Genomic DNA, 72089 nt, shown 5'->3' with positions numbered 1-72089 from the left:
TAGAATATGATTACTAATTTTTTTTTCTTTAGCATAGTAATGACAAATAAAAAAGACTCATAAAAAATTGTATGTTCAGGTAAATTATCTTCATCCAAACGCTTAATCATCAATTTCTAACTTTCTAACGTAAGAATAATTGAAGGCTTTTAATTTTTCTCTTTTGAGATAGTTTTCTTTTTATAGTCTTTTGTTGATTGATTTTTGCTAGTAAACGATTTACAAGTAATAAAAGAACTATTAAGTCCAGGTTGTCGATCTCACGGAAAAAAATAATGTTCTAATCACTAGATTTAATCGAATTTGATTTGGATAGCAATTAAAAGTTTGGTCTTGGTAAAACTAAAGTAAAGGCAACTAAATTAGCAATTAACAAAAATTAAATATAAACTAGCTAAACACAAGATTTCAATTAAATGGAAAAAAAATTGGGCATATGACAAACACAGGCAGTTAATTGACGAATTGATGAATGAATGTAAGGAAATTATGTGATTCAGATTATTCCTAGACACTATCGAGTCAAAAGCTAGCAAAGGCCAAATTTACATTAATTAATTTAATTAACAACTCATTCTCGTGTTATTACTAATCAACCTAATTAGTTTGAACTAACCTAATAATGCACCCAAAGAAATCTTATTAAGTATAGCTCATTCTCATATTACGAATGCTAATTTGAACATTAATTGGTTTAACCTAATTAACCTAAACTTGCTAAAGTCATCGATTAATATTAGAAGGGTTATTAAGGCCTTTAATTACTCACATTAAATAACCAGTTAAATCACACCACAACCAAGCATCCAAACATCAACAAATCAACTAAGTAAATGCATTTACCATAACCCAATTAAAGGAATTAGTTAGTCATTACCTTTATAGAATCCAACATAAATATTGAGTAGAGAAAGAAAGATAATAAAGCTTAAATCATTAATTGCAATAACATTCAATAACAAAGCATCCAAATATCCTTAATCCTTCCAAATATAAAAGTTACAACAAAGAGAATAAACTAAAAGCTTCCTAAAATGGCAAAGTATGGAGGTTACAATTTGAATTGAAAACAAATGTGTACAAGGTAGGTGATGATCGTGGAGCTTAAAAAGGATGCTTTATAGTTCTCCAACTTGAAATTGAGGCTCACATAAAGATAGACCAATATGCTCTTAAATGTAGAAGTTACGGGAACCAAAAGACACATTTTCTGACACTTTTTAGAGTTGGTCTCTTAGTGGTGCGAGCACCCCAAGAGTGGTGCGAGCACCCCAAGAGTGGTGCGCTCGTACCACTTTTTCTAATAGCTCTCAGTGAAGCTCGCACCAAATGGTGCAAGCATCCATGGAATTAAGCTATGCTTGCATCAAGGGCGGTGCCAACACAATACCTTTAACAGTGCCCGACTTCATAACTTCATAAATGTTAGTAGACACATCAGAATGAGTTGGTTTTTGAGTTTATGGAAATCTTAGGATATCGACTTCATTTCTTGTGAAGAACATAAGTTCGATAGAAGTCTCGAAGTGCCCTGCAATATCTAATCAATGAAGTGGGGTACAAAATGCAAGTTGGCACTTGAGCTATCGATGCCTATCTTCTTCGGCAACCTCTAAGATGCTCCATTTAATTCCAAATATCCTCGATATTGTGCGTTTGGTCCTGAAAATGCTCAAACATAATAATAAGTTTAAGATGCTCCAAAAGATACGACAAATACACAATTATTAACGAAAAAACACCTGTGGAATAGGAGTATTTCTACTCCTATCATCTTTCCAGCATGGACAGTAGCAATCTCTGCCAATCTTTTTCAATATCTGATGACGATAAACTGGAGGTCTGTTATTTGGGTGAAAAGGCTACGAACGTTGGAGAACATAAATTGGCCGCCTCTCTTGTTGGCGAAGTCCTAGCTTCAAAGAAGGTTAATCGGGAAGGATTAATTGCAAATGTTCATTAAATTTGGAGAAGCAAGAAACCTATGGTTGTGGAAACTATTGGGGAGAATGTTTTCGTCTTCCACTTCGAACCTTACAGGGATAGAAGAAGAGTGATGTCTGGTGGCCTTTTGAAAATTCCATGAAAGCCTTGTTGTCCTGGATATTTGAATGGGTATTGGAGATTTCCCCAATTTAAAGGAGGTTTCCTTCTAGGTGCATGTAATACCCCGTACGTTTGACGTTGCCGAAGTGAGCAACGCAATTTAAATTAGTAGTCATAGCGACTAGAAAAGGGAGTTAGCGAAGGAATTGCGTAATTAAGGACGAGGATAGGTCGATATTCAAATCTAAAGAAGGAATTTCAATATTTGTAACATCTAAAATAATTAAACGGGACTAAGGAAAAGTTGGAATTAAAAATAAGATTAAGTCCCCGAAAAATTAGAAAATGGAATTTTATTGTCCGAAAAATATTAAATAAATAAATTATTGACGGAAATCAGAAATTAAGAAAATAATATTGATAATTTGGATATCAATATTCATAAAAGAAAAATAAGGATGAAAAAGTGACGGAAATCGTCGTTTTCGCTCAAATTGGAAAATTGAGCGTTTTAGCCAAAATTTGGCAAAATCGATTAGCGGAGTTTAAATAGTGAGTTGGCGGAAGAGTATTATTTATTTGGACATAAATAATACGAAATTTATCAAGATTTAACGATTGAGTGATTTTTGGACTAAATTGGACGAAAGGAAAGTTAGGAATCAACTTTTGAGGAGGTGGCAATCATAAGGACCAAGAGGTAACTTTGCCATAAATATATAATGGGATTAGTTGGAGTTTAAACTCAGATTTTTCATTTGAAGAGCAGCCATCAAAATCATCATATCCTTCCTTTAAAAAGCTTTTCATGTAAAAGCTTAAAATCACCATAACTTACTCGTTTCTTGACGGAATTGGACGATTCTTGCGGCCACGGAACGAGGAGGAGGAGCTCTACTGATCAATAACAATTAATTAAGGTAAAAATCACGACTTGGAGTTAGGGTTAGGAGCTGTAATTTTCGGGATTTGATGATTATAGTGGTGATGATGAATTTGAGCTTAGAATTGATGATTTTGGCATATAATTGTTTGATAAAACTGAGTTTAATCGATCAATACGAGATGAGATGAGAGTTGTGTTTTGTGATATGTGTGTGAGGGTTTGAGATGGCTGGCCGGAGGTGGGTGTAATGCCCGGACCTGCTGGACATGGCAGTCCAGCAGGCGCACCACCGTGCTGAATACACGGTGGTGTTGAGCTGCCACGGGCAGCAGCTCTGGTGCGTTGCACCAGAGCATAAACAGCCCTCCCCCTTGATAAAACAGGGGAGGGCGATGGTGAAAGGGAAAGGGCTGATCCGACCCTTTCCCGAGGTCCAAACGATGCGAAATTTTGACGAAAACGTCAAGCTACGTAGCTAGTGTGGTTTGGACATAAAATATGGTTGAAAATGGATAAAAGGGACTAAGGTTTTATTGAATGATATTGGATGGATATAATATGTTCAAGGGCTATTTTAAACATTTAAATTGTTAAGAAATAGAGATATGAGTTAAGCGTTTTACGTTTAACACGTAAGCTTAAAATTGACGCAAAATGCGTAGTTTACATAAAATGCCATAAGGTCGGGTTTAAAAGCTAAAGTGGTTTATGGTTAACATAACCATCAAGAATATATTGGATAAAGATTTTAATAATTGAATTTAAGTTATACGTATTTAAAATGATTAAATACATTATCGGTTTTAAATAAAACCGTTGAAGCTTAAACGCTAAAGTTAATATTAAAAGAATATCAAACTTAAAGATTGAAATAAAATTAAAGAGGGTATTGACCTAAAACTATAAATTAGGTCTATGAATATTATTTATACGTTTATTAGATTTAAACGTATTTAGTGGTGATTGTGTTATAGGCATCGACAAACTACGGATTTGACGATTTTGGCTAAGGGGTTCGGCCAAGACAAGGGAATCGCAAAAGAATTGGAATAGCAAGTGTGAGTATACTTTACTCTCGCGTATTATTACGCTATAATTATATTATTAAATATTTTAATTATAAGTTATAAAAACACATCGCATTATATAATCATTTGTTGTGATTTGTTATTGTATGAACTAAATGGTTATTCTACCGTGAGATACACGGAATATGACTTATTATATATATATTTATATATATAGACAAGTATATATATATATATTAATAGTTTATGTTTGATAATTAAATTGTGAATTGATTTATTATATATTTGAGAATGAATTACATATTTGGTGTTGGATCAAATTGAGTGGTGTTTTGGTTGTTGTTTGTTCTATGTTGAAATTTTGTATATCGTTTTGTTGCTATTTGTTCTATGCTTGAAAATGATGTGTGATCCGAAGAAACAAGCTACCTATTGGGCGTCAATAGGCCGTGTGATCACCGGTGTTTGTAAGAGTCTAGATGTCTGTACTTAGAATTGTTTGACGTGAGCTCAATATATGATTATGAAATGGAATATGTTTGGGTATCGGAAAGGAGGATTATAATTTTGGCAGATACGAGGTAACTCGGTCGAACTATCTCGGGACCCGTATCTGGTGAGTAACTCGGTTGAACTATCTCGGGACTCACACCTTGGGATTAAGCAGTGGCATGATGTAACTCGGTTGAACTATCTCGGGACTATGCCACGTGGTAACGAGTAACTCGGTTGAACTATCTCGGGACCGTACCACTTGGATTACAATGATTTGATATGAATACGATACATGTTAGGAAAGGTTAGGAGTTTAAGATTAAGGTTTCTATCGGATCAATTCTTTGTTTGTAATGTGATAATATTATATTTGTTTAAATAAATGAATTTCAATTGCGATGTTATTTTTGTGGTAATACCGTTAGTAAGGTATATCTCACTCAGCTTAAGCTGACCCCGTGGTTTTTAAACATTTCAGGTACTTAGACTTGGAGTGACTAGAAGTCTATCGTTTTGCCGGGAGTCTGTCTTGCCATGTACAGTCCGACTTCCGTGACCGCTGCAGTAGTACATTGTGTGACCAGTCATGACCTAGGACAATATTATAGTTTTGGAAAATGTTTATAACGATGTTAGATTTACGTAGCCAGTGTTTACAAAATTAAATGCTTCCGTGTTATAACATAATTGCGAAAAATTTATAGTGAATTTCAGGCTTGCTACGGGATTCGGAACTACAATTCCCATTCCCTAGCGCCGGTCGCGACCCTCGATTTTGGGTCGTGACAAAGTTGGTATCAGAGCAGTTGGTCCAGTTACCACTGCCAGTCTATGAAAAGTGTCTGTTTGACCTTAAGTACATAGGAACTACTGCAGCGTATAGAGTCGAGCCTTATTGCCTATATGTAGTTTGTTTAATGTTATAAGCTATCCATTGCCGATTAGAACGTGTGAGTATGAGATTGCTAAGTTTTTAAATGAATGTGATATGCTTAGATAGTTAGTCAAGCTTTAAGTTAGATAGTGCATATCATATGTTAAATTTTTGGATATTGTGGAAAAGTGGTTTGGACAGCAACTCATGATTAAGAATTGTTTTTATTCAACATATCCGAGTAAAATGGAGCTCAGCTACATGCTGTATCAGAAGAGGAGGAAGTGCCTCCTATTTATCAAAATGAATTTCATGTAGATACTGGCAAATGATCAGGAATTCATCAAAATAGTTTTCACACTAATGTCAGAGGATCACCTAAGAGACATGGGAACAGGTACATGTCAGATAGTGACAAATTTTTACAGCTCGGGGTAGGATCATCTTGCCTAAGATGGAAGTTAGTAAGGAAAGTGAGGAAGACCCATCTAAGGAGGGTCCATTAGAGAATCCCGATATTGAAGTATTTGGAAATAGTCAATTTTGGGCTAAGATATTTAGGTACCGTGACATGAGAAATGAGATAATTTGAAAAAAGAATTAGGCCGAGGCGAGAACAAACAGTATCCAAGCACAGATAGAACCTTTTCTAGGGGTACACTTATGATTGAGGCATATACTACTGCATTATGCGTATGGTAAACGCAATGCCTGAGCTTAACAGAGATAGTGATGAAGTCAACCTTAGGTACATTAAGGGATTAGGACCCGACTTTGTGGAGTTATATGACTATGCGTTGGAGTAGTGTGGATCGTTATCCACTAGAGCTCGTCAGATAGCCAGTACTTCGAGTGGAACGATGGTTTTCTTCCACTTTTTTTTTCTTCCGACATGAGATCGATATTTCTTATACTTAGGAATACTGCTCTTAGTATTTGATATGACCCTGAATTGGTGCATAGAAATAGAGGCAGTGTTAGACGCGCCAGAGAACGCGAACGTGGCATTGTGACCCGAGAGAGGGGTAAGACCAATCAGGCACCCCATATACGAAATGATTTCTATGTTTGTGTGCCATACATGTTTATGTGATTGAAATGTTCGAATCGTTTTGCTTTAATATGCGATTGATTTGATTCATGTATTCACGTGAATAGTATAAACTCTGCGTTGCATATTTTATATGGTTAATTTCCTTGTTTTGGTATATGATTGATCATAATTGTGTTTGATCGACATGGCGTGCATATGATAAATAGTATATCGTGTAGGTATTGCCTATTGAAATTGATTATGATAAACTATGTTTATTAGGCTTTATCCTATGCACAATTTATAGTAAAACAATTGAACGAAAAATACATAAAACACATAAAATACATATATCGTCAAACGTAATTCCTAATATTACGTTTTATTTAGTGAGAAGGATGGTAAGTGATTAGAGAACAAAGTTCATTGTGAAGAGTCGATATGTATGCCTAAGGGCTACGAAATACAAGTATGTGATCGAAAAGATGGATCGTAAAGATAAATGGAGATTAGAAGATATAGAGTGAGATGTTTTTGAAGTGTTGGAGAGGAATAGTTTTGGCTGCGAAACACTTAGGCAAGTGTTCGCAGACGACGAAACTTTCAATATCGAAATCATAATAAACGCCAATAAATAATAATAAAAGCCAATAATGTCGCAGAGTGTGTAATCTGGAGGGACTTACAGTTTTGCAAAAGATGTGAAAATCTTATGTTTTTAACTGTGCAATTGTGCTCAGACATCGCATATGGCCAATCATAATCACGTTAGCAATGCATACAATTTTTATACGAAAAATATTTTCTAAATATAGGTCATGCATCATGTTTGTATAACGATTAAAGAAAATGTGATTTTATCGAGCAACTCTTTAGTGATGAGAGCTGTCATCACTCTGAGCCACAATTGTACTAGAGTTTTCAAAGCAATTTGAAATTAAATGAAAAGTTTGAAATGGCCGGCCAAACCAATCAAAGATGATTGGAAATTTTGTTTTGTTTTGTAAGAGAACTCCGATGTAAAGCCCTGCGACAATAATAAAAATATGAACATATGTGATAAAATGTACCCCAATAAAAGAATTGAGCCTAAATAATAATAAAACGTTATGGAATCGATCGAAATAAGTAATAAGAGGTGTCGATGAGATACTTATGATTATACTTACACAAGGGTAAGACGGAGTGAAAGTAAGAAGCGTATAATAAAAAGAATAAAATGTAATGACCCAAAAAGAATGCGGGATATGAGTGGTATTGAGAAGAATTGGATAATATGCGTTTAATGCTTAATACTCGATTAGAGAAAACGAAGAAAGGAAGTAAAATGTGGGATGATAGGCTATTAGAAAAATTCATTACATGAGGATTAAAGTGAAGACATAAGAGAAAATTAGATTCGGTAATGTTGTTCATAAAAAAAGAATTAGGTGGGTGGATTTGATATAAGTATAAAGTTAACCTTGTTGATAATTCGAGTATCAGTAAGAGTTTGATATAAGGATTTACACTTAACCGAGAGTATTTCGCATCGACAAAATTTGAAGGATAATTTATCGACCTTAGATCAAGAGATAAGATCAAAAACACTAGAATGAGGTGTATACGAGGATCGAGAAATACATTAAAAGGAGGAAAAAAAAATTCTATTAAACGATGGTGAAGACGTCACCAGTCTAATATAAGTAATTGACGTCAAAGATTCGGAAGGTGAAGAAGGACACGACATAAAGTAAGTAATGCCTAGCAGGCATTCAACTTCATAAAATTCAACACCAGAAGGCCATGAAGAGAGCGATTGGTATAAAGGGAAATGTATTCCTATATACCATAGGACATCGATAAGAATGTCATTTATAAATATGTACATAATTGGATACGAGTAAGATGGAAAACAACAAGAAAGATGACGTTAGACTTCGATAAACTTCAAGGTTATGTGATGCGAAAAGGAAACAAAGATTATCAAAAAGTATACATGAATAGACAATTGCAAGGTAGGCATCGATGCTACCAAAAGGCAATTTTTGGGTACAAAAGTTAGTGGGGATGCGAAACCTCGTTGAAGTAAGGTAAAAGGAGAATGAACTTCGAGATAAAGTGAAGAATCAACCTTATACTCTACAAGAAGAGTATAAGTGAATATTAAATATAAATGTTAGAAGAGTCGTTGAAAGAAAATAACTTGAAGTTAACTATAACCAAAGGACGCAGTTTCTAAATTGCCCAAACGAGACCACGTTTTGAACTGTGTTTGGACCTCAAAAGTCGATTATTACTAATCGAAATTAATGGATATAAATAGATTGTATTGCATAGGTTGAATTTGGATAATTCAATCAATGCATTGTTAAATTAAATTGGTTGTATTTAAACCCCAAGAGTGAGTGAAAAACACGAAATTAAGGGAAAGATAAAGGTATTGAGATGGTGTCAACTTTGAGAACGTTCTTGAAAGTCAAGGAAATCTCGGAAGTAGGTCGAGTCTTAACGAAAGTTGTGGACGAGATAATAAAATATGGGAATGCTGAATTAAATTCAGCTTAAGACATTTTAAACGCTTGGTTCATCGATTTGAACAATGACTATAAGACCTGCAAGTGCAGCTCCAAAACTACCTCATGGAAGGAATTTCAGCGCAAGTTTTCGACATAGTCGAGGATTATTGAACTCGATGTTCAAACGAAAGTTGAAGATGGTACTGAGGACTATAAGACTGCCAACTTTGTTTAACAAACAAGCTACTCGACAAAAGAAATTTTAAGGGTCAAAGTTGACCAGAAGAGCAATTTTGGATAAGTTAAAAATAACTTAAAATATTAAGTTATTCAATTAAATTGTTCTAAATTAATCAAATTAAGATTTTGATTAATAAATAAAGGAAAATATAAGGACGCTTAAAAGTTGTATCAAGTACGATACAAAAGAGATACGACGACTGAAGTACCGCGGAGAAGCGACAAATCTACGCGTGACAGAAATCACGAAGAAAAACGTATAAGAAGATGGTAGGAAGTTTACCTAGGAAGGTACTTAAAGTATTGGAAAATTCGAGGACGAATTTTTATAAGGGGGGAAGAATGTAATACCCCGTACGTTTGACGTTGCCGAAGTGAGCAACGCAATTTAAATTAGTAGTCATAGCGACTAGAAAAGGGAGTTAGCGAAGGAATTGCGTAATTAAGGACGAGGATAGGTCGATATTCAAATCTAAAGAAGGAATTTCAATATTTGTAACATCTAAAATAATTAAACGGGACTAAGGAAAAGTTGGAATTAAAAATAAGATTAAGTCCCCGAAAAATTAGAAAATGGAATTTTATTGTCCGAAAAATATTAAATAAATAAATTATTGACGGAAATCAGAAATTAAGAAAATAATATTGATAATTTGGATATCAATATTCATAAAAGAAAAATAAGGATGAAAAAGTGACGGAAATCGTCGTTTTCGCTCAAATTGGAAAATTGAGCGTTTTAGCCAAAATTTGGCAAAATCGATTAGCGGAGTTTAAATAGTGAGTTGGCGGAAGAGTATTATTTATTTGGACATAAATAATACGAAATTTATCAAGATTTAACGATTGAGTGATTTTTGGACTAAATTGGACGAAAGGAAAGTTAGGAATCAACTTTTGAGGAGGTGGCAATCATAAGGACCAAGAGGTAACTTTGCCATAAATATATAATGGGATTAGTTGGAGTTTAAACTCAGATTTTTCATTTGAAGAGCAGCCATCAAAATCATCATATCCTTCCTTTAAAAAGCTTTTCATGTAAAAGCTTAAAATCACCATAACTTACTCGTTTCTTGACGGAATTGGACGATTCTTGCGGCCACGGAACGAGGAGGAGGAGCTCTACTGATCAATAACAATTAATTAAGGTAAAAATCACGACTTGGAGTTAGGGTTAGGAGCTGTAATTTTCGGGATTTGATGATTATAGTGGTGATGATGAATTTGAGCTTAGAATTGATGATTTTGGCATATAATTGTTTGATAAAACTGAGTTTAATCGATCAATACGAGATGAGATGAGAGTTGTGTTTTGTGATATGTGTGTGAGGGTTTGAGATGGCTGGCCGGAGGTGGGTGTAATGCCCGGACCTGCTGGACATGGCAGTCCAGCAGGCGCACCACCGTGCTGAATACACGGTGGTGTTGAGCTGCCACGGGCAGCAGCTCTGGTGCGTTGCACCAGAGCATAAACAGCCCTCCCCCTTGATAAAACAGGGGAGGGCGATGGTGAAAGGGAAAGGGCTGATCCGACCCTTTCCCGAGGTCCAAACGATGCGAAATTTTGACGAAAACGTCAAGCTACGTAGCTAGTGTGGTTTGGACATAAAATATGGTTGAAAATGGATAAAAGGGACTAAGGTTTTATTGAATGATATTGGATGGATATAATATGTTCAAGGGCTATTTTAAACATTTAAATTGTTAAGAAATAGAGATATGAGTTAAGCGTTTTACGTTTAACACGTAAGCTTAAAATTGACGCAAAATGCGTAGTTTACATAAAATGCCATAAGGTCGGGTTTAAAAGCTAAAGTGGTTTATGGTTAACATAACCATCAAGAATATATTGGATAAAGATTTTAATAATTGAATTTAAGTTATACGTATTTAAAATGATTAAATACATTATCGGTTTTAAATAAAACCGTTGAAGCTTAAACGCTAAAGTTAATATTAAAAGAATATCAAACTTAAAGATTGAAATAAAATTAAAGAGGGTATTGACCTAAAACTATAAATTAGGTCTATGAATATTATTTATACGTTTATTAGATTTAAACGTATTTAGTGGTGATTGTGTTATAGGCATCGACAAACTACGGATTTGACGATTTTGGCTAAGGGGTTCGGCCAAGACAAGGGAATCGCAAAAGAATTGGAATAGCAAGTGTGAGTATACTTTACTCTCGCGTATTATTACGCTATAATTATATTATTAAATATTTTAATTATAAGTTATAAAAACACATCGCATTATATAATCATTTGTTGTGATTTGTTATTGTATGAACTAAATGGTTATTCTACCGTGAGATACACGGAATATGACTTATTATATATATATTTATATATATAGACAAGTATATATATATATATATTAATAGTTTATGTTTGATAATTAAATTGTGAATTGATTTATTATATATTTGAGAATGAATTACATATTTGGTGTTGGATCAAATTGAGTGGTGTTTTGGTTGTTGTTTGTTCTATGTTGAAATTTTGTATATCGTTTTGTTGCTATTTGTTCTATGCTTGAAAATGATGTGTGATCCGAAGAAACAAACTACCTATTGGGCGTCAATAGGCCGTGTGATCACCGGTGTTTGTAAGAGTCTAGATGTCTGTACTTAGAATTGTTTGACGTGAGCTCAATATATGATTATGAAATGGAATATGTTTGGGTATCGGAAAGGAGGATTATAATTTTGGCAGATACGAGGTAACTCGGTCGAACTATCTCGGGACCCGTATCTGGTGAGTAACTCGGTTGAACTATCTCGGGACTCACACCTTGGGATTAAGCAGTGGCATGATGTAACTCGGTTGAACTATCTCGGGACTATGCCACGTGGTAACGAGTAACTCGGTTGAACTATCTCGGGACCGTACCACTTGGATTACAATGATTTGATATGAATACGATACATGTTAGGAAAGGTTAGGAGTTTAAGATTAAGGTTTCTATCGGATCAATTCTTTGTTTGTAATGTGATAATATTATATTTGTTTAAATAAATGAATTTCAATTGCGATGTTATTTTTGTGGTAATACCGTTAGTAAGGTATATCTCACTCAGCTTAAGCTGACCCCGTGGTTTTTAAACATTTCAGGTACTTAGACTTGGAGTGACTAGAAGTCTATCGTTTTGCCGGGAGTCTGTCTTGCCATGTACAGTCCGACTTCCGTGACCGCTGCAGTAGTACATTGTGTGACCAGTCATGACCTAGGACAATATTATAGTTTTGGAAAATGTTTATAACGATGTTAGATTTACGTAGCCAGTGTTTACAAAATTAAATGCTTCCGTGTTATAACATAATTGCGAAAAATTTATAGTGAATTTCAGGCTTGCTACGGGATTCGGAACTACAATTCCCATTCCCTAGCGCCGGTCGCGACCCTCGATTTTGGGTCGTGACAGTGCAGCCGCATAACCTCCCACTAGTCTACCTGAATAAAAAGGCAGGAATGTCGATAGGTACGTAGATAGAACAATGGAAAAGGTGGATCCAGCGGCATTTGGAGATTGTTTAGGGAAGTATATCCGAGTTAGGGTGAAAATCAACATATCCAAACCCCTCAAAAGGGGCATGAAGGTGAAGACTGATAACTAAGAAAACACGGCCACCGTCGTATTCAGATATAAAAACATCATGAGCTCTGTTTTAACTTAGGCATTCTAGGACACCCTATCCTAGAATGCCATATCTAGCAAGGGCATGTTCTAAAATATTCTGATATGATTAGAACAATGACAATATTATCTATGTGCGTGTGTAATAGATGTATGTTCTTAATTTGTAATGTGTATGTTATGGTCCAAATAAAGATCAAAATAACCATAAATAAACGTAACAGATAAGTTATGCTAAGGCATATTCAATAACAAGATTTGAGATACGAGGTAACTCGGTAGAACTATCTCGTAACCTATATCTCACCAATACTCGATAAAAGTTCTCTGGACTCATATAATAAGAAAAATTAAATGTAGTATATCGAGAACCAATACGAGAACGATAACTATGATATGAAACAAGATACATCGGTTGACTTTGCTATCGATGTCAGACGTGTAAATTACATTGGTTGGCTTGGCTATCGGTGTCAGATGATCGAAAACACATTGTTTGGCTTGGACTATCGATGTCAGGTGATTGAAAACATATCGGTTGGCGTGGCTATCAATGTTAGGTGATCGAAACACATCAGTTGGTTTTGCTATCGATGTCAAACAAGAAAAATTAAAGAAAGTTAACATAAAAAAGGATTAAATACGAATCGATTTATGAACTTGGAGTATGATTTGAAAAGACGTTATTTCACATAAAGCGGTTTTAAAACGTTTTTACCCTTTATGTAATATTTGTTTGTAATATCGTGAACTCACTCAGTTTTATACTGACCCCGTTGTCCCTTCCATTTTTCAGGTATAGTAAGTATTAATTTGAAGAAGAAGGCTTCTGAAGTTTTAATTCCTTGGGAGTTTCTTTATACGGGATTTGAAAGAAAAACTTTCATTTTAGACATCCGCTGTAGTCTAGAACTCCTTCACTGTGTATTTATATTTAAGCATTTTAACTCTTATGATTGTTTTAAATGGGGTTACATACATGTATGAAATTTTTCTATGAAAGTATAATCAATTTAAAAAGCGAAAAATTTATAGTGTTTTAAGGCTTGCTACGGGTTTCAGAGCTACTACTCCCATTCTCTTGCGCCGGTCGCGGATCATAAATTTGGGTCGGAAAAAAGTTAATACAATCTATATACCAAACAATCCAATCCATATACAAACAATTCAATCTAGTACACTATAATTTGATCTGATATAATTCAATCCAATACTATACAATTCAAGCCAAACGTATATTTTTTAGTTATTATTATTATTTTATTAAAATAGATATATATTATTTTTTATGTTGAACGAATACTTATTAAGTATTATTAAATTTTTATTTTAAATGATAAAAAATAAAAATTAACAATGGTTTGAATTGAATTAAAAAAAACAATTATTAAAACAAACGAAATTTTAAGTTTGGTTTGAAAATGTGCCAAAACAGTATAATTGGTGGGTTTATTAAGGTTTAATCATTCAAAAATGCGACAGCTTTTCAAATTTTTCGTTGACGGCCTCATATTCAAAAAAATCCTCAATTTAAACCTAGTTCTCAATTTTTAGTTTCAATTACAGTCATTTGTCTAAATTAGAGTAAAAAAAATTAAACACACTCTTCATATTGCTTTGACTTTTAATTTTTTATGATAAAATTATTAATACATTAAGAAACAATATAAACGACATTTTCACTTTACTATGAACAAATGATTATATGAAATTGAAAAATTAAGTAAAATAAATTTTTTGGAAGTTGAGGTCATAAACGAAAAAAGACGAAAAGAATGAATAATTTTAAACAACTAAGCCTTTTAATAATATTCCAAGTATGCATAACAAGATAGTCAAAACCCACCAGAATCAAGTGATGGTATACTATGGTACTCGACAACTAATATTTTTCAAACAAAGGGTCAATTCACCCCCTCAACTTGGCACGAAATATCAAATAAGTCATTTTAGACGTTTTTGGGTCAAACAGACCCGCAACTTGCGTTTTTCGCTCAAATCAGCCCCTCTGACACAAAAACACTCCTAAAAGAGAGTGGGATTGTTAATTACAAAAATTAATCAAAATTTAGTACTAATTAAATACAGTAAGAACTCTAATTAACACTAATTAACACTAATTAAACTTAATTAAACCTAACCCTAATCCACCGATGGAAACCGCCGCCGCCGCCCCTATCAAAGGTAACCGCCGTCGAACTGCCCCTAATCTAACAATTACCGTTGTCACCTTCCTCCACCAATTTCCACCACCAACTTCCACCAAGCTTTCAAGCTGCCGCCGTTCAGTTCAAACAACCACTGTCACGCAATTTATCAGTTCACACACACCAACAACAAAATCAGTAAAATTAAAAGCATAAATCAAAAGCTGTTGCTCGTCGTTCTCACTGTTGCTTATGCTCTTGTCCCCGCCGTCGAACTCACAAGGCAGATGATATGGAGGAGAAGCGGAGGAGGAAGAAGTTGACGGCAGTTTAAGAAGCAACGCCGGTACCAGCGCCTTGTCCACCAACATCAGTAGCAGCGGAAACGGATCGGACGAAAGAGGCTGTAGCGGCGGACGAACAGAAACGACATCGGTGGATGAACGGAAGCATTAACAATTTTCTCCTCCGGAAGCATCAGCTAACGAACGAACGAAGAAGAAGAGAGGCCATTCTAGCTGTTGATTCATTAAGAATAAAAGGACGGCGGTGAAGGTGGTAGAAAGTTTGAAGGCGGCTGAAATGTGAAGAAGAAGTAAAATAATAAGGTTTAAGCTAAAATATGAAAAAAGTGTTGTAAGATTCTTCAATTTTTATTTGAAATTTAATTTAACTTTTGAAGTTTACAAATATAAGGATTATAAATGAAAATTAAGAGTTATTAAATGTTAATTTAAAAAATAAAATAAAATTAAGGATCATTTCAAACTTTTTTACATTTTAAATTGGAGAGTGTATCTCACTCAAGGAAGTGAGAGTGGGGGAGGGCCTTTTTGATGTTAAAGTGCTAAGTTGCGGGTCTATTTGACCCAAAAACGTTCAAAATGACTTATTTGATATTTCGTGCCAAGTTGAGGGGGTGAATTGATCCTTTGTTCAATATTTTTCATTAGTTCTTCTACGTCCTGCAACTTCATCTATGCTGGTGTGATTACCCTATAAATCCAACAAAAATTAATGACATGACATGAAAAGTACTGCAGCAACTAAGCAATTTAAAATTTGTTTTCCATGAAAAAAGATAAGCTTATTACCTCCCAAAGGTTTGTGAAGAGAATGGTATGTCAGAAAACCAGCTTCCGGGTCTTTTAGTAGATCATCCACCATTTCCGCAACTGCGTCCCTCCGCTCCATTCGACTCCCCGTCTCATAATCAAAACTTCGATAAATTTCATTGTTGTCAATTTCATCAACAAAATTCCCATATCGTGTTTCGCTTTGGTGATTAATTCCAGGAATCATCAGGATTCCATAATAGCATAAAATGAAAATAAAAAATGGAAATGATGATGGGAAATGACTTCTATTCACCGGCAAGCAATAATCAAACCAAATCTTTAAAATTTTCAGCCAGTTCAACAAAAACATGTCATTAAAAATGCTAGAACATATTTCAAATGATCAAAAGTTTCGATAACAGATTGTTACGGAGTCGTACAGACAACTTTATGGAATTCAAATACCAACTGACACACAAGCAAGAACACATCTACTCCTCCAACTTCAGATGGTCTGCACAGGCCAATATGAGGTTTGGAGGAAACACAAAACACAAAAACGATAAACCAAAACGGACTTGGAGCGCATTAGATTCACGCACAAACAGCTTTTCCGATCTTTATAAGATCGGCCAACTTGGCGATGTTGATTAGACATACTGAGATGAAATTCCTCAAAGGAAGAACATAGAGTTCTCCAAGTTAGGGTGCAGCTTGAAAGGCTGCTTAGCCGATGATGATGTTAAAGGTGAAGACTGATTTCTCTCGAGCGTATTGTAGTAAAGTCGACCTCTAAAAGCCGCACGATCAGCATAAACCACCGGAGGAACAAGTGAGACCGGCTTGGTGCATTGAGCAGAAGTGAAGCAAATGCCAAAAATGAACTCTTGTAGTTCCTCAGGAGTAAGGTCAATCTCATTCTCCAGAACCTGGTAGTGAGCTGGCTTGCTAGTCCCAATTTGACCAAAATGGCTGCAAAGATAAAAATTCGACATTGACAGACTAGTAATTACTGAATCCACCACAGTTCCCGGAGGTACATTTTCGTCTTTGTCACTGTCTAAGAACAATCGAGTGGTGTGGCGCTTCTGCGCAACAATTAGAGTGATGGCTGGGAAGTATTTAATCGATTTAAAGGCTTCCTTAATATCCTTCAACTCTTCGTAGAGAACCATATCAAACTGGCTCTCGCTTACTCCATCACGGAATACAACGATCTTCTCCGGTTTAGCTTGATTTTTCTGAGCATAAATTTTCACAAGTTCCAAACACATACCTCCGAAATTCAGAATTTTCTCTGCACGATGATCTTGAGCATAAATTCGTGCACTATACTGATTTGCAGCTGGCCAGTTCATGGTGGCAACGACAGCTGATATGGAAGGACTTGTCGAGTTGTATGAGGCAGGATGATTGACATCAGCTCCAATAAACATGATGTGGCCTTCACCTTGCAAGCACCGAGGCTGCTTTAAAAGCTCCACATTGCTGCCTCCAAGTTTCGCATTTATCTTTAATGCTAGATTCGTGAGAAACTGGGGATTTGGCTTGACCGTGTTTGCCGATAAACAACATTGCGTTTTGATGCCAATTTTGGTCTCACATATCCATTTAATATTGCTGTAACCAGAATCCTCCTTTGGCAGCACACAAACAAGAATCTGTAAATGGCTAATGCTTTTGAGCAGCTGATGAAGACCATTGATATCATATAGTAGCTTTGTATCACACTTATAAGGGACGACGATATGATCTTCCATGTGGATATCAATCCTTTTGCTCTGATTCTTCAGCTCTTTGATGAAGTAATCGAGATTAGAATTGCTGAAATTCAGCACTCCCCATAACCGAATTGGTTCGCTGTGAATCACTGTGTTTCTATTAAGGGTCCACTGGCATTTCTCTCTATTCACAGTTGCCTTCTTCCATCTTCCTCTTGAATTGCCAAGTTTCAATTCTGGTGGCACAAGAACCCGACCATTAACTTTTGTCATATACATATCAACTCCGATTTCGAAGTTTTTGCTGATATCTCCACTGCAAAGATAAAATAAAGAAATTCACAATTGCACATATGATATATTTCTTTCCAACATAAAATTCAAAGTCAGAAATGGAAAATAAATTTTTATTTACTCACCCACAAGGTCCATCACTTGATTTTATCATGTCAAGTATAGTGTTCTCTCTATTATTTGGCGAAGCTAGAGAAATGCCCCTCAAATCCCGAGATTGATATTTGTTGAGATTCTCTATTGGAAACCTCTGACCCTCAACAATGCTGCAGAACTCCATAGGAACATAGTTTATTCTGTTGTTTTTCCCTAAATCAAGGCACGGTATATTTTTGTGCAAGATATTCTTGTTGTATTTTTCTTTGAAATAGTCGACGAGCCTATATTTCCTTTCAGAACCCTTATCAAAAGGGAAGGTTATATCCTGTGTGTTATCATCAGTTAAACAAGCAATTTTGAACTTCTGAGAGGTAGATCTGTAATTAATAGTCACTTTCAATCCTTTCAAAGCTTTTTCAACGTTTGTCCTCGATTCCATGAAATTGTTCAATTTAAAGCCTTGAATATGCTCCTTCAGGAAGTCAAGAACCGGCATTGGTTTGTGTAATGGCAGAACCGAGTAGTCCAGACATAAGGCTAGACCCTGAGATGTCGGCTTAAGGGTGTGTTTGATTCCTCTAGAAGCTGTGATTCCGCCACCAAGATTATCCTCAGGATAAGGCGTGATAGGATGGAAAATCCGACCAGCATAAATCATTTTCCTCATTGGATTCTCCTTCATGATCACATCCAGAGCTTGCAGTACATCACGAGGGATCAAATCAATCCTGCCACTTAAGTAATAATCCAACCTGTCGCATTTCAGCTCATTCACAAGCTGAACTTCAACAACAAATGAGCGAAGCCTTAATCCGTCATTCTCAGATAATTCGACCTTAAATTTGCCTGTAGGTAATCGGACTTTGCTGAAAATATTCTTTTCACCATCATATACAGTCATCGATAAAGGGAACCGGCTAGGATCATCCGAGAATAGCTTGTTCCTGATGATAGATAAAAGAGCCTTCGGGACATCCATAGGCAGCAGACCAGCCTTGGCAGTTACATCTGGTTTAATGTCAAAATCGTAGTGTCCTATGATGGTCTCCGGGTTGTAGTTAACCAGAAAATGATTAACTCGAAGACTTATTGTTCGGACATGATTGTGGCCTGCATTAATATCATATGCTGGAGAAACTTGTAATGATTGCATTTGTGAAACAATGCGCTCTGTAGAAAAACAAAACAAAAAGAAAAGAATGAAAATTGTTGCTATTATGAAGTATGAACTACTGTAAATAGCAATGTTCCGAATATGAGAGTTTCATGTTCCAATCTTAACTTATTTACAACATCTTTACATAACTTGATCTTTCTTTATAAAACATAGCTTAATTTATTAAAATACAGATTGTATTAGCTAAACCATATGTCGAATTAGCTCATTGCGTCTTGTCTTTTTTATTAAGGCGCCTACGCCCCTACAAGGTACTCGCCTACGACCCTACGGCTATGTTTGAACGCTATGTTTGGTTCATGGAATGGAATAGCATGGAATAGAATACTTATACCATAAGAAATGAAATAACCATTTTTTAGTTTTCAGGAGTATACTTATTCCACAATGGAATAACAATTTCATGGAAGCAAAGAATAGTGATTCTATATGCAATAGCTATTCCATTCCGCACCTATTCCATGAACCAAATATGGCCTTCGCCTACGATCCTACGAGGTAATCCCAATTAACTACACGACCTAATTTTATTAATTAAACAGTTTCTTGTTTTCAAACTACTTGGATTACAATCCAAGCAATTAGTGGCAGTTGAATTTAAGTGTGAATAATCAAATCAATCTTAACAGGTTATCATATTAATAAATTACAATCATAACAAAATATAATCAATCAAATATTTCATTTTCTAAATCACTAAATAATAAGCAAAACTTCATTAAGCATCAGATAATGAACAGAGCATACCCTGGCTACTAGTAGAGCCTCTTCCACTTCCAACTCCTCTTCCACTACTACCGCCGCGATATCCACCATCACGGCCACCGTGTTCGTAACTCAAACCTCCACGGCCGCGACCGCCGCGGACGCCGTGTTCGTAACTCAAACCTCTACCGCCGCGACCGCCGCGATTCCCACGGCCACCGCCAGTACTGAAACTCGGCTGCTCCTGCTGTTGATATTGATCATGACGACGGTACTCCTGATCAATCGTATCATCATCACGATCACCGCCTCGACCGCGACCACCGCCTCGACCGCGACCACCGCCGTAATCGTCATTTCCCGCACCTCTCCATCCGCCTCTCCCTCCGCCGCGTCCTCGTGCTCGTCCTCTATAGTCCATATTGATTACTAAAGAAAACTGTAATTTGTACAAATTCGTTTAGGATTGAAGTATTTATAAGCAATTTATTGGGGAAGAAGAATCCAATGGGGTTTTACTTGCTCTGTAAGTTCTTGAAGAAAAAGCAGTTATACGCAAGAAAATGAATTCCAAACGGTGCCAAAAACCGCTTAAATATATACCTTCTCTATGTGGGAAATTTTTAAGATAGTAATTTAAAAAAAAAAAAAGGATATTTTTTCCTTTAAAAGTATAAAAGGATTAAAAGATCAATCCGGTCTTTAAATTTACATTTTAAAGTTAAATATATTTAAATTTTTTTTGAATTAATTAGATTTTTAATTTTGTGATTTTGAGGTTAAATGAGTCAATTTTTAATTTTATTAGCTAAAAATTTTTGGTTAGCTAATTAGATTATCAAATTTTTACTATTTATATCAAATAATCTCAAAATTATATATCTTAAATGAGGATTTATTTAATTGTATGACACAAATTGAGGACCTACTTAGTAAAAGTGGTCTATTTTAATTATAAAAATACAAATTTAAAAATTTAACTAACCTAAAATAAATTAATATATATAATATATAGTAATTACTTATCCAAAGACTGAATTTCATTAACAAAGATTCTAAAACTTAACCGTTAAGCCGATTTAATTTCCCTAAAAAGGAATTACTATTACATGTACATTTTCTTTATGTGGAAATTAAAGAATATGAATTTAAAAACAGCATTGATGGTGGAACCTGTTTAACTGGTTCCATTAGTCCCTTAAATAAATCATTTTAATTTTTTATTTACATCAGTATCTTTAATGTTTTATTGGTGTAAATTCCAGCCAAAATTTCAATCTGATTGAATTTTTTTTTTTTTTTAAGCAGACACAAATTTTTAATTGAGCCACTAGATCATACAATTTTATTTTGTTATGCGGTAAAACTTGATATATAAATAGGTGACATGAAACTATCTCAACCATCGATATATTTTTTTTTTTTGCCGGAATCATTGATATACATTGACACGGATCAATCTAAGATGAATGGTTTAGATGTTAATAGCTTATATTGTTTTAGTGTCATATATAACATTAGAACAATAGCAACGGCTAGAACTGGTTAATCATTGCCTGTGGATTTTATGATTGTTTCAGAAATTTTCTTTTCTATTTCAGAATTTCTACAAAAAATCCTAACAGTGCATGATCCAAAATTTGATCAATTTATCTGGCTATTATTCATTGTAAGAAATGGAGATTAATTTATCAGTAGACTGATATACAAGATACATGAGGCACATCTTTAGACACAAGAACAACCCCAAGGGATCAATCTTTCTAGTTTCTATTTAATTTCTTTTCACCGGAAGGCCTCGGTCGATCACCATTTCTCTTTCATAAACAATTTGATCGCTCCCGGTCGGATAACCAAAATCAATTACCCGGTGCAAATTGTTTTTCGGGAAGCGCTCGCCACCCAATATCGCGCCGATAGAAACCTTTAGGCCAGTTGATTTCCTCAACTGCCCGATATGCTTCATCTCTTGCCTCTTCAAGATCTCTTCCCTTGGCAGTAACACCAAGAACACGGCCCCCGGTAGCGATGAAGTTTCCGTCTGCGTCCAAAGAGGTTCCAGCATGGAATATTTGCACTGTTGGAGCTACATTTGCAGCTTCTTCAAGGTTTTTAATCACAGTCCCCTTCTCGTAGGACCCGGGGTAGCCTTTACTAGCCATTACCACTACCATGGCTGACCCTGAAGACCAGTTCAGGGTTATTCCATTTAACTCTCCTCGACACGCTGCTAGGAGAACTTGTGCCAAATCAGATTCCAAACGAACCATTAGTACCTGAAAATTAAAACCGGTCAACAGAAACCCGCATAAAGTTTAGACCTTGGCTATCTAAATAGATATTTCTGTAAAAGAAATGTGGAAATAAGATATAAAGATATCTAAAATTAAAAATATTTAATTCCGATAGCTAAATAAAACAATTATCACAATACATTGTAAATATTGATATATAACAAATCAAAAAATCATTAATTTTATCGAAATAAACAAACGAAGATAAAGAGAAAAGGCAAAAGCTATAAATATGACTAATTTAAGAAACAATCTGATCATGGATTTCTTAGGCACAACTGAGAAGGTTTACTTTTAATTAACTCTATCATAAACATGTCGAAGAGTAACAATGGATCTATAATGCTATTGTCAAAAATACTTTTTGTACAAGTGAAAAAGAAGACTTTGGTTACGGAAAAACATACAAGAAAACTTCATGATTTTTACATACAGCATTTTTTTAATATGTAATCAAGAGCAATTCTATATCAGCTTATGAAATGCTCATATGGGTTTGAGACTAACCTGACACTCAGGATCTCCAAAACGGACATTGTACTCAATCAGCTTAGGTAAGCCGGACTTCTTCTCAATCATTAGCCCAGCATACAGAACTCCAACAAACTTGCAACCTTCTGCTGCCATTCCTCTCACTGTCGGGCGAATAATAGATTCCATAACCACGGACTGAAGTTCTCTTGTCAATACTGGTGCTGGCGAGTATGCCCCCATGCCACCAGTATTTGGCCCTGTATCACCATCCCCTACACGCTTATGGTCCTGAGCAGATTCTAACGGAATGGCGGTCTCTCCATCCACTAGTGCAAAGAAAGATGCTTCTTCTCCTTCCAAATATTCTTCAACAATGACGCGGCTGCCTGCAGAACCAAATGTACTTTTCACGAGCATTGAGTCAACAGCCTCATTTGCCTCCTCCAATGTCATAGCGACAATTACACCTTTTCCAGCAGCCAATCCATCTACTTTGATAACAATAGGTGCTCCTTGAGCCTGAATATAGTCTTTTGCAGCCGACGGATCTGTGAATGTTTTATACTAAAAGAAAATATCAAATCATTGAAATAAGAAATTCGCTCAGAAGAAGTTTTGTGCAATTACGATATTACCTACAGTTTGAACTAATGAAACAGCAACAGTATAAACCTTAGCACTAACCATCTTTAATATATCTCAAAAGTGATGAAAAAGATACCTTGGCAGTAGGAATGTTGTACTTGTCACACAAGCTCTTCATGAAATTCTTTGAACCCTCTAAAGCCGCCGCCTCTGCCGATGGACCAAATGTGGGGATTCCAACCTTTACTAGATCATTTGCAAGGCCAGCAACCAGAGGCGCCTCAGGTCCAATAACAACCAGTCCTACACCCCATTTGCGGCAGAAAGAGATCACAGCTCCGCTATCAGAAATATCAAGGTCCGAGATACAAGTAGCATTCCCAGAATTGGAAATCCCTGCATTGCCAGGGGCACAGAAGACAGCATCACAAGACGGAGATCGTTGCAAGGCGTAGCAAAGGGCGTGCTCTCTTCCTCCTCCACCAATAACCAACACAACCACCCTCTCTTCTGCAACATGAACAAATAAGTAATCAACAAAACAAAGACAGAGGACATTAATCATTGTAACCCCGTCAATATTTAATATCCATCTATTATACAAAACAAAAATCGAAGCAAATAACTACAGGTTAATGCTCTAGCTAAATGTGACATTATCCCACCTATCTAATCCACACTACAAAACTGAAAGCTATGAACTTTTAGTTCAACAAAATAATAATTTGATAATCCCATCCAGCAATCACAAAGTACATGACTACCCACTAATAATTTCCAAAATTTCCACAGATAATAACCAAAATAAAACAATAAAACGCCATATTTTTCAGAAAAATACAAACTTTAACAGCTTAAAAAAATACAAAAACTTAGTTTTTACCGGAAAAACCATTGATATGGGTACCAGCTGAAACTGAAGAAACTGATCTGACACCCTTAATTACATGCCCAGAATCCCTGAAATTAGTTTTAAAGCTGATGGGTCTATCAAATAAATAAGAATTGGCGTTGCTAAAAGAGGAGCAGGAACTGATTGAAAATCGAAAAGAATTGAGATTTTTGCGGTGAGAGTTGAGTTTAAGAGAGGGTATAGGGTTTAAAGCAAGGGAAGTCATCTTCTTTAGAGTGTTTAGAGTGGGAATTGGGTTCAATTGTTGAAATTAGGAGAAGGGTTTTGAAAGAGTGGCGGGGTTTAGTTTGTATCTGTCACTCAGGTTTAAACTTAACTTAAGAGTTTGTTTAGATAGGTATAGATTTAAATTTAGAATTTCGATTTTCAAATTTTATATTTTAAATTCAAAGATAAATTAAAATTCAAATATTTTTGAATTGTTGTAATCTTTTTCAAAACTTTTAATTTTTATAATAATAGTATAATTTTAACATTTTGTTGTGATTTTAGCTGTTTTTTTCAATTAATTCAATTTTCTCACATGTTTACCCTAATGTGATACCTATTATTTTCGTGTACTTTTTTGGGTTATTTTTTGTTTTTTAGTTAAATTATCAAAAAAATAGATAATTTATACTTAAATTTTAAGATTTTATAAATATTAGAACTTAAATTTTAAAATTTTGAAAATGAATTTTGCTAATTACTGAGTTAATTTTTATATTCAACTAAAAATTGCTTAGTATCTTTCAAATACAGATGGTATACTGTTTGAATTCTAAACTTGAGACAATTAAATTGATTGGAGCAATAATTGCTAAAATTGTAATGAAATGTTAAAATTAGGCTATTATTATAAAAATTAAAAGATTTAGATAAAATTTCAACTCATAAACATTTGGATTTATTTGCTATTATGTCTTGTATTTATGAAATTTAAATTTTTTATTGGGATCTAAAAAAATTAAACTCTTCTCAATATAATGTTTAAATATTAATTAGTTTTAAATATAAAAATAAAATTAGTGTTTTATTGAAAATAGAGGTGGCAATAGGACGGGATGGAGATGGGGAAGCTATCTCCATCCACATTCCCGCTTCTATGCATATCCTCGTATTTAATTGATGTGAATTAATTTATTTCCATCTCCATTTTCATCCTCGTGAATTCTTCATCCCTCCCACATCTCCGTATAATTTAAATATAATATTTAAATAATTTTATTATTTTTATGAAACACTTTAAAAAAAATAAACTATTCAATACCACCAATAATATTATATATGAAAATAAATTTTTTGTAAAAAATAAAAATTATATTAAATTATTAGAAATTATGAATAATATATTAAAAATTATAATATAAATTATATAAAAGCAGACCGAATTTTTGTGGGGATGGGGATGGGAATCTCCATATTAACAGGAATTTCCTACTCCATTAGATGCGGATCCCCATAAAAGTCGGAAAATCCCCGTCCCATTACCTTCTCCCAGTGAGTTATTCAGTCCTGTGTTTCTAGTTTTGTGCTTTTGCTATCTCAGCAAGAGTGTCTTTTGTTTTGCTGGGTTGTGGCTAGGGGTGAGCATGATTCGGTTCGGTTTGGTTTGATTTAGTAAATTCCAAAATCAAACCATATTTTAAAGGAAAATATAAAAACCAAACCACGCCAAATATTTACGTAAAATTTCGGTTCGGTTAACCAAACTTTAACATCGGTTTCGGTTCGGTTTGGTTCAGTTTGATTAATACAGATTCAGATAAATATTATATAATTATACGTAAAAATTAAAATTATACGTAATAATTTTTACTTATATGTGTGTGTTAGTTTATATATTTTATTTTCATATATGTTATACACACGTATTATATTTATATATAAATATTTCAATAAATAAATTTTATATTTATTTATATATATATATATATAAATATTAATAAAAATAATATTATTGTAAACTTCGGTTTTTCGGTCGGCTCGGTTAACCACTAGTTAAAACCAAACCAAAACCAAAAACCATACTTTTTTATAATTTAAAATCAAAACAATCTATTTTAATCATTTTAACCAAACCAAAATTAATTTCGGATTGGTTTGGATCAGATTAATGGTTTGGTTCGATTTTTACTCACCTCTAGTTGTGGCCTTCGATTAGGCTTGGTGGGGACTTTCTGTTTTGGGATTGGTTTATTTATGGGCCTCTTTTTTCTGGGCTTGGCCTTTTGTAGGCTTGTTTTCTGGTGTATCCTTATGTGCGGTTATTTTTTTGATAAATACTCATAAAAAAATTATTTTTAAAAATACTTTAATATTAAAAAATACGGTTTAAACTTTTTTATATAAAAATATATTTCTTTCTTCTCAAAAAAACTTTGTCTATTCTCAAACATACGGTTTAAGTTACCAAAGATTTACTAACAAATTATTAAAAATATTGCCAAAAGTAAATTTTTTAATAGTTTTTTCACGGTATATTAAAAATAAATTTGATGTAAAATTTTAAAAATCAATTTGTTTAAATACACAATTTAAATTTACTAACGAATTTTAACGATATATTAAAAATTAATTTATTACTCCATTTGTCTCAAATTGATAGGCAATTTAGAACAAACACAACTATTAAGAAATTTAGTAAATTTATGCAACATGAGTAATTTTTTTTATTTTTTGAGAAACAAATACTCTTTATTAACTAAGACGAATTAACAAAGAGTTCGTTGATCGGGAAAGGCACTTCACCGTCAAACAAATAATTTTATAAAACATATTAAACTTACACTTATTTAATGTAGTGTTAACTTTATTTTTAGTATTTTTTGCTATTTTTTTAATATAATATATTATAATTAATGATGGTACATATGTCGTTTAAGCATTCAAGCAATTAATTACCGCCTATATTTTGGGATAGAAAAACTTAAAATAGTACCTATCAATTTGAGAAAGAGAAAGTATAAGTTTACCAACAGTTTATTCACAGTTTACCAAAAACTAAATTAATTATAATTTTTTAAAATGCAGAACTTTTACATGCATAATTTAAGTTTAATAATGGTTTATTAACAAAATACTCAAAATTAGTTTATTATAAATTTATCAACGGCTAGCTAAGAGTAATATTAAAAATCAATTTATTACAAAAGTTTAGAAATACAGATGAATTATAGTTCCACGCAATTCTTTCTTAGCTGTTATTATTTCATACATACTTCCATCATAACCATGACAAAACAAGAAAAACATTTCTTAAGATAGTGGCCATGTATTTACCGGAAAAAAAAGATAGTGGCCATGTCTATTCTGCTAATCTCCCAATTGTAATAAAAAAAGCTACAACCACAACCATGCCAACAATAAAAACAGCAGTTACAGTTGAACGACTAGCGAGAATTTTCTGTGGATGGGCGGCGGCTGCAAATTCAATAGAAAATTATTATTTTCATTTTTGATGAGAAATAGCTTATGAGTTTCCATCCTAAAAGCACGATGAGCAGCAATTGATGAAGAAATAAAAAAAATACGCATAACATAGAGAAAACAATAATCCGCAAGCGGAGGATGAGAACAACGGCGGGCGATAATGGATGGCGGCGGCAGAGAGCAGTAGAAAATCAATTGTGGATCATCAACAACTCTAGACAAAAATAAAAATAGACATGAGTTAATGCATCACAATGTTATGCTTGGGGATCAATCTATTATCTAATTAAACGACCGGCGAGAATTTATTGTTGATGGGTGATTATTGCGAATTCAATAGAAAATTATTATATATAAGTTGCAAAATTCTGAAAAGTTGTAGGATAAAACATTTTTACAAACGTAAACAACACCCTATCTTACAACAATAATAAAAAAAAATCATTTTCGACAATTGGTCATTAATTTTAATTGAATGTTCTTCTTTTCTTCTCAATAACAATGATTATGCTCATAATTAATTAATTAAAAAATCTGTACTATCACAAGACCCTTTTGGTTTCGAGTCTTTTGACCCTTTAGAGTTTAGTAAATAGTAGTATTGTAATTTTGTTGACTTTGTAGATGTGATCTAACGGTAGACAGGTACTGTTAAGAATAATATGTTTGATGAAGACGTGCTTCATTTGCTTGCTAGCCCTAACGTGAAGTCCTCCATGTACCATCAATATTTATATTATTTCTAAAATAAATTATTCAACTAATAAGTGCCAAGTCACACGATAATTTAGAAATTCAAGTATTGAGACTCTCATCTCCGACAAAGATTTCATCGTATCAATAATTAAATGATGTCAATATATAAATAAACTTCAACATTTACCTCTAATTTAGACTTTATCATTTTTGTTTTGTTTTTAATAATACAATATAAAGAGTAAATGGCCCATTTGATTTTTAAAGGAAAAATCAAAATAAAATGAGAATAACTGATAATAGAATTGGTTGATTTTATCTAAAAAATTAAAATAAAAAAATTGAATAAGTATTTTTTATGTAAAAAGTGTAAAACACAAGATATATTTTTTTTCCAACAACTATTGTTTTTTTTTTAGCAACAACTATTGTTTAAAAATTATAATGCGTCTTATATTTGTATTGTTTACAATATTTGCAGAACAATATTGCATCAAATGTTTAATGTTATTCTTCAATATCTCATTAAGTAGCCTTTCATTTTCAATAATCTCATAAATTTTTTCTTTTTGTTCAAAATGGTATTTGAAATCAAGACTTCAAGATTTGCGGACCATACTCTTTGCCGTTTTTTAACGGAAAATTTAGATATTTACCTAAAAAAACAAAAATATTTGCACTTTTTACCTCAACAAGGAAAAGTTACAAAAAATATCTCACCGTTTTTCCATATTTATGTTTTTATTCTCGGAATTAAAATAATTATAATTTTACTCCATTATCATAAAAGCAGCAGTTACATTATCATCTCGGTATCATAGTTTTTTTCGTAAAAATTATTTTTTCGTACGTTATCATACTATTATCATTAACTCTGTCATACTATTATCATAACTTATTTTTATAAAAGCAACAGTTACATTATCATATCGTTATCATTGCAGTGTTATGATAAGACATGATAATATAGTGATATTGATACAATAATCAAACACTGTTTTATCATAATAGTATCATAAATATTATCATAACATTATCATATAGGTACCATAAATATTATCTTCTCGGTATCATATGATAATGTTATGATAACGACATGATAATATTATGATAACAATATGATAATCAAACATTATTTTCTGTAAACAATCTTTTTTTTCTGCAATATTATGATAACTACATGATAATACAGTGATACTCAAATGATAATCAGAAACTGTTTTTTATAGAAAAATATTTTTCTCTGCAAATGTTATGACAATGATATGATAATGCAGTGATACTCATATGATAATCAGATGCTGTTTTTTTTGCAGAACATCGCTTTTTTCATCATAAAATTGTTTTTATGCAGATTTTTAGATCTAAAGTTGAAAAAATTCAAGAAAAAATTATTTAATTATGAAATTAAAATAAATTGTATTTATTACCACAAATTAAGAAAAAAATCGCTTAAATTAAATATAAAAAAGCGGCGAAACGATGGCGGAATGAAGGAGGAGCGATGGCGGAGAGATGACGGAGCGATGGCGGAGCAATGGCAGAGAGGCGGCTAGAGAAATAAAAAAGAAAAAGAAGATGAAGAAGAAAAAATAAAAAATAAAAAATGCAAGAGCACGAAAAATTAAGCGTTTCTTATCACAACCCTTTTTCGTAGCAGAAGCCTTTACGGGTTCCCCGGAAAAATATGTCGGTTTAGCAGAAACTATTAGAGGACTTTAAAAAATATTCAGGTCAAAAAAGTAGAGAGAGAGAGAAGTGGTGGTTGCGAGTAAAAAAAATATTTAAAGTAAAAAATAATAAAAATAGATATTATAATAAATAAAAATATATCTTGAAGTAAAAAATAAATGGGTGATGTATTTTCTCTAATTTTATCTTATTGATGTAAAATTATAATTATTTTATAAATTAGAGTATTTTCTCTAATTTTCTCTTCTCAGGAGATTATTGGATAAAGTTGATTCTCGTATTGGATGGGAATTGATAATTCATAAAAGAAGCTATTTTACATTCTATATTCTTTTCAATCAAGTATAAACAAATAAAATTATTTTGGTCCTCTTCACAAAAAAAAAATCTCACACAATCGTAATACTATTTTATATTTACAATAAATAAATGAATATTTATGTTAATTTTTTAATTATTATTTTTTTACCATTATATATTTTATGTGGCTTACATTATTAGTTTGTATAATTTCCGTTGTATCGGAGTACCTCCTACGCTCACAATACAAATTACCCATGCTCTTGCAGCATGCCCCCTTCTTATGAGCACTTAATTTATTTATTTTTATGAATACTCTCAGTCTCACTTATTTATCAAAAAATATATTCTCACTTAATTAGCAAAAAATATATTCTCACTTTCTATGAATTCCTACTCTTTTGGTTTTATTTAATGAATGAAATAGAGAAAGAATCAGAACGAATTGTTTGTTTTATGGAACAAAGCCATTTATTAACACACTGATTTTTAATATTTTTCATTTTATATTAAGTCAATTTTATAATTTAAATAAATTTTTAGACCCCATTTGGTTTGACTATTTTTTAAAATTTACGAATTTAATAAAATTTATAAAATGTAAAATCCATAAATTTGAAAGTTTGAATTGTTTGAAGTAAATATAAAATTGATAGATTTATACAAATGATTACAGAATAAAATCCATCGTGTATAAAAAATGAAGGATTTTCAATTTTCTCACATCCTATCAAATGAATTCTGAAGAATGATACTTGTCAAAATTCATAAAGTCTCATCACAGCATACACTTAACAACTGGTAAAAAAATATTAAATTTTTTTGAATCATGTGAAATTCATGAATTTTATTTTAACATCCATCAATTTAACCGATGTCTAATAATTTTTGGTATTTACAATTTGATGAAAATTGATATATAAAATGAAACAGAGAAAGTATATGTAGAAATTTTTATATAAACCTAATTTGCCACACATGATTAAACCACTCACTTATTCTATGAGAGCAATAACAAATATGAAAATCATAAATACTTTTTTTTAATCGAAATTAATTCATTAAAAAAGAAGATTAAAGTACAAATATGAAAGCCATTAAAAAAAACTATAAATAGTTGAAATATCATCAAGTAGTGTTATATTCAGTTATTATATTTATTCATGTTGCATGATAAGTATATGATTCATAATTTTATACAGTATTCATGATGTTTGATACTGTTAGGGGCATAACCGGAAATTAAAACTAAAAAGGAAAAAATATACTACTTTTATGAACACTATATAAAATTCAAAATTTATTGAAATTAAGGAGGTTAACTAATAATATTTTATAGGTAATTAGTACAAATAAAAATTAATTTAATTTACATAAAAAATTGTATTTTTTGAAGAAAATAAAATAAAAGGGGCAAATGCCTCTCTTGTCATGCATGGGGCTTCGTCACTGAATACTATTATGTTCCATTTTATTTGTAACTATGTACTTTTTAATCTCTCAAAAAGAATGTTTATTTTGTTAATAATTTTTTATTTTACTAATTTATGATGTATTTAAGTATTTTATATTTTTAAGATAAAAGTGACGGACATAATTAAAAAAAACATTAATACATTTTAGCATTTATAAAATATGTAAACAAAAATGTGACAAAAAAACGGATGGAGTAAGCCTTTATTGCTTCATTATTATTATTTTTTTTTTAAAAAAACGAGTATGTAAAGACATGATTAGAGGTGGCCACGGATTATAATTCGGTGGTTCCGGTTTGAAACCGCCGGGTCACGGTTCAAGAAAAAGTAAAACTGGCCTGAAACCGTCTAAGAGACGGTTCTATGACGGTTCAGAATCAGACGGTTCCGGTTCCAGTTTAGGACGGTTTAGAAAAAAAATTAAAATTAAAAATAAAATTAAAATTTAATTACTAAAAAATATAATTTAACAATAAAATAACTCACGGAGATAGTATTACATGAAAATAAAGATTTTTTTTTAAAATTAAAATATTAACCAAAAATATTAATTAAAACAAATATAACATATATTTTATTGCAAAAATAAAAATATAATATATATATATATATATTTTAAATATATAATATATATTTTTATCAGCAGGTTCGATACTTTAACCGCCAGTTTCGACCTAGAACCGCTGGTTCACGGTTCAACAAATTTGAAACCAGTTTGAAACTGCCCTTTATACGGTTCTGGGTTGATTTTAGTCTGGTTTCAGGCCGGATTTGACCGGGCCGGTTCCGGACCGGTTCACGGACTGACCCGGCCCATGGCCACTCTAGACACGATGAAAAGTATAGTGACATTAAAGAGAGGTAAGTCAAATTTGGCATCTCTTGATTTTGTAGAGATGGTCCTAACTATTAATTCTTGAAAAGTTTGTCATCAAGCTCTGCTTCAATTAAAAGAGTTGGCACCAATTGTCTGGTCTCAGAAATTTCCTTGATTACAGGGATAAAATTGTACCACCATCATGAAATAAGGACAATGTAGTTATTTTTCAATGGATTTTAAAAATTTGGGGGGAAAATTGGGACTATTCTAGAATTATATGTGGTCAATTTATTTAATTTTGGTTTGACTTATTAATTTAGAGACTGAGGATTGTTATTTTGGATTTAATTAGGTAGCTGAGTCATTATTTCAATAAATAATATGGGTGGAAATTTTTGCACTCCACCCATAAATATATTTTAGACACTAGTAATTCCTAAAAATATTACTATATATCTAGATAAGTTGCAATTGTAAAACCAAAAAAATTACTTGCGGGACTCCAATTCTATCTAGAAAATGATAGAGGATAACAAATTTAAACCCTTTTAATTTCAAATTTATTATAAAAATTGTTACAGTATTTTAAAATATAAATATATAAAAGAACAGTACTATGTCTATATGTCTTGTATCATGAGATATAACTTGGACCACTAAACTATTTTTTTTTAAATCAAGAAGGAAAAAATATAAAACAAATATTCAAAACCATTACATTTTTCACATACCAATTAAACATATAACAAAAACTTGTTGATTGACCCAAGAAATAAAAACCAAAAAATTGACTAGTTAATTTCTTATTTAGTTTGATTCTATCATAAAATTCATTTAGTATAAACATGACTAACTTTATATTCTTTTTAAAATAAAACTTTTTAAAAAATAAAAGTAATTAATTATTTGTAATTTTTTTCACAAAATTTTATAAAATTTATACATTCTAAATTTGTGAAATGTTAAGATGCTTCGATGCTATGTAAAATTTATATAGCACAAGGTTTTGTTATTTAATAGACAATAATTTGCAACAAACTATTCCAAATTGCTATGAATAGTAAGGTCATAACCACAACTCCACATTAATATTAAAAATTTGAAGGCACATGACTTGGTCTTACATCATTATATTGGTTCAACTTATAGCATAAAAAGTTTTAATTTTGTGGAGGACATTATTCTCCTCTTAACAATATATACAATAATATCATTATATAGTGTATTTTCCTCAACATGAAAAACCAACTAACAAATTTTAACTTTTGACTACAACAAAAAATCAACTTTAAAAATGAAAAAATGTAATCATTTTGTCAATAATTTAAACTTTTTATCTCATTATAGTGCATCTACCCTAAATTTCCACACCATGTGTTTGTGAAGGCCATTCTTAACCTTTTATGTCCCATCCCCCATTTTGAGTCTTGGAAACAAGATTACTAGGTCCCATCTTCATAACTTCATCAATCTTTTTAAAACCCTAAAAACAAAAAAACTTTTGCCATTGCATAGCCCCACTTTTTTGTTTTCTTGAAAATTCTTATTTTGTCCAAGAATTTGATTGGAGAAGGGCATAAAAAATGAAAGGGTATGCAAAGATCAAGATCATAAACTCAACAAATTCAAAAACAATGGATCTTTCAGATCTTTTAACATCTCTTGAACCCAAGAAAACCACTAGTACTACAACTTCTACTGCTCTAGATCCTCAAACATTTCAAGAAACCAAGAAAATCAAGAACCATGAAGCTAATACCAATCAAGATTCATTTCTTGGATCACAAGAAAAGGAAAATATTCAAGATCAAGATCAAGAATTAGAAGAAGGGTTAAAAGAAGAGAAATTTGGAATGAAACTAAAAAGAAACTCATCAGTTTCATCAGCTTCAGCTTATGCACTTCATTCAGCAGTTAAAAAAGCTTTCTCCATTAAAAGATCTGCATCAGTTTCTGAAAGGTACTGTAGAATTCATGACCAAGCTACCAAATTGCAGTCACCAATTCATCATCATGATCGTGATCGTGACCATCAAGATGATCGTGATCAATATGTTGACGGTGAGGATGATGGGAGTATGGATACAACAAAAACAGCGAAGAATGTGAAGAGTAAAAATGGAGGTAGGCTCCGAAAAGCATGTAAGAAACTTTTTGGAATTTAGTGTATATCCATTTTTTTTAATTTCTTTAAAATTGTACTCTGTTACTGCTGTTATTTTTAATAATTAATTAATGGGTTGTTATTGCTATTTTATTTAGGGTTAATTTTAAATTATATACGAACTTTATCCTAATTTGCAATTACAATATAAACTTTGAAACTTGACAATATTAATAACCAACTTTATATTTTTGGCAAATTGATACACCAAACACGAAAAATACTAACGTGGACATTGTAATATACCGTCATGTGTCGTTGCGTAATTGGTCGGTGTACCAATTTGCCAAAAAATGAAAGTTGGTTACTGATATTGTCAAGTTTCAGATTTTATGTTGTAATTGCAAATTAGAATAAAATTCGTGTATGTATTTACAATTAACCCTTTTATTTATGAAGTACTATTACTGTATCATTAAGCAGTTAAATTAAACAAAATACTAATGGTTTACATGTTGGAATGTGATGACCATCTGGCAGATTTTTTAAATCTACTAATGATTTAAAATCAATTTATTGAATTTGATATAAATATTTAATTTACTAGGTACGTTAATGATTTAGAAGAAAAATTGATGATAAAAAAATTAATAACTGAATAAAATTATTTTTTAAATTATACTTAAGTAATGAATATAATGCAGAAAATAAATTGATATTAATTTTTTAAAAAAAAAATTAGTTAAATTGTTCTTATGGTGCAAAAAGGTCAAGAAAGCTACCCTGTATTGACTTTCTGCAATATTATTCTGTCTTCTTGATAAGCAAATTACAGACTTTGCACATCACAAACAACTGTACTTATATAATATTTTAAGTTTTTAACTTCTTCCTTCTTATTTAATTTTGAAGTACTACTTGTATATTAATTTTATTCTTTCAAAATTTTATAATTGTTTTGTAATAGAGACCGCCTAACTATATTTATTTCATAATTTTATATGCACTAAACTCAAGAGACCCCTTTCAAATGTTTTTTTTTTTTGGAGATAGTTTAAGGAAAAGTATATAAATGGTGTCTAACTTTTCCAAATCTTTTATCTTAGTGTTTAAAGTTTTATTTCTTTTATACTAGTGTTTTAAATATTCTAAAATATACTTATCAAACAAGTGGTTTTAGCCGTTTTTCGATTATCGATGTGGTAAATGATAAAAATAACTATCTTTTTACTTAAATTTACACGTCATATTACTAAAAAAATACAGTTGTGTATATAATCATATAATTACATATGTGGAATTAAAATGTCATATCATGTCAACAACTTGAAAAATTATTTTTGGTCGTATTAATAGCTCGGTGATCAAAGAGTAGCTAAAAGTAATCTTTTTAATATTGTAATAACCCGTAAAAAATTTAAAGTTATTTTTTTGAGTTTTCGATTTTAAATTCGGGTCGATTGTGATTTCGTGATTCGATTTGATGGTTTGAGAAAATTTTGGTTTAGGTTTTAATTGGTGGGTCAACCAATAGGTTGACCCGGTCTCGTTTGGACCAGCAGGTCCCAAACGAGACCTGTGAAATTTAACTAAGGTCTCGTTCGAGACCTGCTGGTCTCGAACGAGACCAGTGTTAAATTACACAGGTCTCGTTCGAGACTAGCAGGTCTCGAACGAGACCTTACCGGCTGTCTCGTTTAGGCTGATTTCCTACCCTATTTAAGCAACGTTTTTAACCTAAATTCCTTCCCTACTTCTTCATCAAACTTTGGCCGTCACTCCCTCTCCAAATTCTCTGAATTTCATCGGCTATAATCATCTCAGGATCTTACCAAATCTTGGTAAGTTTGTGATTCATTAATTTCAGTTTTGTTCAAAAACGACATCTCCGTTCATCACTGATTTCTCTATCGTTTCTGAACCGAAATAGGTTCCGCTTCCTTCCAGAGATAGAAGACTCACGTATCTACAAATCTCAACTTTTGTTTCGAAGAACGGTACGTTATATTTCTCGTACCAATCGCCGCCGTTTTACCGTTTTCTGGAAATTCTGTTTTAAAGTTAATTCGATCCTTCTGAAATTTGATTCGTTTGGCAGCCGTTCGGAGGTCGAAATCAATTCCGTTTGTTTCCCGTGAAAGTAGACTCACGCATCTACGTTTCTACACCATTCGTTCGTCAAACGGTATGTAAACGAACTCGTAACAATCGATGCCGCTCATCGTTTTTTCACGTATTATTTCGGTATACATGTTGAAGGTTTCTGCCGAATGTGTGGGGGGTTGTTTACATGAGTTTTTGGTTGTTCCTTTGATCGTTAGGTTATCTATCATTGAATGGTTAATCGTTAGTGTGATTGTTAGCTCGTCGTTTTAATGTCTCAGTGATTGAATCTTCGGTTGTCTTGAGCTCGTTTCTTGTTATGATAATTTGGTTACTGTGATTGATTTTGATTTCATTGCTTTGGGTTCTTGCCAAGTTTGAATATGTTATTGATTATGGTTAGGTTAGGAAGTCTTTAGTTTGTATGATTCAAATTCATTAGTTAGTTAGTTAATGAATTGATAGTTTGGTTAATGATTGAAGTTCTGCAATTGTTTGGAGTTGTGTGTTTGGGTTTGGTTTGTGTATAAATGAAGAAGATGACTTTGTGTCATATGGCTATTGGCCAATTCAAATTCTTATTGGCTAAATGATAACTTTGGTTATCAAGTTTTTGTGTCTTAAATCTTTTGGTTCCTAAACTTATCTTTTAACTGTTTTAATTGATTTTTGATTTCAATTTGCGAATTTGGTTTCGACTCATTAATTAACGTTTTAAATAATATAATTATTTATAAATTGAAATTACTTCGGGCATTGATATTTTAAGTTTAAATTAAATATTAATTTTATAATAGTTATACATAAGATTTTATATTGACTATATTAAATAAGTATTGGGATTTTATTTTATTTAAAAGTTGTCAAATGAATTATATTATTTTTAAGACCTAAAAATAATATTTGAGTATTTAAAAATTAAATTAATAATTATTATTAATTATTATTTAATTGATAATTTGATATTTTTGGCTTAGGGTGCCTTTGAAATTAAAGTCATATTTTTGCTTTATTATGCTATGTAATTATTTGAGATATTGCCGGTAATATTTAATTACTTGGGTTTCAAGCTATTGAGTTCTATTTTGATATTAATTAATATTTTATTTAATATTAATTATAAACTGTGGTTTATAACTCTGGCTTTATGGTTGGGTCGGTTTGGACTTGGGTCACCGACATGTGAGTTTAGCTTGGTAGTTTTGAAAAATTCGGCTAACTCACTATTTGAGGAATTGATTTTATTTATCAATTAAATATTATTTTAATAAGATTTTCGGATTGGATTTAAGTACGAACTCAATAGTCTTGAATTAATTACGGCATTATAATTTATTTGAGAATTGTGTTCTTCTGTGATTTATCTGGTTATTTAATTGTGCTAGTCCTACGTGGTGTCTAGTGATCTTAGAGTTAGGGGTCAACGGATTTTAACCTATTTATTATTTTAGACCCGTCGACTGTTCGTGCTTCGGAGTCTACGCAGGGTTAGCTGTTTGCCAAGATCACGTGGATAAGCAAGCAGTGAGTTTGTAGTGCTATTTACCGCTTTATTAAGTACCGCAATTTATTTTGGTATTATAAATGCTTTTGAACTGTTTTAAGCGATTATGGATCTGGATTGAAACGAGCTACTCGATAGGCTTGTATCGAGACTGTGTGCACCGGTGAGTACTCTGGGAAACGGCAGACTAAAGTCTTGCTTACGCTGTTATATTTATATGACGAGGATTTGTTCCCGTCCACTCTGGGTTTCGGTATGCTATGTCATACTTACGCTGGGATCATTTCAATACTGTTTTCCATAATCATATTATATTAGTATAAAGATGTTTTGATTTAAGGGTTTTAAACTTAATAAATGTAAATAGTATTGCGAACTCATCTCAGTATATCTGACCCCGTTGTTTTCCCAAATTTTCCAGGTTCGTGATTTGAAAGCCGGTCCACTCCGATTATTTTGATTCCTCGGAGGTTTTTTATGTTATTAAACTAGTTTCTGTTTTCAAACTCTTAGACCGCAGTAGAACTAGTTTATATATTACATTTGTTATTGCATTGGGATTGTCGAGTAGACCGATTATTTATTATTAGCATGTTTACACTGGAATATTTTAATATTATATTTAAGGCATGCCGTGGTATATTTCAGATACTTAAGTTATTTATATTAGAACTGTATTATAAATTGCTAGACTTAGGTTGGAGTCTCGGTTGCCCCCGAGCAGTTTTCTGCAGGTTTAAATGTTATTTGATTTCCGCAAGGCTTGCTACGGGTTTTGGTACAACAATACCCATACCCTAGCGCCGGTCACGATTCATGAAATTGGGTCGTGACAAAGTTGGTATCAGAGCTTTGGTTTCAAACCAAGGCCTTATGCATGTTAATTGTTATGTGTTTTTGGCATGATAAGTTGATGTCGTGTCTTAGGAACTACTGCGGAATTAGGATTCGTGTCTTGTCTTTTATAACGTCATCATTTGTTTTCAAACCTTCAGCCTACATTCTATAGGTGATGTCTGTCAGTCCTTATTTGAAATTGATGTTTTGATTGACAATTTATTTCACTTGTATGTTAATTGCTGTGTTTTATCATGTTGAGATTATTTCACTTGGGTGATTATAATTGTTTTCGATTTCTCGGGAAATCATAGGTTGGATAATTTTTTTTTCTAAACTCATACTCGGGTATGATGTTGTTGAAAAACTTTGGCTTTATGCCATTAATGGTTTTAAATAACAATGAATTATTTGATAGTACAATTTGGTTTTGGCCGTAATTGCTGAGTGCTATATACGTTAGCACTTATGAGGATATATTTAGTCGATAACCTTGTTTTTATTAAAGAGATTTTAGGTTAAATTCTAATGCGTGTTTTGGTGGTCATACACTGTTTGACCACATATTGTTTTAAAATTTCCATTGAGAATGATTGTTTTATCTGATTAGTGTGTAGACACAGAATCATAAGAGAAGTTTGGTTTTAAATTCTTAAAAAGTTTGATTTTTGGTTAAGTTACCAGTAAGAAGAAATTCTGGTATTTTGAAATATTATGTTAGGATTGGTGTAAACAAGCGATGATTTCAAAATGATATTCTTATATGATGATTCATTTGTTGTGAGAATTTTAACGTTGAATTTATCTTACCATGTTGTAGTGTATCAACATTTTAATTTTTGGGATTTACGGATTGGCTTTTTGAAATCAAAGATTTCTCACATAAGTTTTAGTTTACCGTTTAGCGGTTGGTTTAAGTTGAGCTCCCAAAATTTGAAAGGATGAAAATTTTATTTAAATATTTTCCGAATTTACAAATATTTAGAATACGTTTTATAAACGATTGTTTTGGGTTCGACTTGGGTCACCCAAATTTAGGAGTTGAGCTCGGTAGTTGTAATGACTCGGCTAGCTCGATGATTTCATGATTTGAGATACTTGGGTATCCGTTTTAAAGCAACTGATTAATAAGAAGAGGTTTTTACAATTGTGATTTTGTTTTAACCGTGGGGCTCAACAAAATTTGGAAGTTTTCGTATTTGATTTTAATTTCAAAACGAATTTTGAAACGTACTATTAAAGGATGATATAATTACATGGTGATTTTGTAATGAGGTTTTAAAAAAAATATGTTGTGATAGATACCTGATGTTTGGGTTGAGTGTGAGTCGAACTTTGTTCAGACCCCGTTTTGATATAGTATCAACTGGGGATAAGCTGGGTTTGCTATTTTGTTTTTTTTGAATCGAAATCCTTGGATTTCGATATCGAGGAAGATGAGGGAAATATTCCCTTGGGTTGGATTATGATATCTGATTATCCTAGATCGGATATTGAAAACTCTAAACCGAAAAGATAGATCGGTGTATTAATGCACTGATGTTTCCATCAAGTCTGGTGATGCGATGCGGTAGCTGGCGGTAAATTTGGTAGGAAAGTATTGGTGTGTTATTTCTTTAGGAATAAGTTTCAGTTTGGGTTAAAGTTAGTTGGATGCCCAGGTAATGAAGTTGTTAGGAGGAGTTGTTTGTAGCATTGAGTGTTACCAGGTTACAAGTAAGGAATTTTGAGAAATATTTTGAGGTTATCGAATGCACGTCTCACAGAGTGTAACGTCTAGCAAATGTTTTATTGAGGAATGGATTTCAAAGATTGATATGTTAAAATATTTGAAATATTTTCAACACATAATTGTGCCCAGACATATCATACACATGCATTTTGATTGTCACGAATAGGATTGCATTGAACACTGAGTATGTTCACTAAATAAAAGATGAATTAATAATTGATACATGCATAATAGTACATGCATCACGTGCATAGAAATTATTAGGGTTGGATGCAACTCTTTGGGGATGAGAGATGTCATCACCCTGGCGCACAATTATGTAAAATGGATTTTATCGATAAAGTGTTTTGAGAAAGATGTTTTGAAACAAACTCGCGAGTTTCTTTGGGGTAAATGTATTTATAAAGTTGTGAAATTTTAAATAATTTTGAAACTGTTACCGGAAGGTAGCTAGACAAATACTCTGTGATGATGATGATGGTTGTTGGGTGTTTATATCGTAAGATAATGGTCTGTAGAATCAGAATCTTGTGGTTATGAGTAAGAATGATTTTGAGGTTGCGCTCGAGACATAGTTGTGCCAAGTGTGGTTTATGGTTAGAGTCAGATTAGGAAGAGTTCATGATAATTACCGATTCGTGATTTAAGGATTTGTGAATCAAGGATATTGGTTATGCTCATGTGTGTGTATACACTGTATTTTAAAAAGAAACTTTAACTTTCCAGATTTTAAATTGTCCAAAGTATTTTGGTGAATTGATATAAGGAATGTTTATAACCAAGGAATTTATATTGCTGATTTTACTTTTCTGAGGAAAGGGATAAATTTTGTCAAAATTGATTTAAAAAGGGATAATAAATTTTCCGCTTAAACGATTTCTTCAAATTGTGTTTTGTTTGAGAAAATTTAGAAGCGATTTAAAATTTTGGGATGTTTGAAACATCATGTGTATTTTGAATACGGAAGATTTTGCCACAGTTAGTTTTTAAAGTATAAACTATATATGAAAAATGTGTTTAAACAAGTTTGATTTTAAGAGAACATGAATTTTGACAGTTGAACTGTTTTATAAATTTTCAAACGTATTGAAAAGTACGGGAAAATCTCAAATCCAGAATGTGTATGTTCTGGAAAATTTTAGGGGTTTCCAAAACCGATGGTTTTTCAACGGCAAAGGTATTTCGATTTTGAATGAAAAGGAGGTGAAATACGTAGAGTCTTTTTAACAGAGTGTAAAATTTTGTAATATAAATTTTTATATAAAATATTTTGTATTAAAAGATTTTATACCCACAGAGGTTGATTTTGGGCATAACTAACAATCCGGTCGTAGTAAACAGGTCGTTTGATCTCTCGTTGTATACGAGGCTGTAGTCAACTGATTGAATAATTTTGAGGATTTGAGTTCGATTTGGTTATATGAGAAAGTTGATTTAATAAGTTTCGACAACCATGATTGGTTGATCGATTTTGTTATAGATGGCATTATCGTAATCATGGATATCGTTGGGTCAGTTGTTGAACCTTTGGTGAGGGCGACAAAAATTTTAGGTTGTGTATTTAAGTGAGATGCAGTCAATGTTCAGAGTAGTTGTGGCGTTATGTTTCTGAGTGATTGGAAGAATCATTATGATGGATATTGTTTATCATTGATATAGAAATTTATTTTGTTATCATGAGAGAGGCTCGCTTTTCTTTGAATTGCGTTATGAGTTTTCTTGTTGTTGATTCACAAGTTAATAGTATTATCGAGCTGGTACTAATCGTTAGGATTAGATGATTATTATAATGTTTGTTTTGGAACCGAAATATTATCTGAAGTTATAGGGTTTTGTTTTCGGACTTTTTGATGTAGAGATGCTATAAGTAAAAGGAAGTAAGGGTTTAGGAATGATAGATTTTATCAACTATACTGCAATGTTATTGTTTTTGTTGAGGCAAAAGAGTTGGAATTGTAAGAACTATAGTCGAGCTTATTGTTTGATCTCGTATTTGATATTTGGAATTTTATAATAGATGAGCTTCGAGCTGGTTTTTGGAAGCCACTTTGGTATAGAGTAATTGTGACTCTCGGTTGGGAAATTGTGTTACTTTTAGTTGGGCACCTAATTGTTAGAAACAGAATTTGGTATTTATGTGTGTTGTGATCGCTTATATTGCGAGCCAGTGTCGGTTTTGCGATTCGAGATTTGATCTTAATTATCCTATGTATATTAGCCGAGTGTTGGGTAGTAGAGCTGTTTGTATCTTAGTTGAACTGCCCTAGAGTTATGTTATCGTTATGCCTAGTAGAAGTTATGCTAGTACTTTGGTGACCTTTGAGTGTGTTCAGTTTTTGCAACTGAAGGTTTTGAGTTGTTTTGAGGGACAACATGTTGAGTTTTTCTTAAGCATGTGCGTATGTCGTTGAGCATGGAATTAATTTAACTACAGTTGGGTTGGTTGAGAACTGTTCTTTAAGGACAGAGGTCGTTTGCAGTTTCGTTGTTTTTGTTGTCCTGATTTTCGTAGGGTATCTTGTGGATGCGTTTTCTTATCGGCCTTGTACATTTTATTCAGTCGGACGTGTAACTTTATGTTAAGTGGTACGTCGATGGTTTTGTTTTAAATTCGAGGATGAATTTTTAATAAGTTAGGGAGAATGTAATAACCCGTAAAAAATTTAAAGTTATTTTTTTGAGTTTTCGATTTTAAATTCGGGTCGATTGTGATTTCGTGATTCGATTTGATGGTTTGAGAAAATTTTGGTTTAGGTTTTAATTGGTGGGTCAACCAATAGGTTGACCCGGTCTCGTTTGGACCAGCAGGTCCCAAACGAGACCTGTGAAATTTAACTAAGGTCTCGTTCGAGACCTGCTGGTCTCGAACGAGACCAGTGTTAAATTACACAGGTCTCGTTCGAGACTAGAAGGTCTCGAACGAGACCTTACCGGCTGTCTCGTTTAGGCTGATTTCCTACCCTATTTAAGCAACGTTTTTAACCTAAATTCCTTCCCTACTTCTTCATCAAACTTTGGCCGTCACTCCCTCTCCAAATTCTCTGAATTTCATCGGCTATAATCATCTCAGGATCTTACCAAATCTTGGTAAGTTTGTGATTCATTAATTTCAGTTTTGTTCAAAAACGACATCTCCGTTCATCACTGATTTCTCTATCGTTTCTGAACCGAAATAGGTTCCGCTTCCTTCCAGAGATAGAAGACTCACGTATCTACAAATCCCAACTTTTGTTTCGAAGAACGGTACGTTATATTTCTCGTACCAATCGCCGCCGTTTTACCGTTTTCTGGAAATTCTGTTTTAAAGTTAATTCGATCCTTCTGAAATTTGATTCGTTTGGCAGCCGTTCGGAGGTCGAAATCAATTCCGTTTGTTTCCCGTGAAAGTAGACTCACGCATCTACGTTTCTACACCATTCGTTCGTCAAACGGTACGTAAACGAACTCGTAACAATCGATGCCGCTCATCGTTTTTTCACGTATTATTTCGGTATACATGTTGAAGGTTTCTGCCGAATGTGTGGGGGGTTGTTTACATGAGTTTTTGGTTGTTCCTTTGATCGTTAGGTTATCTATCATTGAATGGTTAATCGTTAGTGTGATTGTTAGCTCGTCGTTTTAATGTCTCAGTGATTGAATCTTCGGTTGTCTTGAGCTCGTTTCTTGTTATGATAATTTGGTTACTGTGATTGATTTTGATTTCATTGCTTTGGGTTCTTGCCAAGTTTGAATATGTTATTGATTATGGTTAGGTTAGGAAGTCTTTAGTTTGTATGATTCAAATTCATTAGTTAGTTAGTTAATGAATTGATAGTTTGGTTAATGATTGAAGTTCTGCAATTGTTTGGAGTTGTGTGTTTGGGTTTGGTTTGTGTATAAATGAAGAAGATGACTTTGTGTCATATGGCTATTGGCCAATTCAAATTCTTATTGGCTAAATGATAACTTTGGTTATCAAGTTTTTGTGTCTTAAATCTTTTGGTTCCTAAACTTATCTTTTAACTGTTTTAATTGATTTTTGATTTCAATTTGCGAATTTGGTTTCGACTCATTAATTAACGTTTTAAATAATATAATTATTTATAAATTGAAATTACTTCGGGCATTGATATTTTAAGTTTAAATTAAATATTAATTTTATAATAGTTATACATAAGATTTTATATTGACTATATTAAATAAGTATTGGGATTTTATTTTATTTAAAAGTTGTCAAATGAATTATATTATTTTTAAGACCTAAAAATAATATTTGAGTATTTAAAAATTAAATTAATAATTATTATTAATTATTATTTAATTGATAATTTGATATTTTTGGCTTAGGGTGCCTTTGAAATTAAAGTCATATTTTTGCTTTATTATGCTATGTAATTATTTGAGATATTGCCGGTAATATTTAATTACTTGGGTTTCAAGCTATTGAGTTCTATTTTGATATTAATTAATATTTTATTTAATATTAATTATAAACTGTGGTTTATAACTCTGGCTTTATGGTTGGGTCGGTTTGGACTTGGGTCACCGACATGTGAGTTTAGCTTGGTAGTTTTGAAAAATTCGGCTAACTCACTATTTGAGGAATTGATTTTATTTATCAATTAAATATTATTTTAATAAGATTTTCGGATTGAATTTAAGTACGAACTCAATAGTCTTGAATTAATTACGGCATTATAATTTATTTGAGAATTGTGTTCTTCTGTGATTTATCTGGTTATTTAATTGTGCTAGTCCTACGTGGTGTCTAGTGATCTTAGAGTTAGGGGTCAACGGATTTTAACCTATTTATTATTTTAGACCCGTCGACTGTTCGTGCTTCGGAGTCTACGCAGGGTTAGCTGTTTGCCAAGATCACGTGGATAAGCAAGCAGTGAGTTTGAAGTGCTATTTACCGCTTTATTAAGTACCGCAATTTATTTTGGTATTATAAATGCTTTTGAACTGTTTTAAGCGATTATGGATCTGGATTGAAACGAGCTACTCGATAGGCTTGTATCGAGACTGTGTGCACCGGTGAGTACTCTGGGAAACGGCAGACTAAAGTCTTGCTTACGCTGTTATATTTATATGACGAGGATTTGTTCCCGTCCACTCTGGGTTTCGGTATGCTATGTCATACTTACGCTGGGATCATTTCAATACTGTTTTCCATAATCATATTATATTAGTATAAAGATGTTTTGATTTAAGGGTTTTAAACTTAATAAATGTAAATAGTATTGCGAACTCATCTCAGTATATCTGACCCCGTTGTTTTCCCAAATTTTCCAGGTTCGTGATTTGAAAGCCGGTCCACTCCGATTATTTTGATTCCTCGGAGGTTTTTTATGTTATTAAACTAGTTTCTGTTTTCAAACTCTTAGACCGCAGTAGAACTAGTTTATATATTACATTTGTTATTGCATTGGGATTGTCGAGTAGACCGATTATTTATTATTAGCATGTTTACACTGGAATATTTTAATATTATATTTAAGGCATGTCGTGGTATATTTCAGATACTTAAGTTATTTATATTAGAACTGTATTATAAATTGCTAGACTTAGGTTGGAGTCTCGGTTGCCCCCGAGCAGTTTTCTGCAGGTTTAAATGTTATTTGATTTCCGCAAGGCTTGCTACGGGTTTTGGTACAACAATACCCATACCCTAGCGCCGGTCACGATTCATGAAATTGGGTCGTGACAAATATATTTTTAAAAAATTAAAATACTAATTTTTAAATATAAAAGTTTTGAAATTCAAATATAATATTTTAAAATTCAGACACTGCATGATACATATTAATGTAATTTATCTAACATATATGATGGAATATTCTAAATGGTTAACCATGGGCTAATTTGTATTTTGTTTCTTTTTTTTTATTTGCTTATTTTGTTTCTTTTTATTTATTTCTTTTACGTACTATAGTAAGATTTCTCTCACATTTCATTTACTGTTCTAGTTACCTTTTTTTTTTCATTTACCTATTTATTGAGCATTAATCTAAGTATCTAACAATTGATTAATAGTTAACATTAATTAAATCATGCATTAATCACCTTCATGAAAGTGCACATTAAATTAAATTTTTTAAATGTCTCAAAATAAAATAATTATACAACGCAACGGTTGCGTCATGCCATTCGTACAACAAACCAATGAGGCGTTAGCCCAGTGCAAATGTTTAATGATAAAAAAATAAATAGTAAATAAAGATTTTCTATCGAAAATGATTATTGGCTTGTAGTAAAAATGGCGTGACACATTCATTGTGTGGGATAAACACTCCTCAAAATAATATTCATAAATTTTGAATTTTATCTCTTATTAATACTAACTATAATTAATATTATAATTTTTTATAATTTTTTTATTAGTATTCTTATTTAATATAATCACTAACTTACTTGTTGGACAATTAAACTTATCATCCTTATTTGAACTATTTTTTCTTAAATTGCATTAATTTATCTTAAAAGAGAATAAGATAAAAATAATTAGGGACTCCGAGTGTTTCAATTTCAATCAATCTTTAGTTGAGAAAGAGTAAAATATTTTTTTTCGTTAAAAGTGGGCAAATTTTCTATATGTTTCGATAAATAATAATAAATAATAGTTTATTAGTGGATTTATACAAAATTAATTTAAAAAAATATTATTTATAAAAAATGAAAAGAGTTGGTGTAAAAAAATGAACAATTCTATTAAAATAGAAAGAGCAGTATTTCTTATTATATAAAAATATAAAATGATATGATATAGTTAATATAATCCAAGCATATACTATTATGTATTAATCTTTTAATTTTAGAGTAGGGGAAAATAGATTATGCTTTACACTTTGCCCATATTGCTTTTGTATATGAAGGATTTAAATAGTACATAATTAATTTGTCAAAATAAAATTAATTGTACATAATTATTTAATCCGTGACTAATTTATTTATCTACAAAGACAATTTATATGGTAACTTGTCACTTAAATCGGTATAAAAGCAAACAAAAATCCAAGCTGGGACTGCTGCCTTTGATTACCACCAATTTCCAGTACCATGTCTCATTATCACAGTTTCATAAGTTAGCCACATTACATTATTTTTCTCATTATTGATAGATGAACATAAACTGCTCATTGTCAAACATTTGATATCTTTGTCTATCTTGTGACATGTCATCGTCGTAAATTAAGATCTTGTGCTTTTTATTCCATATTCATTGTTTTTTTTTTCAAATTAATAAATATGCTTTTTTGATGGAAACCGAATTGTAGCATAAATATGGTAAAATCGAATCGCATATGATCTGCTCTTTTGGGCGAATTTCAAAACTCGACTATGACGAAGCATACCAACATCAATATCTGAGTCCCTGAGACTCATCATGACCTAAGACCTGAAAAAGGATTCGCTCGAATCACAGAATCTACTCCAAAACGCGTTTAATAATCGCTAGAAAAATAATACTCCCTTTGTCCCAATAGATTGTCTACTTTGTTTTTATCACACAGTTAAAAAAAAAACAATCATTGTTTGTGGGTTTTCTAAAAAAAAATTACTTTTCTTGTCATACCCTTATTTAATGTGAAATATACTTTCAATTTATTTTAATTTACTCATTAGTGAATTTAAATAGAGATAATATAGGAAAATTATGTGTAAAAGCTGTTACTTTCTTAAAATGGATGAGAACTTTGGAACAAAAAAAATTTCTCAAAGTGGACAACTCTATTGGGACGTAGGGAGCAATACCCAAATGACCGAATATACAAAATCACTTGTCTATTCAAAAACAAACTTTAATTTAGAAAGATATTTAGTATCAGAAAGTTAATCAAACAACACCGTCCTATTAACCATCTATTCTGTTTTCAGGTTTAATAAGAAATTCACAAGACATAATCCAGCACTTCTTAATATTTTTATAAAAAACTAATAGTTTGTTTTCTGATTATTTTTTTCATTTTTATAATTTTGAAGAATATTTATATATCTGCTAAACAAAACCAATATTGAATAACGGTTTTTCCATATTTGATTTTTTTTTACGAGTTTAGCATGTTAAATCTTAAATGATTATTTTTAACTGATGGCTGGACTATATATATATATATAATTAAATAAAAATAGTGTCTCCTTTAAAACATATTATTAGATTTGAAATTTATTGGAAAAAAAATAAATTTTCAATTTTATCACCATTTAGTTATTACATAACTTTGATTTTGCTTTTCGTTACATGGGGCATAATTTTCAAAGATAATTCATGGATTCTTGGCTTCACTATCGTAGTCTATATATTTTCTTTTTCTATTGCCATTTTTGAGTTTTAAAGAACTACTAAAATCTTCCTCAAAAAAAAAAAGAACTACTAAAATCTACTTTAATCGCTGATGTTGTGTAGGTGGATGTTATTCTTCACCTTAGGAGATCACATACATCTTTTTACAAATTAACTATTATCATGTCACAATAAATAATAAAGTTTAAAACGATAATTTTATTAAATATTATTCGTAAGATATATTTAGATATTTCACTAATTATTATTGTAATAATGATGTTAAATCTATCATATTAGAGTATCTACAATAGACTCTCTATAAGTTCAAAATTCTTTATAATAAAGAATATAGTTAGAAAATAATAGTCCAATGGACTCTTTATTTCTAAAATTAAAAATAAAGAGTTGGTTTGGCTCTCCACATCTAGAGAGCCAAACCAACTCTCTATTTTTAAGAAATAAACGTGTTTTTTAAATTAATTTCTCTCTCTCTAATTTTTCCTTAATTTTAGGTAAACAAATATTCGGCTAATAATCATGGACGGTCCTCGACCTTTGCACTAAGCTTCCCTAAACCCCCTCACCTTTCAAAAGCTTCACTAAACCCCCTGACCTTTATGGCGGCGCCATTCACGGCCCTTCTGGAAAAAAAAAAACACAAAATCGCGGCGCCGCCAACGATTTAATCGTTTGCATGCGTTTTCCTCGCCACCTGTCGACCCACGTGACCTGTCCACTGTCAGTTGCAACAGTCCCTCCCTCTGACATGTCGGTTGACTTTTCAAATTTTAAAATCAAAAAAAAAATTAACCGCTCGGTAAATTTTCTCTCTCTTTCATCTTCTTTCTGACATACTCTTTCTTCTTCATTATATTTGTTTTTGAAATCAGTCTTTTTCTATTTCCCATCTCCTCTGACCTAGACGTTTGTCATCGTCGTTTGGTTGCTCTTCATTTTCTCTCGTTCTGTAGTTCGCCTGCGTTGCATTTCGAGGAAGAACAAATCCGGGTATGAAAAAAAATGGTTGATCAATTTTTGTAAAGTTACTGTCATGTGCACACTTTTTTGGTATTGATATCTTTATATGGTAAAACAGGCTAAGAAGATAATGGGAAAAGAAAAGATCTTCTTCGGCAGTGATGAGACGAAAGGGAAGAAACGGCCAGGTTCGAATTTTAATTTTAGTGTTTAGGGTAATTTTGTTGGTTTTTGGGTATGTGTTTTTGGGTACTTGAAATTGTGATTTTAGGTTTATTGTAAATTTTTAGGTTTATGGGTATGTTTTTTGGGGGGAGTTATTCTCAAGTTGGTTGTAAAATTTGTTGATTTGTTTTGCATAATGTCTGTGAATGAATGTCTCCATATTGTTTGTTTGAACAGCCCGTACTGTGGAAGTGGATTCTCAGATCCTGGAAATTGTTCTGCACTATGATGGAGAATTTGGAGAAGGTGGTTATTTGTGGGGCGACGTGTGTGCAAGATGTTTTGACATTTCCCAACTGTCACTGAATAGGCTTGATTTGTGGGCCAAAAAAATTGGAGTGAAGCGGCTGGTTATGTATTATTGGAGGCAGCCAGAGTTGGACTATCATCGAGGGATAAAACCTCTTGAACATGATAGAGATGTTGAGGAGATGGCAAGGGCTGCACTAAAAGAAGGTGTGGTTGATGTCTACGTTCGATATTTAACCTCTGATGATGTGCATAATTTGGTGCCTGAGAGTGGACCCAAGTTAGAATTGAAAGAAATTGAAGAAGATGATCCATTTGAGCCAGTTGAAGATGGTCCAGTGGAGGCAGTTGAAGATGCCGCGGGAGTTGAAGAAGGTCCAGGTGATGAATTATTGTTGCTAGAGTGGTACGGCACTGAAGATGAGGGCCAAGTAGAAGCCTTGGAAGTGGAGATTGTTGCTGATGAAGGCCCATCTGATGTGGCTGAAGGTCCAGAAGAAGGGTGCAGCAAAAAACAGAAGAACAAATAAAAACGAAAGAACAAATAAATGTAGCGTTGTTTTGTATTTCCGGATATTGTTGTTATTTTATTTTAAAACACTTATATGTTTTTTATATGTGCTATTTCATAATTTAGCATTGTTTATTATTTCCTGATATGTTGTTATTTTATTCAAAGACACTTATATGTTGGAAATTTTATAAATTTATTTTTAGAGAAATGAAATACGTATGGTTCATGCATGACCACTGTCTTTCATTCTTATACTTTTGTTCACATAAGGTCCCTGACTTTTTAAAATAGATTGAGTAGTGGACCCTGATATTTGTTACGCTGGACAAAAAAATATACATAAAACATATAGAACATACATTACTTACACTACTTACAAAACATGTAAAATATAATTCGTAAAGACATATAAACAAGCATAAAAGTAAGATTAATAATTGACTTCATTAAATATTCAAACATTTCAGAACGTTTAGAAAAAAATTACATTAACATCCATCTTCACCAAAATTAACCCTGAACAAGAACAAAAACAAGAACAAAAATATCCATCTTCACCAAAATTAACCAAAAAATACATAAACAAGACTACATAAACAGGTCATCCTCTTAAGCAAGCTCCGGTGCGCGATAAACACAAAACTCCATCTTGATCATACCGTCAGCAAAAAATTCGTGGTCACTATCAAGAAGGAACCCTGAAAAAGAACGATAGTAATTGCCGGTGCCTTGAATGTTCTGGGTAGTACTGTGAAACTTGTGACTTGAGTTGGCATTCACTTCAATTTCATAGGGGCAACATCCAGCTTGTGACGGTGCAAGACAACAGATTGTAAGAATATTCCCATAAGAACACGTTGTGTTGTTCAGAACAAACACAATGTCTGTGTTTTCCTCTTGGAGAATAAAGAAATTATCATTCAGCCGAACAGAAACAGGGAATTTACGACAAAAAACAAACGGCTTCACAAAATCTTTATGCATCACTTTACAGTGAGCATAAATCATTTCAGAGGTTCCCTTAACATTGCAAACTTCAATGGGGCATGAGCACTCTATGAAAGAACAGAACTTTTCGTGGTTGCTCTTTTCGGGGTACCTCACAGTTGCTGGGCATCCATAATTCTTGAACGAGCAACAAACTCTCAAAGAGTCAGCAACATCTTCAAGAATCCGGTTCCTCATTCTTCTGATAGGCAGGGTGCAAGAATGGCACTTCTGAGTCTTCTCCGAGCATGAGTTGCATGTTGCATGCCCATTTTCACACTAAATATAGTTACAGAAAAAATACAATTATTAAACAATACAATTACAGAAATAAATAACAGTAAACGGTAAAGATAAATAAATGGGTAAAAACCTGAATAATTGGAGTTGTTAAGGGTTCACAGCATATTGGGCAATCCATGAGTTCCATATTAAGTGAAGACACAACAATATTATCGGACATCTTCTGGTTTTTCTGAGAATAAGAACAATTTGTGTAATCTGAAATGGTTGAATCAGTTGCTGTGGTTGCCTATTTAAATAAGTTACCATCATGACTCTTCAATTTCTTTACATGCCCTTTGTGTTAGTGGTTGTGGTTAACGAAGAGGCTGCATTGGAACAATACAACTGATGGAACGTGTGTAATGAAAGGGTTTCTTGGAAAACCCATTGCTAATCTTTGCCATTAAGTTTTCATTTTTTTGGCGGTTTATTTCTCTGTGAAGTCTAATATAGCCCTTGACATTTCGACCAATTATGAAAGACAGCACCTGAACTTATATTTAATTATGAAAGACAGCACCTGCACTTAAATTATGTAATCAACGACAGTACTGTAATTTAAATTTTTGAATCACACAAAGTTTTCCCAACAAGCAAATTAAATGAGTTTAAGATAATACAAAAAATTATTGGAACGCAGTTTACTAACAACACTGCACAAACACAAGCCATTGTCACTTAATAGAAAATGCATCATTTTTTCTTCAAACAAGCAACGGATAAACTGCAACCGGCAATTGTAAATGCCACAAAAAAACCAAGCCTCATGATCTTGTTTTTCCTCTCCATGTCTGAGCACTTGACTTCCATCAGCTTGACGTGTTTCTTCAGAGTGTTTATCTCCATAAGTTGCAGACCACTATCCTGGATCATAAGCACATTTTCTTCGTGGTACATCTCAATGGACTCCTTCAATCCCTCGAAGGCCTCATTAAGTTGCTCCAGTTCGTCAGTTTTAGCCGCCACCTGAGTATGGGCATGAACTAGTTCCAGTAGAGCTTTGTTGCGTTCTTCAGTCATGCCATTAACCTCACTTTTCAAATTCCTGACCATCGTCATCTGATAGGCCATGTCGTTATCCACCCACGCAAAAAAATCGCATTGATTCTGTGTAGTGTAGGTCAAACGACAGTTAAATGGCAACAAATGAAGATTAAGTTTTAAAAAAATACTTACATTTCTCTTCGAAATGCCGTAAAATCTAAAATACTTACATTTCTCTTCGAACAGCCGTAAAATCTCCGTCCTGGATTTCGTTCGGTGGAGGAAATCTGCATACGGCATGGAATTCCACAGTCGCACACAACTTGTTTAGCTTGTCCTTCCATTGTCGTTGTGTCTTGGGAGTGGAGATCTATGGGAAGGCTGGTAAGAAAAAAAATGAGACGAGGGTTTTCAGAAAGGGGTTGAGTGTTCAGTTGAATAATGTGTTGCACCTTCATTTATGCAGGGTTCAGATTTGCTTTTCGTTGTCAGGTGTGACAGATGTCCCTTTTTTAATTACCAACGAACCTTTATTGTTTTAATTATCAAGATTAAGTACTTTAAGTGATAGTTCATTAAAAGTTGAAGTACCATGGTTGATCCTGAAATAAAAGAATGAGTACCGTGGACGATATTTAAAACATAGGATAAGTACCTTAGGTGATTATGTAAAATGTTGACCTTATCGTTGCTAAAAAACAATAGACAAACATAAACTGTTATAAACTGTTATAGACGTGACACCTTTCCATTTGTGTCGATTTTAGGGTTCTTTCTTGTGTCGATCTCCTAATTATGGCCGAAGGATTTTCAGAAGAGGATTATGTAGATGGATTCCCTGTGTGCAATGTTCCTAAATGCAAATGCGGATTGGAGGCGAAGGTCATGGTGTGTTGGACTGAAAAGCATCCTGGGAGGCGATTCTTTCGATGTCCAAATGCTAAGGTTAGTTGTATGAAATTCTTCTTCTTGTGTAAAACGACAATTTTTTGGGTTTCTGATTTGGGTCATTTGGATATTAGGGTTTGTAAAACGGTAATTTTGGGGTTTCTGATTTGAGTCATTTGGATATTAGGGTTTTATTCAATGTGTTTGTATTTTTTATATGGCATTTTCTAAAGCCAACTGTTGTGTATAGATGCGGGTGAATCGATGCCCCTTCTTCATGTGGTATGACGAGGAATATGCTCCTCACCTGAAGCACATGTTGTATACTATGAAAAGATCAAATGGAGAGCTACAGAAAGAAGGGGAAAAGCTCAGAGGAGATGTATTCGAGCTGAAGCATTTGATTGACAGAGCAAGTATAATTGATGCAATTGAAGTGGAGGACGAGCTTCTTAAAGCTGCTAACAAAATTGAGGGGATGGAGCTGGAGCTAACAGACTTGTATGCTGCAAATAGGGGACTGCAGATGGAGATTAGAGAATTGAAGAATGAACTCACAGCTGCTCGGATTAGAGAAAATAATAGGGGAACTGAAGGCTTATAAATCATTTGTGAAACTTGTCTTATTGATCGTTTTATTATGTAACTCAACTTTTCTGGTGTTAATTTCGATTCTGAAGTCTTTAGTAGAGTACTTTTATATTAAGAATTTTCATGTCTGTACACCGATTCAAGAATTAATTACATAACATTCCTAAGTTTCATAACATTCCATTCCTAAAACAACCACAACATTGTGGCTCAAAACAATCAAAAGCATGGTTCAAAATACTGCCTATGTGCACCACAATAATAATTAGCAAAATAACTACCACTAATCCATGTTCCAGCACTACGTTTTTTTGGATCTCTTCCTCAGGATGTTCATGTATCTAGAGGGAACATCTTTAGCTCTCCGCTTCCCTTTTCCTTTTTCAGCTTGCGTCGGGATAGGTTGGGACGGAGCTCCATCGTCAACACTGCTCCGTTGGCTGTTGAAGGCATTCTCTTCTGCATCACCTGGGTGGTTCTGGTCTGGTTGGCCTTGGTCAGTAAGCGGAGGTTCCGCCGGAACTGCTTGATCCACAAATGGAAAGGTGTCACGTCTACTCGGTGACCTATGAACGACTTGACTTGTACCCTGCCATGGAAAGACACAGACCCAAAATAAAATTAAAGGAATAATAAACCAAAAAACTAAAAACAACAAAACCACACATTCACTTACATCCATCATCCAGCGGAGGGTGACTGGAGAGTCATGAAGCACAGGTTCTCGTTCAGCAGACTGACCACCAGGCTCTCTTTCAACAGACTGACCACCAGGCACTCTTTCAGCTGACGGACCACCAACCTCATGAGTTGACTGACCCCCACTCCTCTTTAGGCAACCCCTCTTATTGTGTCCATATTGACCACATAAACTGCACGTCATTCTCATATTTCCTTTCCTTGGCAACTTTTCCCTACCTGCAGCGGCTTCCTTGGCTTTTTCAACCCTTTGTTTCTCTAGTTCCTCCGCCTCTTTTTTCCTGGCCGTTGGTATTCTGCCCCTCTTCTTCTTATGTACTGGGGATGGTGGGAGTATGATATTAGCCGGCTCAGGGTCTGTTTCCCACATGTCTGGCCCATTCATAGGGTTGATTACATAGCTGTATACCCTCTGATACGTAGCTACACTGTAGAAATCATCCACAAACTCTTCAGGCCGTTGATTATTTCCATATATGCATGGCGTAGCGTGCGAACATGGGATTCCACTAAGCTGCCACCTTCGACATGTGCATGTTCTGTTAGCCAAATCAACCACGAACTGGCCCCCTGGGCCCTCTACCTGCCACTGAGGGCTACCACCAGGATCTGCGGTGAACTTCCAACCATAATCAATGATTTTAGCAAGCTTCTTTCTGATCTTTGGGCACAGCTCACCCTCCATGTTTCCCCCAAACTTCTGCTTGTCATTAATCCTCTTCATAAGCTGCGTCCTTATCATTTCGAACATTGTCAACACTGGCTTCTCTCTTGCAGCAAGTATGTACTTGTTGAATGCTTCAGCCAGGTTGTTTAGGAGGATATCACACTTAACTTCCTCTTTGAACAGCGCTCTACACCAGTGTTTCCTGTCCCTCTCTTTGATCCATTTGTAGCCAGCGTCATGTTTGTCTTCCAGAGCTTTCATTGCTCTATCCATGGCTGCTTTGTATGTTGCTGTTCCAATGTTCCAGATGAAGGGCTTCATGTGTTGCGTGTGAAATGTGCTCCTGAAATTGGCCCACAAATGCCTCCAGCAAAATCGATGCTCTGAATATGGGAACAACTCCTTCACAGCATTCAACAAACCCTGCACAAGCGCACGAAATATAATCACCCATGCAATCAATAACACACCCTATAGTTTGTACATTATTCACCAAAGGACCCTGATCTTAATGTAAAAAATCTAATACAGCACATTAATCAAGATAGGATTGTACCTTTTGTTTATCGGACATGAAAACAGCGGCATTCGTAAGGTGCAGATCAACTGATAGTAGCCCAATAAACCACATCCAGGTCTCCGTGTTCTCCGTTTTAACCCAGGCATATGCTAAGGGGTACATACAGTCGTTTGGATCAATCCCTGTTGCAGAAAGAAGTTGACCCCCGTATTTACCCTTCAACCAGCACCCATCCAGACAGACAATCTGTCTCATCCCATTCACGAAGGCCTGCTTCAACCCATCAAAACATACATACATTCCCTGGAACTTCCCCCTTGCTTCTTTAAACTCCACCGTGCTGCCTGGGTTGGTTCTCAAAACCTCCCTCTTATAGTCATACAGCTTCTCATATTGCCGGTCTTCATCACCCTCCAATTTGTCCAATGCTGCCCTTCTTGCTCTTCTTGCCTGCTGAATGCTTATTGATTGTTTTAGGTCCGTCTGAATCTTCTTCACAAACACTTCAGACTTATATTCAGGATCGTTTCTAAATTCTTCTAAGTACTTGTCGGCGAGGACTGCACTAGTCAGGTGGAAGTTTTTGCTCACTTTAGGACATGTATGGCGCAGATCAAGGGTCTTCACTCGGAATGTGTTGTCATTGGGATCTTTGAGGTGCAGCTTTGAGGCAAACACGTAGAACTTACATTTGCTCTTTGAGTAGCACTTTGCCCTCACCCTTGTTATCTCATTTACAGGGAAGTGCAGTTGGTACCTGTGGTGTATCCCCCACTCACGGCAGGCCTTCTTAAACTGCTCCCTGTCAGTGAACAACATCCCAATAGAGAAAGTTGGACCCTCATGGTCGTGGTCTTCATCAAACACATTAAAATCCTCCCCCCCCTCTTCTTCTGAATTTGAAATAGATCTATTACCATCAGACTCTACGTACTCTGAATCACCACCCACAGTGTCCTGGTGAATTGTTCTGTCAACACCACCAGACTCAAATTGGGCTTTACCTTTGGGTCTCCCACCAGCCCTGTTCTGCGAAGCACCAATATTCTCTTCGTTCTCTTCATCCTGTTCATTCTCTTCATTCTCTTCATTCTCTTCAGGCAACTGACCGTTTGACCTCAACTCGGTAGTCAAATCTTCATCACCATCCAAGATGTCATAATCAGGATCCACAATGTACTCATCTAGATCATCATCCCAATCTTCAACTTCAACCCATTCATGTGAATGATGAAGCTCTTCTTCAGTGGGCATTGGTGGCTGGTCTTCACTTTGCCTTTGCGGTAGTTCCCTGTTCTGGTCCTCAAATAAACCCTCAAAAGGGGGCTGATGTTGGGTCTGGAAGAAATTGTCGAAGTCCACATCTTGAGTTTGTTGAGTAGGACCCTTATCATGCAGCCCCTCTACCTCATCCATGTGCGGCCCATCGTCAGCCCCCAAATCCTGAGCTTCCTCATGTGGCCCCTGAATTGGAACTTCTTCCTCTTGTGGCCCATGCTGTTCACTAGCCCCAGCCTCAACCCCATTCACTTGCCAATCTTCAGCAGCCCCAGCCTCAGCCTCAGCCAAATCCATAGCCACATCCATAGCCTCAGCCTCAGCCCCATCCATAGCCTCAGCCTCAGCCCCATCCATAGCCCCAGCCTCAGCTTCAGCCCCAGCCTCAGCCCCATTAAGTTGGCAATCTTCAGCAGCCCCATCCCCCTTATCATGGCAATCTTCATCAGCCATCTGAACGCTTGCCTCTTCATTTGCCCGCTCACCAGCAACCTCATCATTCCCAGTGTCAGTTTGTCCCAAAAAATCTGCCCCTTCATTCCCCTGAGCCTGCGTATTTCCCTGGACCATAGAAGCCCCTTCACTTACATATTCACTTACATATGGACTCATCCATGACCCCCCACTTTCTGAAGGACCTTCACCAACAGCCTTGGTACCCAGTGGTTTACTCCCACCAGCCTTGGTAGCCAATGGTTTACCCCTTACTTTTTTCACGGGAGTGGGATACACATAAGCTAAATCTTTGGGATTTGGTATCTCCTCAATTACAACATGTGGGGGCGAGGGGGCGGAGGGACTAAAGCCTCAATGTCTTTAACGGTCAGTTTCCTAACATAGACATCCACTTCTCCGTCCCTCTTCCCAGCACTTGCCATTTCCATAGCATCATCGTCGTGATTTATCGGTCTAATCCAATCATGAAATTCCTTGTCTTTTTCTTTCCAGTAATAATCAACTAAGCCCTCAACTTTTTCTCTTTTCATCCATCTATCTAATTTCTTCATAGTCATACCAGACACAGAATAAACGCCGGTGGACACTTCCCCATCATGGTAACCCCATTCCCCCAATGCCCCATTAATGTGAAGGTTGATTTGAAAAAATTCAAAAAAACCTGGTGACACTGCAAACAGACAAATATTTAAACACACCAACAACCATCAAGCAACACAAAAATAATAGTAAATGCCAACCAACAGAAACGTGAAAACAATAAACAACTCGTACAAAGATTAAACAAATCAAACCAACTAGTGGTCCTACAGCAGTAAATAAACATAAAGCAACTTGTAGTCCTATGTCCAAAAGCGGCTAATAAATCAAAGCATAGAATAACAAACATTTACAGAAACCAAAGTACTATGTGGTCCTACATACCTTCCACCACTTCGTCACTATCGCTCTCATCCATTAAACCCCATCCAGCAGTTCCAGGTGGTCCCGTTCGTTCTCTTTCCTTTGATTTTCCTTTTCCTTTCTTTCTCATTTTTGTAATTCTTTCACTATAAAAACCTGTGACACAGAGAGCGTAAATACACCACGTTAATCAAACCCTAAACCACATGAACCAGATAACAAGAGTAAAAATCAATCTTTCTCACTCTAAATTTATGTTTTGTTCCTTCGTTATTTTTTCTTCTTCACAATGCAAAAACACAGAAAGCACGGAAGATGAACAGGCAATCGACGAGACAATGGCGGTGTGAAAATGAGAGTTTCAGAAGAAAAAAGGGAAGAGAATGAGTTTCAGAAGAAAAAAGGGAAGAGAAGAGAAGGATGAAAGAGTATGTCAGAAAGAAGATGAAAGAGAGATAAAAGTTACCGAGCGGTTAATTTTTTTTTTGATTTTAAAATTTGAAAAGTCAACCGGCATGTCAGAGAGAGGGACTGTTGCAACTGACAGAGGACAGGTCACGTGGGTCGACAGGTGGCGAGGAAAACGCATGCAAACGATTAAATCGTTGGCGGCGCCGCGATTTTGTGTTTTTTTTTTTCAGAAGGGCCGTGAATGGCGCCGCCATAAAGGTCAGGGGGTTTAGTGAAGCTTTTGAAAGGTGAGGGGGTTTAGGGAAGCTTAGTGCAAAGGTCGAGGACCGTCCATGATTATTAGCCCAAATATTCACTGTATCATGTCTGCTGTTAGTTTTTTTTTCAAATATGCAATCTTCTAGAGATGAAAACATGAACCTTAATTTTAATTTATAGGCTTAATCACCAAAAAATGCCAAACCTATACGTTTTGTGTCAATTATAGCCAAACCTTTAAAAATCACCAGATTTAGCCAAACCTTATATGTTCTGTTTCTTTTTTAGCCATTTTTGAATCGAACCGGTTTTTTTGACACCGTGTCGTCCACGTCACCGCCAACTAAGCAATTGGCTGACATGGCAGCTGAAATATTTAAATAAGGTTTGGCTATAACTTACACAAAAAATATAGGTTTGGTATTTTTTGGGTGAATAAACCTAATTTTAAATTAGTAAATTAATTATATCATTTATGAAATTTATATATATTTAAAAATAATTAATATTTCCTATTTAATACTAATTAAAATTAATTTTAATTTTTTATTAAACCTAATTAAATCTAATAAATTTATATTATAATAAATTTTAATGAATATGTTATTAAAAAAATGAATTAACGTATTACTTAGAAATTAATATTGAATTAAATTTGGTGAAAGGATTTAATGTTTATGATGATTTTGAACTTGATTTAGTATTTTTAATGTTGTTGAGATCTTGTTATGACTGGATTTAGGTAATAAATAAAATAGTTATGTATAAATTAAGGTAATTTTTTGGTTATGCCGAGTAAAATGACATATGCGTTTATGCTTATAAACATCATGATATATATTGATTACACCACAATGAGCTTCACTTTTTAAAGAAAAAAATGAAAAAATAATTAAACTCGTCCTTTAAATAAACAGTCTATTCAGTAATTATTTTATATTTATATGTGTATAGTTGACTTATGAACACTGTCGTATGTTTGTTGTGTATATTACTCTCAGATTGTTCGTTGGAAGACGAATAATTGGGTCTCAAACGGCGGCGGTGTCAAAGAATCGACGACTGGAATTTAAAAAAATAAATTTTAAAATGAATATGACATTTTTTGTTTTTATTAGAATTTAAATTAATTATATATCCCTCAAATATATAAAAAAAATATTATAATTATTTAAATTTAGTAAAAATAAATTAATTTTAATTAGCGTTAAATAAAAATATGATTTTTTAAATATATATGAATTTTATTATAATATAATTAATTATTTAATTTTAAAATTAGTTTTATTCATCAAAAAATACCAAACCTATGCATTTTGTGTCAGTTATAGCCAAACCTTATTTAAATATTTCAGCTGACATGCCAGCCAATTGCTTAGTTGGCGGTGATGTGGACGACACGGTGTCAAAAAAACCGGTTCGATTCAAAAATGGCTAAAAAAGAAACAGAACATATAAGGTTTGGCTAAATCTGGTGATTTTTAAAGGTTTGGCTATAATTGACACAAAACGTATAGGTTTGGCATTTTTTGGTGATTAAACCTAATTTATACCCAACAACCAAGTTTGGCGTTATGTGTTTCTCTATGGTTTTGTCAGCATTTTTAATACATGGCTTTTGTATTTTGTGAATGGCAGCGTTTAGATGATTTGCACTGTACCTACTTAATTTCTTCATGTAGAAGGTATGAAAGTATAGGCATGAAATTTTTTATTAAGGGCCTGTTTGATTCAGCTGTTTCATATAGCTGATAGCTGTTAGCTGTTGTTGATAGCTGTTAGCTGTTGGCTGGTAGCTGATAGCTCATAGACTATACGTGTTTGGTGAGATTTGATTAGCTGTTACTGTTTATATATAAAATTACCGTAAAGGGTATAATTTTTATTTTTATTTATTAATTTATAAATATTTTATATTATATAATATTCAATAAAAATATTAAAAATTATTTTTTTATAAGAAGGAACGTTTAGTTTAAACTTATTTATATATTTTTTGATAAATTTATGATTTATTTTAAAAAAATAATTAAATTATAGTTTTGTTAATATAAATATATAATATCAGAATATTTAAAAATAATTTACATAACTATATATATATATATATATATATATATATATATATATATATATATATATATCTATACTATATATAAAAGCACGGATGGGGGGGGGGGACAGGCAAATTTACTGAATAATCCTCAGTTTACTACTAAATAAAGGTTTTATAGTTATTAACTAATTAGTTATTTAATTAATCACTATTGTAATTAAAGTCCTAATTAGAATAGGTAGCTAAATTATCTACAATTTAATTTTTAGTATGTAAAAAATAACTAAATTGTCTCCAAATTAGTAGGAATACCTATCTTTTAATTTGATTGAACTTTAAAATTAAAATATTGTATTTGGTTAATATGTTATTATTTAAATTTTTATTTTATTATTTTTAAAAATATTATTAATAAAATTAAGTTAATTATTTAATTATGGTTATTATAAAACCAAAAGAAGAATAAATTTAGTATGGAAAAAAATTTAATAACCGAATATATTATATTTACTTTACAAAAATTCTTAACTAATTTAATATTAATTATAAATAGAAAATTGATATAATTATAATAAATTTACTACTAATATATTCATTGACGAGTTACGTTACAAGCCACGTGCATAGCACGTAATGCGAAACTAGTATATATATATATATATATTAAAAAACAATATATCCTAATAAAGGTAGTTTTGTCTAAATAATTAAAAATATTGAAAAAGCTATCAGCTGTTGGCAAAAAACTCTAAGATTTCAATGATTAATTACTGTAATGACAAGAGATTGAATTTAAATAGTAAAGATACTATCTATTGAGTTAATTTAGTATGTCATAATACTGATTGCTAACTTCCCCAAGAATCATAGCCAAAGGCGGTGTGTATTTCATCCTCTTCGACCTCACTCTCAATTAGAGTATTGGGTTTCTATGCAACAAGCTTCTAATAATGAGGGAAGACTCAAACTTTGGCTTCATTGTTTAACTGCACTACATTGATACAAACAAGCTCTACACTTGAATAATATGCTATCTAAATTCTTAGAGACTGAGCATGCCAACTGTTGGTATTTGGATCGGATCGCCCATGACGAATTGACTCGAACCCAATTGACTATATGGATATGCAAGAGAAGGGTGCAATACCTTTCATAAAAGGTTGCAACTCTATGAAAAGTGGTAACTTTATGAAGAGTTACACTTGTTCATGGAACCTTTTAGTTGCTTATATATACATGTATTGAAAATACATAATTAACTAATGAATCATAACTCAATTCTCTACCAAAATATATACAATTAATAAGTACATTAGGTGGTGAAATATAAGTATTTTTCATTGTGAAAATACTTGAGACTTAGTGCATTAAATCAATCAAACTTGTGGAATCGACAAAAAGTATGTCTAGAATGATCATATTTAATTTCCGCATATTCCAACATTGGTATCAGAGCTTATAATGATGATTTTCATGCTTTGATTGATTAAAATTCATAATATTTGAAAAAAATGAATTTTCAATGTTATATGCATTATAATTTGCTCTACTTCGTATGAAATTTAAATATCCAAATTCTGTGCTTTATGATATATAATTTATATATTTATAAAGTATGATGTTCAAGCTTTAAAACGATACAAAGAACACGAAATTTGGATTGGTGTAGAGAAAGTTATGGTTATTCAAAGTTTGAGTGTTGAAAACTCAATTCTGGAAATTTTAAATTTTTGTATTTTTCCAGAAACTTTGACGTATTTTTTCGACCATTTTTATGACTGATAATTTTGTAAAAATTACGTATATGAAAACTACGTAACGTCATCTTTAAAATGACATAAAGATCATCTAAAACGGATTTGTGTAGTGAAAGTTATGAATTTTTGAATATGTCTACATGAAAATGAAAAATCTGGAAATAATTTTAAATGAAGAGGTGTGATGGTTGAAAATAAAAGGTTATGTTACACTCTCTTTAATGGAGTTTGAGATTCACACCTGCATCAAACAATGTCGAAATTTAAATCCGATTACACCGTTAAACTCGGAGTAGTCATAAATAGGAGGGTAGAAAAAATTTCGGAGACTGAAAAGGAAGGAGTGGTGACACGCGCCACTGGTGCGAGTGACACTGACTGCATAAGCAGTCAGTGCTTTAATGCTCCCCATGCGCATATGTGGCGCGTGGGGGAGCGTGCCAACTGCTTCTAGTGTCCAATTTTTTTGAAAAAATATCGAAAAATTGTAATTTTTATTTCTGAATTTTTGGTATATTTTTTGTATTTTTTCAAAATATGGATTATTTAATATTTAATTTATAGTTTATTATTATTATTACTAGAAATTCAAAATAAATTATTTTTGACAGATATTAAATATGAAAAAAATATTAAATATATTTGAGAAAATATTTTGAATAATGTTGAATTTCAGTGGGAGAAAATCTATTTTCTACATATTTATTTTGAATTTTATGAATCATTTAGTTGATTAAAATGCAATTGTTAAAGAATTTTCAATTGGAAAATTCATAGAAATTGTATACAAGTGTTAGAAAATTACTAATAATTTTATTTAATTTTCTAAACTTGATTCATACCCCGATTAAATAATTTTATTTTATTATTTTGGTGACTATTCTTGAGTTATAGTGTGTTTAAATGCTTGATAAATATTTCATGATCATTAAAATATTATGAATTATTAAAATTATTCCAATAAATATTTTATGAGATTGGCATTCTATGATTGGTAGAATTTTGTTATTCTCATCAAAGAATTAAATGGCGCAATTTAAATTAAGTTAAAGAAAATTTAACATTTGAATGATGAATTTGATTGGGAACATAGTGAACTTTTGGTTCTAGTTCATATGAAAAAATTTCTATAACTTATTTTGTAATTGCAACTAGATTAATATGATGGTGATGTGTATGGTTACATAATAGATTAATTTTTGCATTAAATATGTCTATTTATAGTTATTATTGAATTGAAATGGCTTCGAAAAATATCATAGCTGAACTTAATAAGGGTGAGAAACTCAATGGCGACAACTATAACATATGGCATCTGAAAATATATTATGTGCTTGAGGAGCAAGAAGCTCTTGATGCTGTTAATAATGTAATGGATGAACCAATGGCCGATGAGGGAAATGTCAATGATGCGCAATTTAAGTGCGACATGGCTACATACACTATTTGGAAGAAAAAGGATTCAACTGCAAGAGGAATCCTTATCAGTTCCATGAACGATGATTTGGTGTATGAGTATCAGCAGTATTCCACTGCTAATGCCATGTGGGTCGCTTTGCGCGAAAAGTTTGGAGGAACTACTGTCTCCAGACTTAGGCAGCTGACTATCAAATTCGACACTTATAAGAAAGTCCCTAACAAGACAATGAAACAACATTTGAGGGATATGTCGAATATGATAATGAAGCTAAAATCAGCTGGACATAACCTCACAAATGAACAACAAGTCCAAGCGGTCATTCGATCTTTGCCTAATAATTGGGAGCACATGAAAGTGAACATGACTCACAATGAGAATATTAAGACTTTTAGTGATATTGCGCTCCACTTGGAACTTGAGGATGAGTGCCTCGAGGCTGCTAAACCTGATATTCAAGCATATGTTGCTGAATCTAATTTCAAACAAGGTGGTCATAAGCGTAAATGGTCTAAAAAGAGTTGGAAAAATAAAGGCAAGATGGATGGAGCTGGACCGGGACCAAAAGGTGGAAACAAGCACCAAAAGCGTGGTGGAAAATGGGATAAGACTAAATCGACTTGTTATAATTGTGGAAACATGGGTCACTATGCTCGTGAGTGCACTGAGCTTAAAAGGTAAAGTCCTGTCTTACTTCTTTAAGAGAAGTTTTGTTTCTATTTTTTTTATGTTTCTAGTACTTTTTTGCTAACTGAATCTCATCCTATATGGAGTGTAGATTCAAGATCCATAGACCGAGTAGCTAGAGACATAAATGGATTTTGTCGAATTACAAGTGGTTCTAAAGTGATATATGTAGGCAACATTGCAAGAGTTGAAGTCAAAGGAATTAGCACATGCAAATTGATTTTGCAAGAAGACTAGATTCTATGTTTACATGTTGTCCTTTATGCCGGAGATTCGACAGAACTTGGTCTCCATTATTGCTTTGTTAGGATTTGGTTTATTTTTCAAGATGTTTATGTTAAGACTTCTAGTGGTACTTTATATTATGGTTGTGGATTTTATGTGGATGTCTTTATAGTGTTAAACACTAAATGTTATTTTAATAATAGCGATGTTTGTTTTTCATTATTTTCTCAATCTAGCAATCATGATACGATATGCTAGATTAGAACATATTGGGCAAGATAGAATGAATGGATTGACACGTGATGGTCTTTTAGGATCAAACACAAAATTCATTTCGCTCATTTGTGTTCTTATAAGAAATAACAACTAGAAAACCTTTTGGAAAGGGTAAATGAGTTGAATTTTATTTTTGCAACTTATTCATTCGGATATTTGTAGATCAATGAATGTTCAAGAAAAGCGTGGTGTTTCGTACTTCATTACCTTTATAGATGACTTCACTCGATATGTTCATGTCTATTTGATCTCCTATAAATCTGAAACATTAGATTGTCTTAAAAGCATTCAAATGAGGTCGAGGATCAATTAGATAAAACTGTGAAAGTCTTTAAGGACTAATCGAGGTAAATAGTATCTATCGGGCCAATTAGAGAATTGTGTGAAGAAAAAGGTAAATTGAGATAATTAACAGCTCCTAAAACTTTGCAACAAAATGGTGTTGCCGAGTGTAGGAATATAACTTTTCTTGAAATGGTTAGGTGTATAATGCCAAAAACTTGGTGGCAAATAATCGCAAGTGTACGATATCGCTCAAGTAATATAACTTGGAAGACCAAGTATCGATCCCACAGAGACAATGGACTTAATCACTAATTTCAAATATTCTTTAATCGGCTAGCTAGAAAAATCAATAGGGTTTTGTAATTTAATTAAACTAATATAAACTGAAAACAAATAATAAAATATGATTTAAAACAATAAGATTAAAAAGTTCAAGGATTGATAATCCCAAATAAATAAGTAAAATTATGGAATAGGATTTCTTAGTGATTTTATCGCGAATCGAGCTATTCTAAAGCACCGAATCCCGCCCTCTCAAGCCTCAAAGATCCGAATAAAATCACAACCTAATTAACTAACCAATTATTAACTCGCTCTCACGATATTAAAACTGAATTAAATAATCAAATTATAATTATTAAGCAAACTCAATGACTACCTAAATTCCAACCCGCTCTCACGGCGTTTTTCTTTAAGTTCTTAATTATCTATGTCTATTTAATTAACAATCTCTCAATTAGTTAATTAAACACAAAATCATGAACTAAGTAGCTAATTTAATCCAAGCAATAAGATTAATAATTAAGACACGAATTAATACTAATCCATCCAATCCAAATAATTACCAATTTATAAGTTCATATCAACCCTTGAACAAGGGTTTTAGTTACTCATATAAAAACTGAAACAAAACAAGAAGGATGATGAAGAAGAAAGCATAATTAAACAATAAATACCGGAGTTGTCAATTTCGGAAAGAATCGTCTTGATTAAGCTTGAAATCTTCAACAATCGTCTTGCAGAAACTAATTATAAACTACTTATAAACTGCTGGAAAAAACTAAACTAAAAGCTATTTAATAAAAACTAAATTATAACTACTCTAATCTAATGTCTAATTTATTCTACATATTCTACATATTAAATTGAGTCTAGTACAAGGTCTTTATATAGTAGGAGAAGTTCCGGAGTCTTCTAATTCGTATTACAAATCAATTTGTAATAGGAATTGTAATTGTAATTGGAGGAGGAATTTCAGTCCAATTCAAAGTCTGCTGCACGTGTATTTTCCTTCTTTCCCGTTCGGGAAACCATAGTTCCGTTCGTGACATGCCCAATTTTCTTCTTTCCCGAACGGAACAAACCATTCACGTTCGAAAAAACTGTAGACCGAAAGCTTTGAGATCTGATTCCTTCTTGAGTCCCGAACGGGACAAGGCTTTTTCGTTCGGGACTCATGCTCATTCTGCATGGTTCCCGTTCGGGAAACCTTTGTTTCGAACGGGAACAACCCATTTTTCTCAATCTCGTTCGTGAATCTTCAATTTCTTCGTCCGCAAGCTACGCTTTTACTCGTACACGCAATCCACCATAAATTTGCCCCAAATAGTCGTTTTTCACCTAATTTCCACTGAAACACTAACAAACACTTTTAAACGTAAAAACGCCAAATAATGTATAAAAACAATACTACACATGATGAAAACCGAGTAAAATCGACCCTAAATATAGGAGTAAAATACTCCTATCAATAATGGCTCAAGCTAATCTCCCAATTTATTTTTAGATTGATATATTATTGATAGCAGCCTATATACTTAACTGTGTATCTTTAAAATCAGTATCCTTAACACCTTATGAGTTATGGGCTAAAAGAAAACCCGATTTGAGTGAGTTGCGTCCTTGAAGATCTGCAACATACATTCTTAATTCTTCCCACAAATTTGGTAAATCAGAACCAAGAGGGAAGAAATGTATTTATATTCGATACTCTGAAAACTCAAAAGGTTATGTTTTTATTGGTAAGGATAATGATAGAAGGAAAACAGAAATTGAGTCCAAAGATGTCATTTTCATTGAAGATAATTTTCCTACAAAGCGAAATTTGGATAGTTATTATCATCTTTATAAGATTCAAGAAGAAGGATAAGTTGATCTAAATCAACTAATAGTTGAACCTCAAAAGTGAGGTATCTAATCCTATTTTTGATAGTAGGAGCACACATTGGTTGCTTCACACATTTCAATTGAGGAGCACACATTGGTTGCTTCACACATTTCAATTGAGTGGGAGAGTTGAGGAATCCAAACCAATTTCAATTGGTGAAGATGATTGTTATCACTTGCGTTAGAGTGTGCATTCAAAAAACTCTAGTTGTTACTCTCACTAATGATAATAAATCCAAAACAATGAAAGAGGCATTTTGAGTGTCTTCTAAGGAAAGAATGAAAAGTTGCAACGGAAGAAGAAATGAAATCTATTTTGGCTATTGTGGCGAATTTAGATTTAGAATTGCATCCACACAGTGGTAACTTATAATTTCATAAGTCCATGTTGATATGTGATTTTAAGATGATTAATGAAGATCACTGTTTTTACATAAAAGGATCGAATGATAAATTTGCGATTCTATCTCTTTATGCTAATGATATTTTGATTACTGGAACTGACAAAGAGTATGTCATGACATCATAGATGGTTATCCATAAACTTTGATATGAAAGATATAGATGAGACAGACTTCATATTGGGAGTTAAACTGAAAAGAGATCGTTCTAAGAAACTTTTGGCTCTGACACAAGAGGGTTATATCCAAAAGGTTCTAGAATACTCCAATATGAGTGCTTGCAAGCCAGTGGATACTCCAGTGTTGAAATATGAAGTTTTAAGTCCAACAATATGTTCTAAGAATCCACAAGAATAAAGAGAAACGTCCATTATACCATATGCTAGTGCTATAGAAAGTCCAATGTATGCTATGATATGTACTCACCCAAACATATGTATTGTTTATGGGAGAGTTAGCTAGTATAACTACGTCAGAGACATAATTGCCTAAAGAGAAGTGGTAGTACAATATATTTTTACGCATTGAAGCAGTAGTTGATCTCCAAGAGATGTATTTCTTGCACATGTGAAATCTCTTGGATTGCGTATAATTTAGATAATTATATTTATCTATAAATATATTGTTGAGCTTATATTGTACTGATTATATGTATGCAAAAATGAGTAATATATTTTTTTGTCATATCATCACATCACATATATTATTTGTTAAAGGCTCAACAAAGATGTCACACGGATTTTAGATCGGCTCACTCACACGAGCGGTCGCCTCTAGCGCTAGATGAGCGAGTGGAGATGAGATATGATGTTAGGTTTATCGCCTCAAGAAAATGAGATGAGGTTATATACTATATTTATAACTGTTTTGGATTTCCCGAATCCAAGTGATCTGTGATAGCCGGATGTGAGTTCTCATTATTACCTGCTAAGAGTAAGAGTTTTGAGAATTCAAGTTAGGCGTTAAGAAATGATTGAACTAAGATTCGTACAGTATTTTATTTGACATCGAAGATATACAGAATACTGTAGCACATGATTCATACCATGTGTGCTTAGACGACCAAAAGGATAGTGGGAGAATGATTCCCTACTTCTCCACTGTGTGAGACTGTATAGGATAAGTATATATCCTTATGATTGTACCCTCGGACTTTTTACTGCTATTTATGTTTTATTCATGGTGTTTGCTATCTTAGCTTGCTACCTATGGTTATGGATGATTCGGCCTATGGACCATGTCTAGAAAAGCAACTGTGTATAAAATTGTAAATTTCGAGTAAGAAAGGAAGATTTGATTCAATGTTTTCATTGGCCGGCCAATCTTGTCAATTTTTTGAAGAAATGTGACTTGATTATGAATACATAAGTATATATATTTTTTAACATACTCTGGGAGGGAATAGAGTTTATCATTTCAAAAGGATAAATCTAGGGTACTGCGAGTATAACAATAATTTATTTTTTAAAAGGGTAGAAGCTGTTATGTCATTCCTAACAAATGCATAGCTATAAGCTCCCGAGTGCAGGTATACTCACTAGGTCGCACGACCTATGTACTAGTATGAAATTGTGATTATATTTGAGTAATAGAGAATCTCGCAATGAGGTCTAACCCGTCATGTGCGAGTGGGAGATGTTGGTATTTGGATCGGGTCGCCCATGACGGATTGACCCGAACCCAATTGACTATATGGATATGCAAGAGAAGGGTGCAATACCTTTCATAAAAGGTTGCAACTCTATGAAAAGTGCTAACTTTATGAAGAGTTACACTTGTTCATGGAACCTTTTAGTTGCATATATATACATGTATTAAAAATACATAATTAACTAATGAATCGTAACTCAATTCTCTACCAAAATATATACAATTAATAAGTATATTAGGTGGTGAAATATAAGTATTTTCCATTGTGAAAATACTTGAGACTTAGTGCATTAAATTAATCAACCTTGTGTAATCGACAAAAGGTATGTCTAGAATGATCCTATTTAATTTCCGCATATTCCAACACCAACTATACAAGCAAGGCAAATTTATTGGATTCTCGAGATGAACTAAACTTGTAGCCTTTTTTATCCAAAATAAATCTGTACATTTCAGAACCTAATCTACTTCATCTAAAATGGTGCTGCTGCTAAAATTGCAAGAGGATCCATAGCGGGATGTTACTCGAAAAGACAAAGCACATTTCATATAAGCATATAGAAAATGGTAAAACGAAAAAAGCTGAGAGCTTCATGATATCTATTCATCCATTTTAACATCCAGAATCACTTACAAGTTACAATTTAAACACCTGAGATTCTACTATGAGAATCTTACTGTACTCTTAAATCTTGGTCAGGACAGTTTGGTTTTTATTCATCTGGCCAAGGCACATGCATAGTAGAGAAAAGAAGTTATGCAATATTTTTATTAGCTAGAAGATAAACTTACCGTGTTCATAAATCTTGGCCATATTCGTTGTTATAATAAAAGTACAGCGCGAGTTGAATTAGAAAAAAGAGGAAAAAATGAAAATAACTAAAATAAAAATAGAGGGAAAGTAAAATAATTGAAGAAGTGTTTTAATATAAAGATTCCATTGGATACAAATAAAAAAAATTCTCTTTATTATTAAAAATGTTCTTTATTTATTTAAGGCTAAACCCATCTAGAGGCCCTTATACTATATCATTTTTGTTCAAAAAGCCTTTGTACTATTTTTTTATTCTTCAGGTCCCTGTACTTGGCAAAATTCTGATTTTCAGGTCCTTTTAAGGGACTGGAGGA

At 33.1% G+C, this 72089-nt stretch overlaps 6 protein-coding genes and 4 long non-coding RNA genes across 12 annotated transcripts; 4 read left to right on the top strand and 6 right to left on the bottom strand.

Moving 5' to 3' along the window:
• The first annotated feature begins 2649 nt into the window (after nt 1–2649).
• LOC126659836 (uncharacterized) lies at nt 2650–5163 on the top strand. Its single transcript, XR_007635103.2, has 3 exons — nt 2650–2966; nt 3907–3990; nt 4934–5163. It is a non-coding gene; the product is annotated as an uncharacterized LOC126659836 (long non-coding RNA).
• A 4768-nt stretch (nt 5164–9931) lies between these two features.
• LOC126659837 (uncharacterized) lies at nt 9932–12447 on the top strand. The gene is made up of 3 exons (XR_007635104.2): nt 9932–10248; nt 11189–11272; nt 12218–12447. It is a non-coding gene; the product is annotated as an uncharacterized LOC126659837 (long non-coding RNA).
• Nucleotides 12448–14573: 2126 nt separating this feature from the next.
• LOC126661263 (uncharacterized) lies at nt 14574–15527 on the bottom strand. Its single transcript, XR_007635592.2, has 2 exons — nt 15133–15527; nt 14574–15042 (listed from the first exon to the last, which is right to left on the bottom strand). It is a non-coding gene; the product is annotated as an uncharacterized LOC126661263 (long non-coding RNA).
• Nucleotides 15528–16302: 775 nt separating this feature from the next.
• Nucleotides 16303–20517, bottom strand: LOC126662248 (protein argonaute 2-like). Its single transcript, XM_050356169.2, has 3 exons — nt 19985–20517; nt 18087–19230; nt 16303–17983 (listed from the first exon to the last, which is right to left on the bottom strand). The coding sequence occupies exons 1-3, from the start codon at nt 20361–20363 to the stop codon at nt 16621–16623; spliced, it is 2886 nt and encodes a 961-aa protein (XP_050212126.1). The 5' UTR covers nt 20364–20517; the 3' UTR covers nt 16303–16620.
• Nucleotides 20518–21571: 1054 nt separating this feature from the next.
• On the bottom strand, nt 21572–24529 carry LOC126661292 (phosphoribosylamine--glycine ligase). Its single transcript, XM_050355113.2, has 4 exons — nt 24179–24529; nt 23432–23805; nt 22744–23274; nt 21572–22218 (listed from the first exon to the last, which is right to left on the bottom strand). Exons 1-4 carry the CDS (start codon nt 24411–24413, stop codon nt 21802–21804), a joined length of 1557 nt encoding a protein of 518 aa, XP_050211070.1. The 5' UTR covers nt 24414–24529; the 3' UTR covers nt 21572–21801.
• Nucleotides 24530–43807: 19278 nt separating this feature from the next.
• On the top strand, nt 43808–45757 carry LOC126661404 (uncharacterized). The gene is made up of 4 exons (XR_007635650.2): nt 43808–43969; nt 44059–44125; nt 44227–44313; nt 45683–45757. It is a non-coding gene; the product is annotated as an uncharacterized LOC126661404 (long non-coding RNA).
• A 3924-nt stretch (nt 45758–49681) lies between these two features.
• LOC126661281 (uncharacterized) lies at nt 49682–51257 on the top strand. Its single transcript, XM_056104056.1, has 3 exons — nt 49682–50156; nt 50245–50314; nt 50529–51257. Exons 2-3 carry the CDS (start codon nt 50257–50259, stop codon nt 51128–51130), a joined length of 660 nt encoding a protein of 219 aa, XP_055960031.1. The 5' UTR covers nt 49682–50156; nt 50245–50256; the 3' UTR covers nt 51131–51257.
• Nucleotides 51258–51551: 294 nt separating this feature from the next.
• LOC126659630 (E3 ubiquitin-protein ligase SINA-like 10) lies at nt 51552–60124 on the bottom strand. Of its 3 annotated transcripts, XM_056104207.1 has the most exons (6): nt 59839–60124; nt 59618–59654; nt 59394–59528; nt 53601–53751; nt 52475–53493; nt 51552–52380 (listed from the first exon to the last, which is right to left on the bottom strand). In XM_056104207.1, exons 5-6 carry the CDS (start codon nt 52562–52564, stop codon nt 51724–51726), a joined length of 747 nt encoding a protein of 248 aa, XP_055960182.1. In that variant the 5' UTR covers nt 52565–53493; nt 53601–53751; nt 59394–59528; nt 59618–59654; nt 59839–60124; the 3' UTR covers nt 51552–51723. The 3 variants fall into 3 exon arrangements, with proteins under 3 accessions (XP_055960182.1, XP_055960181.1, XP_055960183.1); XM_056104206.1 differs by having other exon boundaries at nt 52475–53445; nt 59618–60124; XM_056104208.1 differs by lacking the exons at nt 59394–59528; nt 59618–59654; nt 59839–60124 and having other exon boundaries at nt 53601–54577.
• Nucleotides 53080–53714, bottom strand: LOC126661520 (uncharacterized). Its single transcript, XM_050355370.1, has 2 exons — nt 53601–53714; nt 53080–53493 (listed from the first exon to the last, which is right to left on the bottom strand). Exons 1-2 carry the CDS (start codon nt 53712–53714, stop codon nt 53080–53082), a joined length of 528 nt encoding a protein of 175 aa, XP_050211327.1.
• On the bottom strand, nt 55037–55976 carry LOC126659631 (uncharacterized). Its single transcript, XM_050352945.2, has 2 exons — nt 55526–55976; nt 55037–55438 (listed from the first exon to the last, which is right to left on the bottom strand). Exons 1-2 carry the CDS (start codon nt 55931–55933, stop codon nt 55151–55153), a joined length of 696 nt encoding a protein of 231 aa, XP_050208902.1. The 5' UTR covers nt 55934–55976; the 3' UTR covers nt 55037–55150.
• Nucleotides 60125–72089: the final 11965 nt, after the last annotated feature.

Source organism: Mercurialis annua, linkage group LG8 (assembly GCF_937616625.2).
Source record: "Mercurialis annua linkage group LG8, ddMerAnnu1.2, whole genome shotgun sequence".
In the NCBI taxonomy this organism is placed as follows: domain Eukaryota; kingdom Viridiplantae; phylum Streptophyta; class Magnoliopsida; order Malpighiales; family Euphorbiaceae; genus Mercurialis; species Mercurialis annua.
The sequence above is the reverse complement of the archived record's forward strand: the minus strand, read 5'-3'. Positions and strand labels throughout refer to the sequence as shown.

Bases quoted from the DNA above. Each gene is read 5' to 3' on its own strand.
- LOC126662248 (XM_050356169.2), bottom strand. From the start codon at position 20,363: ATGGACTATAGAGGACGAGCACGAGGACGCGGCGGAGGGAGAGGCGGA. The intron at 19,231-19,984 runs GTATGCTCTGTT...GTTTTTCTACAG, and splicing joins AGGCTCTACTAGTAGCCAGG to AGCGCATTGTTTCACAAATG. The intron at 17,984-18,086 runs GTGAGTAAATAA...TTATCTTTGCAG, and splicing joins TCAAGTGATGGACCTTGTGG to TGGAGATATCAGCAAAAACT.
- LOC126661292 (XM_050355113.2), bottom strand. From the start codon at position 24,413: ATGACTTCCCTTGCTTTAAACCCTATACCCTCTCTTAAACTCAACTCT. The intron at 23,806-24,178 runs GTAAAAACTAAG...TTCATGTTGCAG, and splicing joins CCATATCAATGGTTTTTCCG to AAGAGAGGGTGGTTGTGTTG. The intron at 23,275-23,431 runs GTATCTTTTTCA...ATTTTCTTTTAG, and splicing joins ACAACATTCCTACTGCCAAG to TATAAAACATTCACAGATCC.
- LOC126661281 (XM_056104056.1), top strand. From the start codon at position 50,257: ATGGGAAAAGAAAAGATCTTCTTCGGCAGTGATGAGACGAAAGGGAAG. The intron at 50,315-50,528 runs GTTCGAATTTTA...TTGTTTGAACAG, and splicing joins GAAAGGGAAGAAACGGCCAG to CCCGTACTGTGGAAGTGGAT.
- LOC126659630 (XM_056104206.1), bottom strand. From the start codon at position 52,564: ATGTCCGATAATATTGTTGTGTCTTCACTTAATATGGAACTCATGGAT. The intron at 52,381-52,474 runs GTTTTTACCCAT...AACTATATTTAG, and splicing joins TAACAACTCCAATTATTCAG to TGTGAAAATGGGCATGCAAC.
- LOC126661520 (XM_050355370.1), bottom strand. From the start codon at position 53,714: ATGGAAGGACAAGCTAAACAAGTTGTGTGCGACTGTGGAATTCCATGC. The intron at 53,494-53,600 runs GTAAGTATTTTA...TACACTACACAG, and splicing joins ACGGCTGTTCGAAGAGAAAT to AATCAATGCGATTTTTTTGC.
- LOC126659631 (XM_050352945.2), bottom strand. From the start codon at position 55,933: ATGAATGGGCCAGACATGTGGGAAACAGACCCTGAGCCGGCTAATATC. The intron at 55,439-55,525 runs GTAAGTGAATGT...TTTCCATGGCAG, and splicing joins CCCTCCGCTGGATGATGGAT to GGTACAAGTCAAGTCGTTCA.